The 72,089-nt window shown below is 36.8% G+C and overlaps 3 protein-coding genes across 5 annotated transcripts in view; 2 read left to right on the top strand and 1 right to left on the bottom strand.

The window, feature by feature from the left end:
* Window positions 1–30,501: 30,501 nt before the first annotated feature.
* Window positions 30,502–33,766, top strand: LOC308681396 (putative E3 ubiquitin-protein ligase TRIML1). Its single transcript, XM_081350243.1, has 6 exons — window positions 30,502–30,614; window positions 30,704–30,798; window positions 30,998–31,222; window positions 31,849–31,868; window positions 32,554–32,696; window positions 32,894–33,766. Exons 1-6 carry the CDS (start codon window positions 30,593–30,595, stop codon window positions 33,442–33,444), a joined length of 1,056 nt encoding a protein of 351 aa, XP_081206369.1. The 5' UTR covers window positions 30,502–30,592; the 3' UTR covers window positions 33,445–33,766.
* A 260-nt stretch (window positions 33,767–34,026) lies between these two features.
* Window positions 34,027–43,382, bottom strand: LOC308681936 (hyaluronan-binding protein 2). 3 transcript variants are annotated; one of them, XM_081351272.1, is made up of 14 exons: window positions 43,236–43,382; window positions 41,388–41,520; window positions 41,214–41,303; window positions 40,494–40,601; window positions 40,250–40,366; window positions 39,965–40,075; window positions 38,679–38,850; window positions 38,279–38,373; window positions 37,895–38,014; window positions 36,507–36,789; window positions 35,769–35,911; window positions 34,957–35,091; window positions 34,722–34,867; window positions 34,027–34,578 (listed from the first exon to the last, which is right to left on the bottom strand). In XM_081351272.1, exons 1-14 carry the CDS (start codon window positions 43,293–43,295, stop codon window positions 34,414–34,416), a joined length of 1,878 nt encoding a protein of 625 aa, XP_081207398.1. In that variant the 5' UTR covers window positions 43,296–43,382; the 3' UTR covers window positions 34,027–34,413. The 3 variants fall into 3 exon arrangements, with proteins under 3 accessions (XP_081207398.1, XP_081207399.1, XP_081207400.1); XM_081351273.1 differs by having other exon boundaries at window positions 41,214–41,273; window positions 43,236–43,330; XM_081351274.1 differs by lacking the exon at window positions 34,957–35,091 and having other exon boundaries at window positions 34,197–34,578.
* A 4,720-nt stretch (window positions 43,383–48,102) lies between these two features.
* Window positions 48,103–72,089, top strand: part of atrnl1a (attractin-like 1a) — a 250,528-nt gene continuing 226,541 nt past the window's right edge. Inside the window, exon 1 of the mRNA XM_081351271.1 lies at window positions 48,103–48,848. Within this exon, the coding sequence (XP_081207397.1) occupies window positions 48,505–48,848 (344 nt within the window). The 5' untranslated portion in view covers window positions 48,103–48,504. The remainder of the gene's footprint in view (window positions 48,849–72,089) is intronic.

Raw genomic sequence — 72,089 nt, 5'->3', positions numbered from 1 at the left:
AAATAGTAATAATTTTAAGTCATCTGGATCTGGCTTGGGGTGGCAGAATTCATTAGAGAAGATTAGCTGAGTGTGTACAAAGTAAATGAGATATCTAATACTAGCCAACACGGAGGTCCAGGGATTCCTCATTTAGCTCTGAATATGAGAAACCATGTTAAGAGGCGATTATGTATAGCTTGACTTCTGCACTGGCTATATGCCTGCTTTCCGTGCATTTGGCCCGATGGTGTGCTCTCGTATTTAATGACCCTTGACTTTTTAGCCTCCATGTGTATCCAGTGTACAAGCCATTGCTAATAACGTCCAACGGCGCAGCACGAGGGAGGAGGAAGAGAAGGGTGACACCCAGATGAGATTATTCACTGTTAGCCTGACAGGGCAGCCAGCTGAATTGTTTTTTGTGAGAGAAGGGAGGGAAGCTAATTATGAGTTTAAGAAGAAGGTTGAAGGAAAAAAAATAATAAGATTACAAAGAATAATTTGCAGATATAATTACACCAAAATTGGGTACACACAATCGTCAAATACATGTATTGCTTGACCTGGGTGAGCCAGTGAAATAAATCCTTCTTCTATAGCCTTTGTTAATTTGTTTTTATCATCTCCAAGTGGTGTTTGTGCAGGCAGTGCAATTTGCATGTGTAATTCCACTGTGCAAATTGACAACAAGTAGATAATTCTGGGAAATGGGCTGGTTGCAAGGCCCTAGCTATCTTCCTGTGCCGATTCATTTTGAGGAACTGCTGAGGCATGAAACTCATACATCAACTATTTCCTGACAATGCTCAGACTTATTGTCCCCTAAAATGTCATTACAGCCATTATTTATGGAGTTAATTCATTTATTAAACCATATTTACGCAGACAGAATGTCACATTGTGTCCATCGTCCAGAATGACTCCTTTAATGATGATTTGAACACATTTTCTCTTTTAAATTCTACCAAGAAAGCGAAAGAAAATTGGCTTTGTCTTTATTTCACGGCTTAAGTTATATTGTTAATATAAAAACACAAACCTTTACCTAACACAAGTGACCGTTTTCTAGCAGTCAGATGTCGTTCAAAAGAACGATTAGCTAAAGAATCGGACATAGCCTAAAACACCAGCTAAAAAATCAGCTCAGATCAATATTTCATGTTGCCTACATGTATTTATTTATTTGGCAAGTAGCCATGTAATAAGTGAGATTGTTACCATCCCAAAATATACCTATCTCCGACAAATGATTGTCGCATCAAATAAAGCAAATAAAATAGTGAGTAGTGAATAGTACAATAATATAATATAATATAATATAATATAATATAATATAATATAATATTTGCACACATATATAATATAAATATAAATGCACAGAGAACAGTCCACTGACAGGCTCACTGCATAACTAGGCTATAATATAAGTTCATACTTTATATTGTTTCTTATAAAGTCTCAGTTTTCATATATGAAATTTAGAGTATTTTGTTTAGAGTGTAGCTAACTAGGATTATCGATAGCGATTAATAGTCTGACTTTGGTTATAGCTGCCAACATAATGTTATAATGAACATGCAACTAGAAGCAACAGTTTAGACTTACATGTGAAAGGTAATTCCCCGAGAACAGGTTTGGATTTTAGAAGGTTTATAAAACCTCAAAATAGTCAGGGTCAGGGTATGGCGGCAAATCAGGGATATTTTCTTCAGTCCACTTATAAGTTACGGCAAATTGCCCGGGCAAATATGCCGTTGACGTACGATATGGCGACCAACGAGGCGTCTATGTATTTGATATATCTGTGGCCACAACGGTCCAATCATGATGAAATCAAGTCGTGTCCTAAATTTTCATGCGACATTAAATATTTCACTGCAACCGAAGATCGAATCGGATTAAGGCGGGCATACACTGTGCGATTTTCGTCCGATTTTGAGCCGAATTCTGACTCGTGCGACTCTTTTTTGGGTCGGGCCGATTTTCAGCTTTGTCGTGCGTCGTTTGTCTTGTTCGTGCAGTGTACAGGGGGAAACGAGAGGCGATTAACCTCTCCCGACCGGCAATCGGATGGTCGGATGAATTTCTGGCATGTTAGAAATTTTGGTCGCTCCTCGTGACTATGTCGCACAGTTGAAGCATAGCTACGAACCGATTGCCCTAAACTCAGTGTTTTTTCCCTCACTGCGCCTGCGCGAAAACAGTTTCATCTGCCGCAAAAAAAGGGAGATCTTTAAGTTCTGTAGTTCAAAGCTACAAATTACCGTTGCTTACCTCCAGTCCGTGTTGCAAAATAGATTAACCATTACCCACTTCTTCCAAGCCACCTGCGATGTAGCCTACACTTTGCCTCTTTTATTGTTAAAAAAAGTTTTTGAAATAAAGCTGTTTTTAATTTTCATTGATGAATTATTGCAGTGTTCGGACATATAGCCTATTACAGACTGTTAATAATTAATATTGTAGCCTATATAATTCTTTGTAATCGACCTAAATGTTTTAGACAATTTTTAATGAGAAGTAGCCTAAGCGTAATATTTTATAATCCTCACAGCGCGTTGGCGGTGATGCGCTATGAAATTGTTGCGTGGCAATTTAAATAGCCTATCACTTTAATAATAAAAGTAGCCTAGGCCTTCCCTAATAATAATAATAATACAATAATACTATAGCCTACTAATAATTTAATATATAAATTGGAAATGCTAAATCTTCTTGATATTGATAGCTGATGCTTGTTTTGACAATATCTCTGGATAGGCTACATCAGTGGTTCCCAACAGGGGGGTCGCGGCCCACAAGGGGGTCTCGGCGAGCTCTCTGGGGGGTCGCGTCATATTTTGAAAAGTTTTGAGTAATGAGCATTCAAGTCGTCCGTAACTTCTTCTATGTTAAAAATTTACAAAATGTATATAATGAGCGAGTTTATTATGAATCCATCTTCCAAACCGTGTTTTTGTCTTATTCTGAATCACTATGGTACACCTATAATAAGTGTTTATATTGGGACTATTTAACACTGGTTCGGATCGCCGCCGCTGAAGAGTAGTGGTACTTGACCTGCGTGACTCGTCATAGCCAAACACAGAGAAGTAATTCCGGCTCCAAAAGACGCATTATTCTGTTAACAAACGCATGTTTATTAACGATCGCTATAGCGCAAAAAAAAAAGGAATGCATGCTTTAAGGAGAACGATCATATTACATTAGCTAATTTGATCCATTCCCTGGCCTGGCTGACCAAAAATGGGATTTTAACCATGACAGCCTTAAAAAACAAATACAAATGGGCCAGACTGACCCTTGAGGATGATAAAGATGTCTTACCCTGTAAAGATCTCTTCACCATTGACCAAATTACTCACGACCAGCAGATCCTCACACTTATTGATAAAGCCTCACAAATAACATGCAAGTATTGGGGTCCCAGACAGCAGTAATTTTGTAATAGCCTATATAGGCTATTCAATCTTTTTTTTTTTTACCTACACACCAGTGTGAATACTGATTTTTTTTATTGCGATTCAAATAGGGCCAATTTATAGGCTACTCTTAGGCTTACGTTTTTAAATTACAAATGGTCCACTGATGTTTTTGTTATTGTATTTTCAATATTAGGCTATAGGCTATTATTTGTGCATAAACATATCTGGTTATAATAAACATAGCCTACCGTTTGCTTGAAAACAACATATTTTGTCATCCTTGCTGCTAGCCAACAAGAGCGATAATATCATTAAATGGTGGGGGTGGGGGTGGGGGGGGGGGGGGCCCTAAAATATTTTCTTGGGAAAAAGGGGGTCTCAGACAATAAAAGGTTGGGAACCACTGGGCTACATGATATCGTCTTTAGGCGCAACCCGACACGAGGATTTATCGCGCTGAATCGCGCATATTTCACACGTAGTGTGAGCAATCAAGTCGCAGCTCGACGTTCGGACCGTAGGCTACAGTGCAGTGAGCACATAAATCCTGAGCTTTGGCTTTACATCGCATGCGATCTACTCGTTCAGTGTGAGGTTCCTTGCTGAAATCGCACAGACATCGCACAGTGTATAGGCTACCCGCCTTTAGACAGAACACATTGCATAGCATAAGCCTATACGCAGGAACTCCACAAAGCCCCCGTACTACTCTCCATTGGAAATGAATGACATTGACCTCCGGTGTGTTGTTTGTCGGATAGTGGAAAGGCTCGGACCCGGTGCGAGGTATCAACTTGATGGGCTTTATTTTAGTCCACTAGTAGCCTACATACATAATTTGCAATAGAGCTGTATTCAGTTAAATACATAGGCTAAATAAAGATAGTCAGGTAAAATGATGCAAGTAGGGATTAGAGGAAATGAGATGGCAGATAAGTTAGCAAAGAGGGCATTATTTAAATAGAAATGCAAATGAATCCTAGCAAAGCAGAGGTTAAATGCATAATATGGGAGAAAAAAAATCAAAGGTGGCAAGAAAGGTGGGATAGAGTCGAGATGAGAAATGACAGTATCAAATTCAAAGAAATGTTAAAGGAGATAGGCTGGGAAGTGGGAAGAAATAGTGATGGTTAAAGTACCCGTGAACCCTAAGTTACAACTGACTTTACTTGAGTGTTGTGATTTTATTTCCAAGGGGAATGGATAGGCTGCATCCGAAATTGCATAATTAGTAATCGCAAGTAATTAGTTCACCACTGCTAAAAACTATGTTCAATGTAGTATGAATGTAATCCAGACAAACTTTATTCACCATGTTGTCATTATGAATTGATTATTTACCGACAATGACACAATTTAAAATGAGGATAAAGAACTATTTGAGTACTAAATGCACATGTACTGTTACTGAGTGCTGCTGGTGAATATGTTGAGATGATGTTAAACTGCCAAAATGTCTTTTTCTGTTAAATGTTTGTATGTATTTTTAAATGGAACTATTATTCTGCCGTCTTGGCCAGGACTCCCTTGAAAAAGAGATTCTGAATCTCAATGGGATTATTTCCTGGTAAAGTAAAGGTAAATAAATGTGACCTGCCAGCATCAGTCACTTCACTGCCATTCATAAATCCTCTCCTGTGGCCTCATGGGATAGTAAGTTTCCATCATATGCACACTTTAGAATCTCGCCAGAAGTAGTAGGTCATGGGGGTACTTTTTGCGTATCTTTTATGAGTAGCCTACTGTGAATTCAGACATACTTATTTTGTCACATACTGTTTTTAATCTACTATGAAGTAGGGAAGTATGCGAATTCGGATGCAAAACAGAGCTAGTTCTGACAAGACTAGACTTCGGGACGATGGAATCGGAAATGCTAACTCTGAGTTTTGGCCTATAAAATGATGTCATACCAAATACTTTCAAAGAAACAGCATTTAGGCTAAAAGTCTTTTTTAAGTAAACACCAAAATAGTATTTTCTTGTAAAATGTGCTTTAGTAATCTTTGTATTATTTATAACTTTGAAGAAATCCAATTTTAGAGTGGGATCTTTCACCGTCGTTCCCCAGCCCAAATCGTCCCCGTCAGAATGCAGAGTTGTAGATTACATTTTGCACTAATTATGACAGTGCTCATAATGTGTAACTGTACAGCGGGAGACATCTCCTGGTGCGTCATACATTTTAATGGTACATATTTGCACTGGATAAGTCCATCATGCCATTCTCATTTATTTTATTTTCTATTTTCACCTGTCACCTAAAACTACTTATTATGGCTGTAATAGTGAGCTGTATTTGAACCATTAAGCTGTAATGATTCGCTTGCGTGACATTTTAATTCAAATAAGGAGTTTGAAGAGGATGGCAATGTTACTGGGATTAGACTGTTAGAGCTAAAACAAACTAATTTGATTGGCAAGATAATTCTTACAGCCTCTACAGGAGGTTTAAGTAGATGTTTGGTTGGCAAAAGGGAAAAAAAATCTTTGTAAACATTATATTCCATTAATCCGCAGCCTACTTAGGTAGATGTACAGTGAAAACATAAAGGAGAAAAACCAGCAGTCAAACATGCTCCAAGATGGAACTGTACAGAGAATTGCATTTTATTTTATTGATATTTTGTAATTAGCTATAGTTTAATAGCAGTAGTCCTAAACATGATGAATAACGTTATGTAGAACTTCACTTCCTTGTGCAGAGGCAGGTTTATTACAGTAGCTGTCTCATTAGAGTTTCTTGAGTAAGAAGGTTCAAATCAAAGGAAACGTTGTGATTAATATTAATGTTTTGCTAACTCATGGAGTGTGCAAGCTTTGTCTACACTAAAGATAAAGAAACAACTGGAGTATTCATCAGAGAGTTGAAAAAACAATGCTTAAAATATTACTGAGATGGGGTGATAGACAAAGACTAGTAAGAAAGAGAGAGAGAGAGATAGGGGTAAATTTGAAACACTCCATTGAACAAGGTTTATGGGCTAAGCCAGATGAGATTCGTTAGTTCTCCAGTGTCAAATCCACACTGGACAAAGGCAATTTCTGAAAACTTTTTTTTTTAGCAAGGAAACATATTTAGATATTATATATTTTTATTTTATTTTATGTAAATCTTTGACACGTGCACACATTGTTTTCATCTCTAACTCTAGAGCTAAAACATGAGGGTGTCTATTAAAAAAAAGTACATTAGAGTGAAATCAATGCAGTACATACGAAGTCATGGTTTTTAGACTGGGTGAGTTTGCCGCCATTCATCTGTAATTAGTTTAAGCACAAAGTTGCACAACCAGACCATTCCCAGATAAAATCGTACATTTAAATTGAATAATTTATTCCCTTTTTTAGTCCAGGACTTTCAGCACATTTATCTGTTGTCTGTTTCTTTATTTTAATCACACTTCCTTGCCTTTTGGACAGCTTCACTGGCTTATAGATTAGTGTGAAATGTACCCCAGTTAGAATCTCTTACACGCTCCAATCAGATGAGCGCAGATTTAATCGGAGTGAATCGTCCATCCCACCCGTGAGGGGCTGCCCAGATGAAACACACCTCATATTCATAACTTCACTTACATGCCTGATTATGAAGCGGGAGATAGCAGGTAACTCTCATTCTCTGCCTTTTTTATACCAGCACAATTTTGCCTCCAAACTTGAATAGTTAATCGTAGCCCCTTTCTTCATCAGTGGAGAATCAAAATCTGAACAGAAGAGGATATATATCATTAAAGATGAAAAAGAATCCCAAATTGAATTGGCCTTCTGGACCAGATATATTGTGTCAAATTTCACTTTCAATGCCTTTTAAAGGATTTCTCCCCCCTTCTTTTCCTCTTTGCATTAATTTCCGGCTGCTCTAACTATCATTTTCTAAGAGAAAACGTTCACGTTCCACTGCTAATTTGTGTGCATGGCTCTGTAATCATGCCATTACTCTCTTTGACATAAAATAATGCCTTTGAATAATGGGAAATATTACCTGATGAATTAATTTAAGAGATAAGATCGAGGGTAAGAAGCTTAAATGCCATCTTAAATTATATGCAGACCTTGGAAAACTTTCAACGAGTCTCATTTGCATTAGCTTAGTGTTGAGTTCACATCATCTCTCACCATGAGAAGCCTGAACACACCTCTAAAATATGGGTGAAATAATAATAGCAATACACTGGAAATTATGCAATTAGGAAAGTATTTACCCTCTAAACAGTACCAATGTCTTCTTTTCCAGTATGATAACATCTACTTTTTGTAGATTGAAATGACCTGTCTCAGTTTATGAACATCTCTGTTCTAAAACCCAATCTCTACCCAATCTGCTATCTTCTACAGTTGACCAAATTCTAAGGCAAAATCACATGTATCCTTGACAGAGAAGGCAATCCCACAATGCACTGCAACAAACTCAGTGAAAAATTAGATCCAAGATGGCAGACGAGGCAGAAGAAATCTTGATTATAAAGTTCAATGTGATTCAAATACATATAGTGGCCAAAAGTGATGTCCAGACTAGAATTATTCTTATTAGTAGTTTTTTTTTGTTTTGCCAAATAAATATTCCTTCATGTTTAAAATATTTAACTAAAGATCAAATAATTTCCTCATATTTTGATGAATTGAACATAGGGTCATAAAAATTAAGTAAAAATATCCCGTACATCACTTTTGGCCATGTGTGTGTGTGTGTGTTAAAGAACCTGGGCTTAGATGATAGTGTGTTATGTTGATGCAATATGCAAATACAGTGCTCTAGTGATGCAGTTACAACACCTGAAATTCTGAAATGATTTGTTTTCTTGAATTGGTTTCACAGGACATAAATGTGTCATAATATTGCTTGTGAATTAGAAACTATAGCTCTTCATGTGCTAATGTGCATCTATCTGGAAAATTGCCCAACTAAAATGTTAAATTAATTAGGTATCAAAATCTGAAATCACTTACAGTGATTTTTAATTCCTATTACATGATCCATCCATTTCGCAATAAAATCCGTAATAACACAATTATTTCTTTTATTGCAGCAAAAGGGCATCATTTTGAGCTCTTAACTCAGGTGTAGAGAAAAAAGGACTCTTAAATTCTAGAAAATCTCATGCCTTAAAGATAGAGAGAGACAGACTGAGAGAAAGAGAGAGAGAGAGAAAAAGGAAAGGAAGGAAAGAGGGATGCCTTGCTCATTACACTGCTGTCATTTACTCTTCATCCTTCGTACTCTTTAGTGGCATTAAGACGGGATGTAAATTTGACAGTTAACGCTGTTAGAAAATGGCTAGTTCAAGAAGGGCAGGAATTAGAGATGGGCATTAGGCTCTGATAAGCTGCTTTCCTCCACTGCGGCAGCTGCTTAACATTCATGGGAAAGTCATCATCAAACAACGTTATCGCAGCTCTGTTGACGGCTGAGGAACATCATCACTATGATAATTTTTTTTATAGCTGTGAGCCAGAAAAGCCCCCTTTTATTTCAGCGGTGTGTTAATGAGATAGGGCCTTGTTGGTATGGGCAATGCAAACTTGCCACTCTCCACCGTTTGTTTGAGTCCCTCTGCCTCCAACGCTTCCCCTTTCCTCCCCCTCCTCTTGCTCTCTCTCGCTCTCGTTCTGCCCATCTCTCTCCCTTTTGCAGAATACAGGAGAGACTATTTTATAGTGTGTGTTCAATGAAAGGAGGACCTTTATGGCCATGTATACAATCACAGTTTGGTGCCTAATCAGTTATATCGGCTTTCTGACTGGCTTTCAATAGTACCAGAAACCTTATCTAATCAATATCCTTTCTTTTTGGGCTATATATGATGTGTGAATGCCAGTTATTTTGGTTAATCACACGAAATTATATATCACAATGCAATTGTCATATATTGCCCATTTTATTTAGTGTTATGTGCAATAATGTTGGATAATCCCATACTTGATCTGCATTATTGTGTATTTTGAATGAGTCATTGCGATACAGCATCTTGCAGATTGAAAATGTCCATTGTCTATCGTGAAATTATTCCAGAGTGGATAAAAGCTAGAAATACCAGCATAAAAATCAAACCATTCTTTTGTTTTAACATGCTTATGACAATCTTGAAGTCCAAATGGATTCTTGGTTTCTTAGATTCACACAGATCCTATAGTACTCTGCAGAGAGAGACATGCACACACCCAGCACAATGAGTCTCTGTCTGTGTTGGGGATACATGGGCTGCCTACTGCAGATACCAAAATCAGATTTAGGATTTATTACTCAGCTTTTGTTTGTTGAGTGGTTTGGGAGAGATTTAGGCACTCTTGATCTTCCAGAGATCTCTGTCAAGGGGGGACACAATGCATGTAGAATCTGAGCGGCTTTAATTAGTTTTTAAACTTTGAAAACTGCAGGGCTTTGTGCTTCTGACGGCAAACATTACTGATTCAGGAAGAGTTTCGTACTTCTTAAGTGGTCTTTAAGGGGAGCCATTCTCCCATTGTGTGGCTGCATTGTACACTGTAAAAAAGTTGCTGCCTTAAATTAAGTACAATCAACTTGGATGTTTAAGTCATTTAAGCTTAAATTACATTAAACTGACATAAAAAAATGAGTTGAATCTTGTATAACTTTTTGAAAATATTAACTTATTTTGATGAGTTAAAGCAATGTAAAAACATGTTAGAACTTATTGATTATTTAATTTTCTACCGTGTAGTTGCGACTTAGAAAACTCCACCAGCCTTTTATATTGATGTGAAGAACTTCTGACCAGCGACGTGATCTTAGCCTGTCTCGAGCAATCTGTTTGATATTATCGCCACGTGATCTTGTAGTGTGTGCAATGCAACGTCAAGGTGGAACTAATCCAGCTGATCACAGTGCACATGGTGTCAATGGAAAATCTTTGGAACATTTTTTTTTCCACTGTTGGTTGAGGCTACCTCTTGACCAAATGTTTTGTAGTTTATGTACCTCGTCAGCGTTGTGTTGTGTAGTACCATTTCAGACATTTCTCCTTTAAAGGTCCCGTATTATGCCCCTTTTCACAAGATGTAAAATAAGTCTCTGATGTCCCCAGAGTGTGTATGTGAAGTTTCAGCTCAAAATACCCAACAGATAATTTTTTACAGCATGTTTAAATTGTCATTTTTTTGGGGCTCAGAAAAACGCGCTGTTTTAGTGTGTGCCCTTTAAATGCAAATGAGCTGCTGCTGGACGACACAGGGGGGCGGAGCTTCATGAGCTCGCGCTCAGTCTCTCAGGACAATTTCATCTCACGGAATGATGATAATATCAGAAACTCTCAGTAACGGTGTTCAGTTCGAGTCGGACAATAATGCCTACAGAGTCAGAGTGCTGTATAGAGATGAAACAGGTATGGTTTAGTAGTTTAATTACGGTTATTATAACGTATTTGTCATCTGCTTGTATGTATCCATTATTTATTAATAGCCTACAAGTCTGCTGTCTGAATGATGATCAAACATATACTGATGAGTTTAATAAAGTTTATTGTACATCACACAAAAGATGAAGCGTCAGTTTTACTTCAGAAAATCACCATAAGAGCTGAGTAAACACAGTAAGTTATTAGAAGTGCGCAAGTAGGCTACATAAACGAATTTCGGTAGAGTTGAGGGAGCATTCCTGTGGGTGGAGGTTAGTCAAAAAACGGTTCTACTGACGTCATTAAAGAAGGAAGTAGAGGGATGTAGTCCAAACGGGCCGTTCGATGTAGTCAACTTATGTTAAATAAAATATCTTGCTTGGCATTGAACTTTGAGCTTTATAATTTTACAGATATTATTTATACTCTAACAACAACATTACACACTAACTAAAGTTTGAAACATGGGATCACGAAGAACGGGACCTTTAAAATGAAGCTAAGAACCCTATGGTTCTAAATTGAAACTCATTGAATCTTTCTTTCTAAGAGTGCAGAATACTGAATGAGTGCAACGTGTGTGCTTTTCCATGCTAAATGATTCATTTCTATGGGACTCAATAAGAATATCACAGGACCTGCAGGTTTATCAGAATGAGCTACAAAGACAATCTCACTAAGTGGTGCAGTGGTGTCTCACCAGTTATAGTGTAGGTGTTTTTTTATAAAGCAATCCCAGTAATTCCCTTACATTCCCTGTAAATTGTACCAGAACAATATCTTATAAATATATATAATCCAACACTGAGCTACTTTTGATCATTCAGATTCTATGACACCCTCTAATTCATCAAAGACTGATTCACTTGTGTATTTTAGGCATGAGATTGATAATTCAATGTCTTTGTTCTCACATGCATTGTTGTACTAGAGTTTGTTCTGGTTCTCAAATTTGGCTGGCATTCCAGGACTAAGAATTTTCACTGTTTGTATCACTTTGCTTGTCAGTGTTTGTGTGTTCCATTGCATAGTGATTGGGATTTTGCAGTGACTCTTTCTGCAGGTTACATAGGCAATACATAGTGACAAGCATCGTTAATGTCTGATGATTGCATTAGATTGCATGCACGTAAGCAACCGGCCTGTCCAAATACCCACACTTGCTGTCTTGGCCACTTGAGAGCATGCGCATGTGTCAGTGCGCAGGACTGTACCAGGTTTTAAAAACACCAAAGTGCACTAAACCCACAATATCTCGAATATCAAAATAAAGCTCATTTTTACAACGCTTTAAGTGTGTCCCCTCAGGGAAATCAAAAGTTCTACACACACTTGTGGTCTTCACACCCACTTGAACACTTTGGTCAAATGCAACGGAGATTCCGTACTCTTTCAGAAAATGCGTAATAGCACCCCCTACCGTATAACAGTGAAAACATGGAATGTTCAAAATTTCTGTCAATGGCAGGTAGCGCTGTGTCATAAATAATGGAAAATTCCTTCAGTGGCGGGGAAAGAGTTAAGTGGATTTGAAGTAAATTCCTATGTACACTACCAGTGGACTACACAAACATTTACATGCTCAGAATTAGGAACATATCTTTATTTTATATTAATCAATAGTATCAAACAAATCTGTTATATTGGATGCCAAAACATGCAAGTTTATAAGATTCTAAAATGTCATATATAGGAAAAACATGCTTAGACTTATGTCAATATAAGTCAAGTATACTTAAGTGTAATTTTAAGTATATTTCTGAGAAGTAGGGTTTTCACCTGTAGGGAAGTAAGCACATACGGACACAGCAACTGTCAATCATTGAATTATTCGCTCAGCCAATTTGTTCAAACCACTGATTCATTCAGAAAGGAAACACCATTACTGTGTTACTCAGTGACGCCCAACAGTTAATTCTACTGTTGGCAGAGCAAAACTGAAAACTAAATGGCAATATAAAACTTAAGTTACTTTATTAACTTCTTGTTTTTTTTAAACTGTTGGTCTCAATATCAGCATGGCTATGATTCAACTGTAGACATAGCAATGTAAACTAAATTTTCGTAACAACAACACTCTTGCTCATGTAATACTGCTTAATTGAAAACAGTATGCTAAGGGAGGGTCTTATTTGATATTGTGCCATACTACATTGCTTGTGATAATTTACCCACTGGAAATAAGTCTAATTAGCATGTGTACCATATATCCAGATTAAAGTAAATGCCATTGTGATTCTAAAACTCCAGAGATGCTGATTCACGATCGGCATGTAAACAGCTTCTCATTGTTCATTACTCGAATCCCAATACCCCATGAGTCCCACATTGCATAATGGTGAAGATCACATAGAACATATGCAAAGCATCATCAAGGCACAATGCTTTGACAGATGCGGAGGAAAGCAAAGCAAACAATTGTAACAGCAGTTTCTGGGTTTGATTTCTCTGGTGACTGAATAAATAAAAGCCTGCTTAGAGCTGTTGTTTGTTTTCCGTCACTCCACGCGAGCACCTTATTTTTCTCATGGCACCATTTTTCTCTTTCAGGATTTGTTCTTTTCTTCAATTACAGCCAAGAACCCGGACCGTTGAATGAGAGGCCTACAGCTCTTTGTATTGGTCTCTCAAGCTACTTAAGGGGTTTGAACATGAAACGCACACCGCTCAGCTTTATAAATGAATTGAACTTTATTCTTTGCAGTTCCAGAGTATATGAAAGCAACACCTGTAAGCCTGTAAGAAAACTGCAATAATGATTTTTTTTTTTTTTTTTTTTTTTACCAATTTAAGTATTATGGAAAGGAATGCTGGATATCTTTGTACAAAGGTGAATAAATAATGCCATAAAGCACTGGTTTTCAAATGGTTTTGCTTCAGGAACCAGATTTTATATTGGACATCAAGTGGTGATCCAACACAATTCCAAAATTATTTATCATACAAAATTGAACTTTATTAGCTTCATGCTCTTGGCAGCAAGTAATTCACAACTCAGATGACACACACTGGTTTCGGCACAAACTTTGCTATGAGTGAACCTGGATTTAATGGTTGTATTTTCTCTCACTTTGCATAGTTTTGTTTTTGAGTATAAGGACATGTCATGAAACTGTCGCAACCGGCTGTGGCTGTAGTAAGCGCACAATGGAAGAGTAGAAACAAAAACAGTCTTTATTATAATCCACACAGAAGATTCAGGAGAATTTCTGGAGGTAAACTAGAACTCAACCACATACAGCAAAGACAATAACGGACAAAGAACTAATGAAAAGGTTTAAATACATGGGGAGTAATTAGCGTGAATCAGGATAGGAGTGATTGAATTAGAGAATATGGAAACTAATTAGAAACTCAGGTAAAGGAGAACAGAGTGAAAACAAAACTACAAAGCAACGTGTCTAATTGGAATAGTTTCTTCTATAAAGTGACATGAATTTGGACCAAAACACTGGGCTAGATAGTTTCTGAACACATAACATCTTTGAAACATTTTTGCCTCCATTTTAAAAGTTAATAAGCCAATTTATTTCGCTATATTTCTCCCCGTGATCAGGACAGACCTCCAACCTTATGGATCACAACGCAGGGTTATTATAGTTTTGAATTTTAGTTTAGTTTTAATTTCTCTTTTCAATTTAGTTAAGTTTCTATAATCATATTTTGCAGGCCCGGCTGCAGGATGAAATGACTGAGGGGGCATGTGAAATTGTTAAGGGGGCTTAACTTTATACCATCAATGAACAATACACACTGATAACTTGCTTAGTAAAAAAGATAAGTCAGCGTCATTTATTATGAATATATTAACCCTTTCACTCTTAATTTTAATATTCTAACTGACTCCCATAGTGAGTTTTTTCAAGGCGACTTATTTTAGAACGTTCCCCCTTAGGCCGGTGACACACTGGATGCGTGGCGTGAGCGTGGCGTTTCTGTTGCGTGTCAGCTGCGTGGCGGCTGCATCGCGTTTTCCATGTCTTTGCACACCAGAAGCGTGTCTGACGCGGCGCTGCTGCTGCTAGGTGACATATTGGTGACATGGGGAGAGAGTTGTGGAAGGCCTATACTTCATGTTAAACATAAATATATAGCAGCTAAGACAACGTCGGCAGTGTTGACGGCAATATAGACTATAGATTATTTCGTTCTGTATTGACAGGTGCAGTATTTGAAAATCGATAATATTTTTTTAAATTGCATTTATATTTGCATTTATGTCAAACCCTAGACACTTTCAAACATCAAAATGACATTTATTAATATGTATTCGTGTCAAAATGTCATATAAACATCTTTTCCTATTCAATTTTGCCTGGAAACGCTTCCAAGACGCTTGCGTGTCGCGTGAAAAATAGGCGTCGGTTCTATTAGGCACGCGTTTTCCGCGCGGCTCGAGCCGCGCCTGAGACGCGCGTGTCACGCACGCAGTGTGCAAGCTCTAACCTGTTAACATGGGAGCCGAAATAAAAACGGACACGCCACGCAGCTGAGACGCTCACGCCACGCATCCAGTGTGTCACCGGCCTTAATGTTTCCATGGCGACGCGTCATATTTGTCACGTGACACACTGCAGCCACAATAACACTGACAGATGTATCGCTTTTATTTCCTTTTCCCTTTTTTATTCAAAATATTCACAAACTTGCTTAGCATGCCATCAACTATCTGATATTCCGATTCTCAAAAATGTGTATGTGAGTGTGTTTGGTCATTTAAAAACCTTTATCTTGATCTTGATCTGCTATAACGTGAGATCTTTGCGCCGCAGTTCAGAGAATCCTGTGGCTGAGAGCCACCAGTTTCTCCCGAAAAATAAATGCCGGTGAATTGTGAGAAGAGTAAACTTTATAGTTACTTCCACTGTGTTTGTCTGATATGAATAGCACACGTCGGCAAATTATATTTGAATAGATTATTATTGCTGCTTTCACATACATCAGTGTGTATTTTACAAACTCCAAATGTATTGTTTTACTAGTGCTTATGTGTATTTAAATGTCTGAAACCTAAAATAAACATTGTGAGGTTGAAAACACTGCATTGTGATATATGACAGCGCTGCGCGCGTCCGTCTCTGGCTCAGCGCCAGCCAACGCGCGAAAGCACAGTTTGAATCTGGCAGTTATGTCGTCACTGAACATTCTAAATCCCATATGTGGGACCGTACTTTCAGCACTGAAATAAAAATCCCATATACCGCTCAAAAGGTTAAACATTTCATTTGTAACCATGAATACAAAAATGAAACTGAGGGGGCACAAATCAGATCTGAGGGGGCAATGCCCCCTTTTGCCCCCTCGTGGCGCCGGGCCTGATATTTTGATTTAGTCGAGTGTTTTTAGTTTGTTTTAGTTTGCATTTTAGTTGTAGTTTTTGTAAGGCTATAATATCATTTATTTTTGCTAACAGTTTTAACACTCAAAACCAACCAGTTGAGAACAACTTAAAGGTGGTATCAGTGATTTCAGGCCCAAAAATATTTTTATCACATTCATCTAATCTTTCCTAATGATCCGCTAGCTGCCCGCCCCATAAGCATGCCGTCAAAAAAACGCGTCTCTGTAGGCAGCCTAGGCTCTGAGATCTGCACACAAAAACAAATAGTTTAGCCAAACACTCAAAACCAAAACAAATAGTGTTCCAACCAATCAGGGTTTTGTGCTCGTGTACGGCTGCACGCGAAGTCAGAGCTGAAGAAAAAGCTGTCTCAAAACCTCACAACACCCTCCCCCTGTCGGTGATTGGTTGGAACACTATTTGTTTTGGTTTTGAGTGTTTGGCTAAACCATTTGTTTTTGTGTGCAGATCTCAGAGCCTAGGCTGCCTACAGAGACGCGTTTTTTTTGACGGCATGCTTATGGGGCGGGCAGCTAGCGGATCGTTAGGAAAGATTAGATGAATGTGATAAAAATATTTTTGGGCCTGAAATCACTGATACCACCTTTAAAAGAAGAAACCAAGTATAAATTATGTTGTGTGCTCTGAAATGATGACATTGACTTGCAACCTAGATTTTGTAGACACTTATAATAACTCTTTATTAATAACTCTTATTATCATAAAGGTTTTCAGTGTAGCTTTATTCCAGGCATCCCCCTTTCAGCAGTAGAGCTGATTCACAAATCAACATCAACTTTGTCCTTCTCTGGACAGAAGAGGGCTGTATTAGCACATGAGGCTTGATTTGTCTCAGTGTGCCCTTGTTAAGTTTCTTTAATAACCTTGTGTAAACCTAAACCCTCTGTACTCAGTGCTCATTAAGGCAAGCTGGGAGTAATGCCCTACTGATTGCTCTCCCTGCATCAGCGGCAAGGCGAGCAGGCTTTAACATATACGCGTGTCTCTCACATGGAAGGGAAACCAATAGGGGTCACTACTCCGCATTCCACAGAGCCATTACGGGGTGAAGCGGTTCCACCTGGGCCTTTGGAGAACTCCTGGAGTCAGTGTGTGTGCATGCGTAGTAAGTTATCGCAGACGAGGACAGAGGACTCATTGTTGACGGAGGTGGTGGGCACCAAATCAGGGCTTCATCCATTTCAGAGGTAGGCAAGCGCGCCCCATTCCGTAATGATTTCGATATCGGGAAAACGAAGTCGAGCCATTGACCTTCAATAAGGGAAAAGACTCAGCCTTAATGGAAATTCCCCATTTTTCTGCACTGTTCCCATAAGCTGTGGGAGCATTATTTCAAGCCCATTACTTCCTAATCACATTGTAAAAATCCTTGTGCCTTTCATCTATCCCACCCCCTCCTTTATTTGCGATCCCTTCTTTTTTTTTTCTTCCCTCTCTCTTTTGCACTCGCTCGCTCTGCTCTGCGTTGGTGTTCAGATTCTCAAGTATGAATGGATTACTCCGAAAAAGCTGTTACTCAAATTTGAGGTCAATTCCAAATCCAGTAGAGGAAGCGAGAGGAAAGAGAGAGAGAGAAAACAAATAATGTTGCATTATTCCTCTACCCATAGTGACCTGCTTTTCAACAGTTCCTCATCTCCCTGTTCTGAGCTGAGGCTTAGTTCCCATTGATAGAAGGTAATCTGCAGCACAATTTCTCCTCTAATATATTTACATTATTGTGTGGGCCCTAAAAAAGTCTTTCATGGCTCAGCGAGGCTTGGGTCGTCTGGAGAATTTGCCTACAGGATTGAATCCTAAACAGATGTCAAACAGAAGAGGGTTATAATGATACAAACAACAATGGCGCACACTTTGTCTAATTACGACTTTTAATCAGACTGTTTTTCGAACATACGTGCGGTGAGTGAAATCGACGTCTTGCGTAACTCGTTTCTCAAAACTGCTTATTTAAACATGCAGGATTCAACCCAAACTCTGTGTACGCTCATTGTTCAGGAATGACAGTTAGCGCTCACCAATTCGGTCAGAGGCGGTGATAAAGCCAGGCTCAGTTTGCTCGCAGTCATGGAAACTAGTTATAATCTAGAGAGGGAGGCAAATAGAGAGGCAAGCTGACCTCCTCGGTATCAGCAGGTTATCCTGCCCCGCAAATATTAAAGTAAGTATGTCTGCTCTGCCAAGAGGCCTGCACAATAGGCACATTTGTACAGGGAAACTGGATCTGGTGGACGGGAAACCATAAACTGACTTGGCAGACTTGCACAACAACTGGATGTCATTGAGTCGGAGAGACCTCTGCCCGTTCTGGGGGGAACCGAGGGAATGCGTGAATGCTATCTTGGCTCGAAGCTGTTTTGTTTTCTATACGGCGAGGCTAATATTAAGGATTCCGAAGCTAATGATAAGTTAATGGGCATAATTAGGAAGCCATACCAATAACACTGCTAAACGTGTGTATGAATGTAACCGTGTGTCGGAATGTATAATAAACAACGTCGGAAGGCGGCGAGTCATTTTCTGTAATATAGGCTATGTAATAAATATGACTCAGATTGTTTATCCAGCCTTCAGCACGTGTGAAATTAGCACTCAAGGACGAACGAGGGATTCGTGAAATTTATTATATCTGTAAAACAATCCCTTTTTTTTCCGGAAAATTACGCACCTGCTCGCTCACTGTTTAATTTCTTAAATCCCAATTAGTAAATGTTTTAGTTCAATTAACAGATTGTGTTTTATTTGTTATACAAATTTGACAGAAACAAATCCTCTTATTGAACTACATATGAAATGTTTGTAATAAGAAAAGAGCCACCTCGGAGAGAGGCAAAGTGCATTAAATAACGAAGTGCATTACACACATATTAAAGTAATTTTCTCTCCGCCTAACAGAATCGGCCCAAAAAAGAGTGAAAAAAATCACTTTTAACTTGTCATTGTACTTCAAGGTATATAGGTTTTTCACTCCTTAACTTTGAAGTAGGCTGCAAAATGTGCAGGTAGAGGGAGGATGACATCTAATCATCAGCAACTTCAAAAAGCATGCTGCCACTTAGCACTCCAAAAGCTAATGTCCCCGAGACATTCAGAATGTAAATTATTCAAACTCATTTAGCGTCGGCAAATTGGTCTAAGTTCAATCAGAAAACAGACTGACACTGAACAAGAGGAGCAGCCTAATTGTACTTGTTTGTCAAATGAAAATTTCATTTGGGTGGAAATGGAGGCTCCCAGCAAATTCTTTTAAGGTGAGCTCCTGGTTGTATTATCAGCTAAACACAGTAAAATCCATAATCATATTGCGATAATGAAAATGGTGCCAGTGTTAACATTCAGGCTTTCTTTGCCCTGGGCGAGTGGTGATAAAAATTAAGTACCATAGTCCTCTGGCAGGCACATTGACACCCAGGCTGGTCTTTAGCCTCTGCCATGCATTTTTGCATTTTAAAAACTTTATCAAAGCGCTGTTGCAATGTGGAAAATGTCAACGCGAAATGCTCTGAAGGCAAATTGGAATTTCATTAATTGTAAAATTATTGCTTTTGACTGATGTATTACTATGCTTGTTGAGAGCTGGGAGTGGAACAGACCTGTCCCTGTCTCTGCCGCGCACTCCCGTCCCTCTCAGACACGCTCGGAGACCAAACTTTTCAGATCTGCTTTCGCTCGGGATGACCAGTTTGGGAATGGTGTCAAGTATAGAAGTGAATCATTTGCCTGTCAGCACTTGAATGAAGTGTCTTTTTAACCCTCGTCTGCCTTTTGAGATTAATCGAAGACGGTGTTCACAAACTCTAAAGGGAAGAAAAACATACATATGTTGTGACATATTTTCCTTGTTGTTGCAGTTGATTAGTGACATTGTGAGATTCTGTTTTCCTTCAGTCAATATGAAATTAGATTAAAAAGAAGGGAGCAAAATGCAACTCTGCCTAGAAAAATGTTAAACCTCAACATTAGTCTCTGTTATGCAAATTATGGCAAAAGAGTTTTTCATTTCTTGTTCAGGCATTATTATTATTACTATTTTAGAGAAACATGGTCAACTGTAATATTATAATTATTACACAGTAAAAAAAAGTTGCTGCCTTAAATTTTTAAGTACAATCAACTTGGATGTTCAAGTCATTTCAACTTAAATCACATTAAATTGACTTAAAAAAAAATTTGAATCTTTTATAACATAAAAAATTTGTTTAAAAATGGGTTAAAGCAATGTAAAAACATGTCATGACTTATTGATCATATAATATTTTACAGTGTACTTTACATTGCTACATTTTGAAATTATTTCATTTTTAAGAATTCTTAGAATCTATATTGTGAAATCCATATTGCGTTAATCCATATTGTGAAACCTGCCTCAATTACAATTTTCTGAACCTCTACTGGAAAAAATATTGATATTTGAATTGTGAAATTCCATAGAGTTTGTGATATCTTTGTTATATGAACCACAGGAACGTACTCACTGGCAAATATAAAATACTATTCGCTTGGTCACAATCAATCATCGCAAGTAGAAAATAACACAGAGAGTTACAATTGTTTTGTCAATGGAATTATTAATTAAATGTGATTGTTTTGGCAGAACATATCACAGAGCAAGCTGATATAATTCAGCAACCTGGATAATTTGTGTGATTTATTTAAAAAATAATTTGGACAATTTGTCTACATTATAATTGTGAAATTATTTCAATTACGATTTGAAATAGCATTTAAAACTAATTCATTTTACTGTAAATGTAGTCATGTCCTTTGACTTGGTAATGAGCAGACTATTCAAGGATTATTCTCCTGTATAGAACATATTTGGAATTTTGTAGTCAACTTCTGTCCTCTAGTGGCTGTGTGACAAAAGCACAAATTGTCAATGTCACTGATTTCAAAAGTAACAATCTGCACATTAGCATGAACACATGTTCTAATTAGCACACAATTTACAAAATAATATAGAGAATACTAATTCTCTAGATATTAAGTCAATTATAAATGCAGTCAATAGGCTACTCCTGATATGCTTACTTCCTCAACTGTCCAAAATACTGATGAAAAATATAACACTAAAAGTAATTGAGCATTTAAAGGTGCTAAATACCATGACAAGTTGTTAAACAGGCCTAACTCTACAGAGCCTTGACTTTTTGTAATTTCCTTAATCTATCCACTCATCTAACGCTGTTTACAACATTCGAGCAGCATATCTCTCTATGTGTTCTGCTCTCACTGTTCACTTTCTGTAAGAATAACCTGCGATAGGGTTAGACGGAGATCTGCAGCCATTCCCGCGGTTGCATTCTATCAGTACTCTCTTTGTGCCGTGGACAAGTTTTAAGCAGCGATCAGCCAGGCACGCGACCCCAGCCCTTGACCCGCTCTAATTAAATACTGGATTAAGCTGGAGGAAGAGGCCCGCATATATTTCAGGTTAATGTCTGTCTGTTCAAAGCCTTTTAAAATGAGCTAAGTGATGCGTTTAACTTTAGGAAGCTTACCTCCTCCACATTGGGTGTCATGTTAGTCTCCATACAAAGACTGTGTTTGTTAGGGATGTTGAGCAGTTGTACTGCACACAGTACTTCAAGTGAGGCCCGAGAACATGGAGAGAGATCTAGAACCACACATGAGTCTATTATTTTCAACAAATCTGCTCTATCATTGCCACATTTAATCTATGTATAAATTGCATAACTGCAAGGTGCACCTTATTGTAAGTGATGGAATGCCAATATGTAACAGAACTGAATTTGATAGATGTCAAAAACTCTTATTTTAATTAAAATAGATATTCTTTGGTCTAAATTTAGCATTTATAAGATGTGTAAAAAAAAAAAAAAAAAAAAAAATTGTAATTGATCTGTTTGTTTATCCATTCAAGATGTAACCAGGCCTGAAATATTGGTCTGTTTTAATGGTGGTTAGTCAGTAACACTTTACAATAAGGTTCATTAGTTAACATGAACTAAGAATGAACAATACTTCTACAGTATGTAATCATCTTAGTTAATATTAAGTTCAACATTTACTAATACATTATTAAAATCAAAGGTTGTATTTGTTAACATTAGTTAATGCACTGTGAACTAACATGAACAAACAATGGTCAGCTGTATTTTTATTAACTAACATTAACAAAGATGAATAAATACTGTAATCATTGTATTTCTCATTGTTAGTTCATGTTAGTTAATACATTTACTAATGTTAACTAATGAAGCTTATTGTAAAGTGTTACCGGTTAGTCTTATGAAGCTTCAGTATGTGCAGTTGAAATTCTGGACAAGAAAACACTTTATTATATTTTAAAAAGCTGTAACATTTAGTAAATGCGCTGGTATACTTACATAAAACATGCAAATGTCCTCAGGAAATGTTTGATTTCTTTTGTAAAGCTCTTGTTCCAATATGAAGCCAACATAATGCAATGATATGCAAATAAATACATGCAAATTTTGAAATAATAAAAATGCTTCTGGACATTTGCAATGTTTTTGTCAACAGTGTATACAATGCAACCATGGAATTGCTTCTGAAAAGCCTTTTTAATAAAAAGCAATCATTATTACTGTACATCACTAATGAAATGGATGCTTTGACACATTTGACCTATATTAGCTGAAATTGTGAGCGTATTTATTTTGATGAGCGTAACATGAAGGAATTTTTGGTTCTAGTTGATATTTAGACAAAGAGACCTACAGTAAACTTAAAAACATGCTTATTTGCTCAAGGCACTGTGATAGAAATGATAGCGGTAACTGTCTATTTCATGAATGCAACTTTCTTGGGTTTGACCCTGTGACCTTTGGATTATTAGAGCAGATCTTTAACCGCTGAGCTGCCACCACCCTATAATCTCGCTGTTAGTTTAGCATTTTAAACAAGATTTTAAAAGTTTGCAATCTCGGCTTTCACAGCTAATATTCTTTCTCCACACATACCATCACGGACACAAATTACTGCTGCATATTTCTGCCGAGCAAGATTGGCAGTGCTAACAGCGTTCATTTCTGGGATTCAGTCTGGCCTGAAAGAAGCATTTAGTTATGAAAATGAGACCGCCATACCAACTTTCTATTCAGGATGAAACAATTACCTTGAGCCAGACCCACACACACTTTTCTATAGATAAATAGGACTGATTAATATCCACTTTGCGATTACTGTAGAGCCAAAGCTGCTATTCCAAATTGAATGCTTATCATGTTTGAGCTTTTTCAGCAGAACACAGACAGTAGATGAAAGCAAAATGATCTTTAAATAGTGGTTTAAGATTGTGCCACTGATAAGTTGTTTCACAACAGTTTTGGTCAATGAAGCGTGTATTCAATATATTGCCTATTTAGATCCTGGTGATTTAGTTTAACTGGACTTTTAATGCTTTATAAATTATGTGCACTGCAGTAATCTTTTTACGACTTTAGTGTATTATTAAAATTTCTAGAAGAGTATACCTCGTAATACACGTTTGTGGTGAGACACAGAGGGATAAATGAATAGACCTACTTTATTTAATTTTATTATATATATATATATATATATATATATATATATATATATATATATATATATATAGGCTTATTTGATACAGTGGAATAGTGTGAGAATCTCGCCATTCCTCTATCATGTGCTTACATTTACCAAGCACTTGACTGTGCTTGTAAAGCCAAAGACAGAGTGTCACTCACACCTCTTGGTATTCCTGTCGACAAAGATTCTTATCAACAGAAGACAGTCTCAATGCTAATTTTCCTTTCACCAGTCTAACGCCTGTCCAAATAACGATTGAAATCTTTCAACACTGTTTGCACACCATTTCATATGAGCGTTTTTTCCGGGCCTAAACTCCATTTAAGTTTTTTAATAATACATTAAAACGGTCCCCGTTCAGGTAAACACAATCTGATTACGGTGAATGATTGAAAATGTGCTTAGACAGTGTTTGGTTTTTGATTTATTCTTTTCCTTCTTTCTTTCTGTTTTTTAGGTTGAGTGAGTAAAAAATCTGTCAAAAGAAATCTGTAGATATAAAACAGCATTTTGTAATAGTAATATGAGCATATGTGGATGGATGAATGGATGGATGGATGGATGGATGGATGGATGGATACAGTAGACAGACATAGAGAGATAGAGAGAGAGATAGATAGATAGATAGATAGATAGACAGACAGACAGACAGACAGACAGACAGATAGACAGATAGACAGATAGATAGATAGATAGATAGATAGATAGATAGATAGATAGATAGATAGATAGATAGATAGATAGATAGATAGATAGATAGATAGATAGATAGATAGATAGATAGATAGATAGATAGATAGATAGATAGATAGATACAGCACACAGCATAAACAAAGTGTCACACAAAACACCAAATTCCCTGTCAGCGCTCAGGAAGTAAGGCTGCCTGAATAATTCCAACGTCCCGAACAGGTCTGTAGAGTTCAGGGCCCAAAACTATTCTTTGATCGTTTTAGATTTCCCTCCATAAGCAGTCCTTTGTGTCTAGTGTGCTACTTTGGACAAGTGCTGGCCCACGGCTGCCTAAATGAGGTTATTCTGTTTCTCCCACTCACTGTAAATTTCAATAATTTGTTTGAGAGGCCTCTCTCTCTGTCACTTTTTATCATATTATCAATGACCACTCAATTTTCCCCCGGCTGCTCATATAGCGTGGCTCACCCCGGCCCTATTACTGTTCTGTAATGAAGTGCAATGGAGTAGTAATTGGTTCACATTATACCAGATCAGGTAACATTAGCCTTATTTCCTTATCGCAGTGAGCCCTGCTGCTGCCTCTCAATGAGAAACTCAACACAGCTTCCCCTTGCTTTAATGCACGGGTATCATCCAAATAACATTTCAGCCCATCCAGCAACCCCCTAGTCCTGCTCCAGTTTTCTGTTTCAAGATTGCTCTCTGCATTTAACTAAGCGATTGCTGCTTGTCTGCCGGTTCCTTCTGCTTGAAAACTCCCCAAAAGGCAGCAGCCATTAGAGATGCAGATACACGGATAGCTTTTCCCGGCTCTGGGGAAGTACAGTAAGTGAGAAGGTAATATAAGCGAGAGGCTGTAAGATGAGTGGGGCTGTACAGTGCCCGGCTGGCCCTGTTTTCATTCAGGCCTGTATGTGCATCCTTTGTTCTGTTATTTATGTTGCTACCTAAACTAAACAGGAAGGGCTGCTGGATAATAAAACGTTAATCATTTAACATGGAAAGAGTTTCCTATCCGCGATAAGTTCAGTGTTTCTCATATGTTGCCAGGGTGCGCTCTCTTGCTCAAAAACAACGTTGATCACAATAAAGATGGGGTTTCATGTCTAAAAATACTAATAAATGAATACACTTCAGAATTATTCAGTGATTTTTATTATTCATGTCTACTTTTTCTCTCATTTGAGGTTTGTCTGGCCAAATTGATCTCAGAAGAAAACGTAACTATTGCTGTTTTCACGCCATGTCTAATTGCCGTGAAAAAAGCTCTGTATGCTTTCGAATCGCTCTCGCGGTACTCTGATGTCATACACCGATAGGTCTGCACAGCATCGCTTCAAGTCGAACACACCTTAAAGGTGCAGTATGTAATATTGACAGCAAGTGGTTGAAATGGGTACTGCAGTCCAAATTCAAAATATTGCAGAGAGTCGTTTCCCCTCCTCCTCTTCAGACTCGACACTCACGCGGGCACCAGATTGAGGACACATAACATGAACGAGCGCAGTTGACAATGTTTATCAGCTAATGTACACGCAATATTTCATTGCCGATGCTTTTTAGGTCAGGTAGAATCTGCAGACCCAGTTCGTTTGCTGGCTTCCATGGCTAAAATATACTGTTTTCTGCAAACTGGGGTGTCTAAATATTTCTGGGTAAACTGGCAGTGGACAGGATCAAACGGACCAAAACAAAAGCGCACACGGAATGCACATTTCAAAGTAGAATAACTAGTTGTCTCATTGTTTTTTGGAATTTTATGAGTTTTTGTTTTACAAAAATTACGAGTTTACAAGTTCTTCAAGCACATGAAGGTTATTTACAGTTCAGAATTGTTACGGTAATTACTACGGTTACCGTACATTACAAGGTGGCAATTTCGTATTCATTTATGCAATGTGAATCGTACAAAAACCATTATTAGATTAAGCATTATTAAGCATTAAGGTCCACCCCAACCTTACCCCTAAACATACGTCACTGGGGTGTAAGCAGATCGTACGAAAAATGTATGAATGAGACTGTACGAATTCATACAAATTAGTCACCAATTTGCCAAAATGTAAATAGGTACGAATTGCCATGAAAATCTCGAGACGCCACCAGCACAGCTAACAAGTAACTATCTTAAAAATATTTTCCCGCCATTGACAGAATTTTCCCGGCTTTCCATGTTTTTACTGTTATGCGGTGGGGGGCGCTATGACACATCTTCTGAAAGAGTACAGAATATCCTGATCAAAGTAGATGCATAGGCTTATGTAAAATAACGCAATCATCAACATTACACTGTATAAATCAAAACTTCCTAAATGGATGAGGTATAGGACTGTGGGGTGCTCTGGGGTGTTGATGGACTCGAGCTACTCCATTTATGTTTTGATCATCGTTCTGAATCCAATCTGGATGTAGTCTTTGACAAAAACGCTATTATTTTCTTAACTTTGAGTAATGTTCTGGCAAGGTTCTCTCAACGTTATGAACAGACATTCTTCCAGTAATGTTAATAAAAATGTTCAATCAAAGTCATCTGTTCTCAGTGCTCTCAAAAAATTAGATTTTCATGGAGACATTCATCTAACATTTTTTTAAATGTTACTGCTTGTTTCAGAATGTTCAAAGAACATTCAAACATCCCCCTTAATGTTTACAAAAAATATTAAATTAAATGTTTCCTTAAAGGAGAACTCCGGTCAATTTTAACATTGAGCTCATTTTTTTGTACATTTGGAGTGCTGTCAATACAGAGAACAACGACAAAAAATCGGTGTTGCCTACACCGTGTTATCCTCTTTTTAAAATTTGCACCCTGTTGACTTATGGGGCAAGTTTTAAATCAGCTTTTAGCCTCTTAACATCCTTGATGTGTCATCACAAGTGCCCAGCCATGTGAGTGATTCCTTCGGAGTGATCACGGGTGAATCTGACTGCAGTAGATGTGAAAGATATGAATAAAAATGATGTTTATTCAGCCAGCGCACATACCTATTTACATCCTGTTTTAGGTCGAAGTCCACAGTAGTCGATTGTCGAGTTCACGCGCATAGGTTTAGTACCTATGATCACGCGCGTGAACTCGACAATCGACTACTGTGGACTTCGACCGAAAACAGGATGTAAATACAGGCAAAGAGTATAGAAGCCCTCTTCTATACTCTTTGATACATTTTCTGTGCACTTGTAATGACACATCAAGGATGTTAAGAGGCTAAAAGCTGGTTTAAAACTTGCCCCATTGAAGTCAACAGGGTGCAAATTTTAAAAATAGAATAACTCGGTGTAGGCAACACAACGATTTTTGTCGTTGTTCTCTGTACTGACAGCACTCCAAATGTTCAAAAAAATGAGCTCAATGTTAAAATTGACCGGAGTTCTCCTTTAACGTTTGCATAAACAAGAAAAAAAACTGACGTTAAAAATTATACGGTCTGAACGATCAGAGAGCGCACTTTAACTTGGCATATGTTGTTTGAAAATGCTGTTAAAAGGTACTTTTATTAATCACAAAAAAAGAGTCTACATTAATTTGAAACCTGTTTTGACTTTACAGCCTAATCCTAAACTTGAAAGCACTGTTGTTTTAGCAGTTGTCGACACATTTCAGCCAGGCTTCAAATGTGGATGTGACATTAATAAGAATAGGTGTCAAAAAACAGTATGTGATTACACACGTTAAGGACCTTTTCTTTATTGATACAATCCTGAGAGGTTTACAAAGCACTTAACCTCACCCAGTACAACTACACACCTACATATTTAATGAACTGTCCTCTGCCAAACATAAACAGGTGTCAAGTGCAACACACTCACTTGTGTTGATGTTCACAGCTACAGTTTACAGATAAAGGGACTCATATAACATTTCATGTCCTTGATCACCAAGACTGACTTTTTAAATGCTCAAATTGTTCAAAATTTAGATAGTACATTATTTGAGTCGTAATTACTACATCACAACGATCTTACATAAATAGCTTTTACTACTCAAGGAGCTGATAAAATCAGCTGATGATCATAGTTCATTATTTATTTATACAGATTTGTTTTTATTAACCTATTTATATGCTTTAAATATAAAACATGAAAAGTTTAGCCTCTTTCTCCATGTGGGCCTCAAGTCAAGCACCCTTTCTGTATTAAAGCAGCCCATAGCATACACTCAGAGGAAAATGGAACAGGATATTGGATAACAAGGTTAAAATACAGGAGCAAATATTCTCTTATTAAAGTCCAACAGCAGGGATTTGATCTGAGCTGCCTAATAGGCAGTGGTTTAAAGAGGGACCAGAGGGGAGGTAACAGAGGGGTCAGGGTTTTGCTGTCTAAGGGTGGAGATTGGAGAAATTAAGGGACTTTATTTCCACAGGAAATTCTGATGAAAGGTGGATTATGGATCACAGTGGTCTTCCCAATCCACCTCTGAGTCCAGTAATGTGCTTGGGCCTGCATTTATTAGAGCATACGTAAAGCTGACTGTGCTTTATTGTTACACAGGGAGCAAGGCAAGGACAAAGCAAGATCACAGAAGATAAGTCAGAACATGCTTTATTTGTGCTCGTGTTTCCATGCAATATTTTACGTATGTGTTGTTGTTTTTTTTGTTGTTTTTTGGCTGCCAGTCTACAATACTGTTTTTAGAATTACATACTACAATGCTGTTCTTAAATGTGCCTGTCTGCACACTTTTAGACAGATACAAATCTGAGCGCTTGATGAAATCTAGAGCACTAATATCAAGTGAGATATACCTGGACCCAATTTTCCAAAATGATGAGGATATGAAGCAATACAAAAAGTCGATCCTATTCGAAATGAGGAAAATAAATGTAGGCCTATGTGATTTATTTTAATTAATGTACTAAAATGTACTATCTATCTATCTATCTATCTATCTATCTATCTATCTATCTATCTATCTATCTATCTATCTATCTATCTATCTATCTATCTATCTATCTATCTATCTATCTATCTATCTATCTATCTATCTGTCTATCTGTCTATCTGTCTGTCTGTCTGTCTGTCTGTCTGTCTATCTATCTATCTATCTATCTATCTATCTATCTCTCTCTCTATCTCTCTATGTCTGTCTACTGTATCCATCCATCCATCCATCCATCCATCCATCCATTCATCCATCCACATATGCTCATATTACTATTACAAAATGCTGTTTTATATCTACAGATTTCTTTTGAAATCTATCTATCTATCTATCTATCTATCTATCTATCTATCTATCTAATCTATCTATCTATCTTATTTCTAAATATATTTGTATAATAAATAAATGTACAAACTAAAAATACGATCTAAAAAGGAATGCAAATATTGTATAAACTGCTTGTTTGCATGTTTATTTATACATGCTAATAAACTAATGATACTACTGAGAAAGGAATGCAAACTATTGTACAAACTGTTTATTTTTACAATAATGGTATGTTGAGAATAGAATACAAACCCTCTATACTGTATACACTGTTACTTGTAGTTAGAATGGCATTATGCATCATGATGTCACCACTGTCATCAACCACAACCTTATAGCATTTTAATCATCAGAACCATTTTCTGTCATAAATCTTGTAAACCAGTAGCAGTTTATCTGATTCTCCCAAAATGTCCAGCCATGTGTATGCTCTGCTGCCATCTGGTGGATTCATCTGTGAGCTGGAGCTGAAAGTTAAAGATTTTCGTGAATTGTGTTCAGTGTTCCACTCATTCTGTTCACCTCGTCACTATTCTGAATCGTAGGCCCTCCTGCGTGCTACTGCATGAAGGCTCTAACTGACCTTCTCATTCCTGCATTTCCCAGAATTCACTTGTACTTAGTTTCACATTAAGAGACACATTGTAGAACGCAAACACAGACTTTATTACAAAGTCTGATTGTAATGAACCCACATGGGACAATGTCTCACTATCCACTTCTTTAAATACCACCTCTAAAAATGGCCTGGAGAGGAAGTGGTATGTGAGTGTCCTGTCACAGGTGGCAAGCAGCACTATAGTGACAGATGCGTCACAGCAACAAGTCAAGGTGAATGCCATTTATCTCTGGCAGGATCGTGCCTCTGTGACCCACCCATGTGATCTGCTTTCACTAGCAGTGAAGCATGAGCTCCTTAAAATCTCTCCTGCTGGAACATCTACATAGTTGCAAATTACCCTCTAAGGATTTGTGAAAGCAACATAAGGGCCGTCACTCAGTCTGACAACTGCAACACGGTGACATGAAAGCTCATGCAGTGTCAGGTAAGGTTTGTTCTCTTTTACCTTTTTTATCCTAAAATGTCACCGTTTGCATGAATTCCCATGTATTTTGTTTTCCTTTTCTCAACAAGACATGCAAAAAAATACCCAGGATCTTCTTATTAGGCAAAGGGAAGTGATCGGATGTAGACTGAAGAAACTGAATGGCAGGCAAAATGAAATCAAAGTGAGTCAAAACTGTGAAATAAAGAGACTCTCATAAGAGACTCTCAAAAACAATTCAGCAAATATGTTTGAAGAGTCGTGTTAATTGCAAAGGAAAATTTGCAATATTTGAATTCAGGAAAATTATACACAAATGAACATGTTGTAGTTTTTATGGATTACTCAATTGATAGTCTAAAACATTTGCTCATCTTTCTCAGTCCAAGTCCTCTGCAGTGAGAGAGAGTATAGTGCAGAAGTATGAAGAGATGCGAAGAGTTCTGGAAGAGGACTGTAGGATCACTCTGTCCCTGCTGGAGATGGAGGAGATGGCTGCGGTTCAAGCACTAGACAACCTCATTGAGACTAACTATGTCCTCCTCAAAGACATTGAGGTCCAGCTCAATGAAGGGATGGCGGATAGTGACATACAGCCTGGTGACAGGGTGAGCCTTTTTATAAGCAATTGGTTGGACAGATCCATTGTTGTGGACTCTTAACCTGCCATGGATAGTAGGCTCTGTCATCATACCCAGCTAAAAGGCTCTCAGAACTTTGGCTAATGTTCTGGTTATGAAAGTAACTAACTTTATAAGTTATGAACAAACAGTCTTCCAGTAATGTTAATAAAATGTCTAATAATGTTCTCAAAATGTTGGGACAAAACAAGTATTTATACTTAGTAATTTCTCTGAAACCTTTTAGTTGGACGTATGTGTAATTTTTTTTTAAATGTATCTACTTGTTGTAGAACGTTCATAGAAATGTTTTCATAGAAAACTAATGTTCCCGAAATGTTTTCAAAATTATAAAATTAAATGTTCCCTGAAAGTTCATATAACCAAGAAAATAGTTTTTAAAACACTTAAGGGAATATTTCAGGTAACATTTAGAGATTACTTGGCGAATGTTATGGGAATGTTAGCAAGAAAATATATTTTGTTAGCTGGGTATGACAATATCATACTAAACAGCAAAATAATTCAAATGACCAACAACACATGGCGAAACGTACCATCCCTGCAACATAATACATTCTCACTGTAATTCTGCCTCTCTCTCTCTCTCATAGGTCATAATGTATGAGGACAGGTATGTATATTTAGAACCACACTTAAGAGAGATTGTCACTATGTCAGGCATGCTAGATGACTCATCTGCAAAGGCTTTATTGTTGTAGAGATCATGTTTGACACCATCCATTTCAAGCAAAGGTTTATTCAATGTGCTTCTAAACACTGCTTAGTGTAACGGAGGTCAACTAGTAGTTGCTGTGTGAGTAAACCTCACTCCTCTGATCTCAATAGGCGCTCTAGCGACAGATGCTAGAGCGCCTGACTCTCATGCCGGAGACCTGGGTTCGAGACCCGCACAGAGCGGGGTGTGAAGGACCTGGTGAGAGAGGTTACATTAGCATCCTGAAAAAAAAAAAACTTATTCTCTTGAATTAAAGTTATCATTCTATAGCTGGATGGGCTCATTGAATGAGTTTACATATGCACAAGAATATTCTGTGTAACATGGCAAGAACAAACACGTCTAGTATTTCTAGAAGATAATAGAATTCTGTCTAACCAGAATCTGAAACTTAACCTGAAAATGATACTGACGTAAACATGGTCATTATCTCAGACTTATTCTGGATAATATGTTATTTGGGACAATCCATAGGTCATATAAAGGACTTAACCTTAATCTAAATAACTCTCAACCTTTTATATAAAAGGCAAGTGTTATCTATGGTGCTGATATAATGTGAATACACTTTTGTTGGCAGGGTGCTGGAATTGCTAAAAGAAACAAACCCTGGTCTCATAAAACTTGACGAGGCAAAATCAGATCAGCTACTGGGCCTCACCAACAATTTACTACTGTTTATTCGCTCCCAGGTCCCCATTGCCAAGAGGCTGCTGAAGAGCTGTGAGTTATTGTGCAATAACCCATAAAATTGTTGATCTTTTGCAGGAATGTCTTGCACCAAATTAATGTTGCTTTTTTTTAGCTCACTGACAAACAAATTACTGTAGGCCTACAATAGTTCAATAAGTTATTTTAAACCTTTAAACCTTAACTCATATATTTCTGAGTCTAGTTTTAAACCATTCTTCATTTCGCAGATTCCTCAGGAGTGGTCCTGGACCCTTCCACTGCCCATCCCAAGCTGATTATTTCATCTGAAGGGGATTGTGCCACTTTCACAGATGAATGGCAGGATGTCCCTGAGCATGAGGGCCGCTTTGACACCACCCTTAACGTCTTGAGCGTCCAGTGTTGGGACTCTGGCCGCCATTACTGGGAGATAGATGTGAGTGGAAAGATCTACTGGGAACTTGGTCTTACCTACCAATCCATCCCAAGAAAAGGCCAAAAGGAGGACTGCTGGTTGGGCCGGCATGCTGAATCTTGGTGCCTGGAGTACTTTGATGGAGACTACACTGCCTGGCATGGAGGTATTGCTCATCCTTTGCCCATTTCCTCATGCTTTCATCGGATAGGGATCTTCTGCAGCTTTCCTGGAGGTCTGGTGACATTTTTAGGGGTGGATAGCATGACACCGCTGTACTCATTCTGTGCTGGGACTTTCACAGACTCTCTACACCTTGCTGTTTGTCCAGGACATGATCTTCATGGGACAAACTCAAAACCTATGAAGATCTGTCAATCCTAAACTGAGCACTAGCATTTAGAAGACCCAGTAGGCCTCCCTTGCACACGTTTGTTTGATTTCACACCCACTTTGTGTAGATTTCTTAGTTTGTCTCGCCAGGAACGGAAAATAACCACTACTACAAGTTATGAACCATATTCACCTGAATTGGTTTGCATTTTGTGACTTTCCGTCAAGTAAAAGATTATTTTTCCAGTCATATATTATCATTTAAGATTTCTTAAATACTGTTTCTTTAAAATATTGTCCCGTCTCAAACCAAATATCATGTATCGTCTCGTTTTGTGAGCTAAGTGTATTGTCACACCCCTAATATACAGTATACTCGATGCACTTTGGGCCTTGTAATCCATAAAGTGTGTGTACGCTATGATGTGTAAATTATGTAAATATTGCTTACTTCTCTCTTTTTGAATGTATATTATTATGCACAGGCCGAAGATGCAGTGCAATTTCATTGCATACTTGATGTGCAATGACAATAAAGATTCTTATCTTATTTAGTTGACAAAAACATTAACTATTATAGGAAATATTACAACAGTTTAAAATAACTATGTTAATATATTTTATATTTTATTTCTGTGATGGTAAAGCTGAAATTTCAGCATCATTACTCCAGTCTCCAGTGTCACATGATCCTTCAGAAATTATTCTAATAAGCTGATTTGGTGCTCAAGAAACATTTCTTATTAATACTTCTTGTTGGTGCTAGCAAGCTATACGGACTCTAGAAATGAATATCAGCAAGGACACATTAAATTGGTCAAAAGCTGGAAGATTTGTCAATAGTAGCTGTCTGATATCGTGTATTTTAAGTACGTATCCCCATGAAGAGACAAGGTTTTATTAATTCATCAAAAGAATCATCTAAAACTCTACAATAAAAATGTGTACAAAGCACTACTGGTAGATCAGAGTACATGACAAAAAACCCATTGTGGTTGTGGTTAATCTTTAATGGACATGCTACTGGCTCCCAGCAGTTTTTTCATTGATCCAGTCCAAGTATTTAATGATTCTGGTATAGACACCAGGCTTGTTCTTCTCTCCACAGCTGTCTCCCCAGCTCACTATACCATAGACATAGTGTATTTGATCCTTCTGACAGGTGAGAGGCCCACCAGAGTCACCCTGTCAGAAAGAGATAAAGCATTGACATCTGACAACAAAATTTTACTTTTCTTTCCATGTTTCAAAATGTTATTCTGGTTACAGCAGCACCAGCTCCTTTCAATATTTGTAAACCACATTATACAATTCAAATGATGACCCACCTGACAGGAGTCCACTCCTCCCTTGAGATAGCCTGCACAAAACATGCCGTCATCCAGCAAAGCCGAATATACTTTATTGCTTGAACAAGCCTCCTGAGAAATCAGCAAAACCTGTGCATCAAGCAAATGCATGGAGCCATACTCTGCTACAGACAGGAAGGGACAGAGAACAGATTTAGTATTTTCATAGATTAACCTTCAACACAAACTCAAAAATAGACATATGGAGATGTACACGTCTCGGTGGCTCCCCATCCTGAAATGCTGCATTCTACTCCATCTGCAAAAGGTTCTCTGGGCAAGCAGGCAGCTTTCACAAACTGAGTTTCCTTAGCACATTCTCCATTAGTAGCTTTCAGTTTTAACAGAGCTGCATCACAGGAAAGAATGGAAATTAGAAAAACAAGAAAATAAAAACACTATAGACCTTCAAAATAACTTGTGGAGCTTTTCCTGAATTTTTTTATCACCAAATAGCCAGATTAATTGCTTAGAATTGCAACAATATTAATAACACAAGTGAACAATATCAATATTAACTTTTTGAGGTCTTGTTTTGAAGTTCTTATTATTGTCAGGCTTTTATTTTGAAGATCTTGTGTATTTATTGCTTATCTTTATTAGTTTTCGTGTCTTGATGTGTTTTTCTTGAATTTTTGCCTAAATAAAGACTCATACAATAAAGGGGTGTTGAATCTGATCCAGGAGTAGTCTTTGACAAAAAAACGAGTTTCTCAGCTTTTTTGTTCAAAATGTTGCTTTTTAAAATAAATAAATAAATGAAACTTAACCTACATTCAAATGATGATAAAAAAATAAAGAATGCATTAAGCTAGAATAATTTTTTTTATTATTATTATTTTTTAAAGGGGCTCGTCATGTCATGTTCAGATATTCATGCAACAAAATATTCTGGGAGCCATGAAAGTTTTGTGAAAAAAAAAATGCAAGCTGGCAACTTAAAAAAACAAAAAACAAAAAAAAACACTGACGGGCAAAGAGTTAAGACCCTGTTTATTTGTGCATATAAATGTCTACAATACACACCAATATCATTGTAGACGACATCAGGAGTTTCCCTGTACTTCTCATGGATGATAGCGTCCTCCACCAGCACGGTCTGGTCTGTTGGCTCCTTTTGTACTTGATTTAATCCTCCCAATACAACACTGTAATCATGCTTTTTATCACTGCATACACAACAAAAGGAAATAAAACTAAGCCATGGTTCAGAATAACAACAAAAAAAGAAGCATGAAATAATGCAGAAAAATTACATTTCAGATTTCTTGTATTGCAAGTGTAAAGATTTCTCCACATTAGAAGTAAAATGTATTGATTCAATGATTTAGGATGACAGTAAGACAATAATTCATAATGATAACTGATAATTAAATGCAGTGAAATATGAACTAAAGCAGTTAACAGTTATCATGGATTGAAAAAGCAAGGATGGGGCAAAAATAACATGTTGTTACGTTTACACAATGCTGTCCAACTAACACTCACCCAATATGTGATTTGGAGAAAAGCACACATACCACCAAAAAAGCAAACCAGACAGCAGACAAATTACCTTGTTTAAAGTTTGTATTACCTTGTCATTTTGCACACATTCAAAGCAACTTTGTCAGGTGCGCAAAGGTGATTGCTTGGCAGTTTCAAAACCGTTCAGATCTAACCATTAGGCTAGTCTGTTTGATACCTTAATTTGTCTTGTCACCATTTTTCTGTGGTCGTTGGGTGAATTATGTACTTTAATATTATACTAGAGACCATACTTACACACAGTGGGCTGCAGTCAGCACCCAACAAGGCTTGATAAGGGTGCCTCCACAGATGTGTCTGTAGCCTTGGACGGATCCTTTAGGTTTGATCTGCACTGATACTTGCCATGGATGGGCTCCAGGAATAGCTTTAAGACCCCCATAAATCCGGTTTAGTTGTTTTTTCGGCTCCGGTTTACCACAGGTAAGAAAACTCATTGGTAAAGTAGCATTCTTAGTTGGTGTGACTGGTGGGGCAGCAATGGTAATTATTTGGGCTGAACTGGTGCTCTCTGGGGCATCTGGTAGGTGACATTTTTGGAAAGGATTTGTATCAATTCAGAGTGTGATATTGCTACTATAAAACAGTAAAATTCCAAACAAATCCACAGCAGAATCAACATCCGCGAGTCTCTGGGCAACACACAGCATTGGTGTTTTGTTTCCAAATGAAGGTGCGTTCACGGAAATTTTGTGGCCAATATTTAAATAGGAATCTGCGTGATTGGGAGTTTTGAGTGTAAGGGCGAAGAGGTTCCCCATATAGAGTTCTCTCATGTTCAAATTGGTCACATGAATTCGCCACATTGACAGCAAAATGCTTGGTTTGAAATTGAAAGTCACTTTTGAGCTGTGCTCAATCCATCACTACAATTGACCGTTGTTAAAGGGATAGTTCACCCAAAAATGAAAATTCTGTCATCATTTACAAATTTGTTCCAAACCTGTATGAATTTCTTTCTTCTGCTGAACACAAAAGAATATATTTTGAAGAATATGGGTAACCAAACAGGCCCAGGGCACCAGTAGTATGGAAGTCAATGGGGCCCATCAACTGTTTGGTGACCGACATTCTTCAAAATATCTTCTTTTGTGTTCAGCAGAAGAAGGAAATTCATACAGGTTTGAAACAACTGGAGGGTGAGTAAATGCTCATTTTTTCATTTTTGGGTGAACAATCCCTTTAAGGCATTGCTATGTGGTTCCTAGGATGTTGCAAATAATATTATTATTATTATTAATAATAAGCTTAAATAGCTAGTAGATCAGTATTTTATTTTTAATGCACAACTCTCATTAAATAATCACAGGGATATTGCTAATGTGACAGTGTTATGATCAAATCGTTTAATGAATAATGTTTTTTTTTTTTTTTATGAATAAATAAATCTGAAAAATCCCTTCCACGAATACAGGGGAAACTGAAAAGACACAATGCTGTTTGACTGTATCAGTACTCTTGGAACGTCACTCAGCCAATCAAAAAACATACAAAAACAAACGTATTTTATACTTTATTATATTCTTGATTCAAAGCCTCAATGGAACACAACTAATCACTATGATACTGCTTTGTCATCAGTCTTGCTTAGACATGGCGCGTGGCTAACAATGAGGAAGTCTTACCTGTCTTAGCTGGTATGGTTGGTGGGAGAGTAGTTACTGGTTTAATACCCTCTATGAATGCAGCTGTGGTGGGTTGAGCTTTAGCGGTGGCGGTGGTCACCATTTTGTTGGTAGTTGTTGCTATGGAAAAAAATACAACATACAATAGCTGAATTAGTGGCAAAACTAAAGTGGAAAAATTTTGATGCAGATTTAGAGATATTAAGTCATGTAACTTAATCCATCTGCTGGGTCCGATAGGGTTCAAAGATAAGACTATCGATTTATTAATTCAAGTGACTCTGAAGGCCATAGAGCTGCTGTATGTAAGTGTTATTGAGTTGGAGCGCTTTATGGAAAAACATCATATTATAAACCACACTGTGACTTTATTATCAGTCTTACCAGGCGTGGGACATTTTCTGACAGAACAATGATCCCATCGAAGTTTCTTGTCCTTCTTTATAAAGCACCATGGTTTCTTATCTCCATCAGGGTTTCTATGATACAGAGGGATGTAGGATTTGCATCTGAGAGTACTATGATTACAAGCCCGCTGCTGATCTAGCCCAGATGTGTAGAGTAGGTGTGTTTTTGACATGTGTGGACATGAAATGAAATCAAAAAGTCTAAGACCACACTGAAAATAAAAAGTTGTCAAATAATTTAAACCTGTGAATAGACAAAGTTGTATGATTTTGAAAAATGTACACATAAAAAGGTTTTCGCATAAAATGAATGCACTATTTATAGGTCACTAGTAAAATATGTAAATCTCTGGCTTCTGGTCCCCATGTGTTTTAACCTGCAGAAGTTATGTTGTCCCAGGCCTTCACTAGATGCAAATAAAGTTGAAGGAAACAATCCTTTATCCAGAATGAACTCAGAGTTCCAGTCGAGACATTCGTCCCCCTCTTCAGTCTCTGACACCTTTCCTCTGTATGACTGTCCATCCCCCTCATAGCAGTCATTCGGGTCTGAGGATAGTCACAGCACACTATAGTTGTGTGTTCATGTTGTTGTCATGTTGTAATAAACCATAACACAGGAAATGATATCACAGAAAAAACCCTTCTAGATCAATGTGCCAAATATAACAATGTGCCAAAGTAAAGGCCCGTTCACACCAAGCACGATAACTATAAAGATAACGATAAAGATAACTATATATGTGTCCACACCAGCGACCGATAACGGTCTTTTTATTCTAAGCACGCGCGCGCCCGGATGATCCAGATCCATTTTAAATGCGCGAGACCTTTAAATTAGAATGGATTCTGATTGGCTGTCAGTGTTTTATCGTTCGACAGCTGGAAAAAAATCGTTCTGAAATTGATATCGTTCCTCATATCTTTATCTTTAGAGTTGTGGTGTGAACTCTGTTATTCTTTAATATGGAGAACGATTTTTAGAATTATATCTTTATCGTTATCTTTATAGTTATCGTCCTTGGTGTGAACGGGCCTTAAGTCTTGGTTCAGATTCATGTGTCACATGGTATAAACTCAAGAAAACTGCCATTCATAATTTAAAAGATAATAATACGTTTTTTACCTTGAAAAATAAGTTTGAGAACTTACGTTTTACAATAATAATTGTGCAAACTCATATTTATTCAAGGTGGCAAATAATGTTTTTTTTTAACTAGACACCTTTTGACACATTTGAAGTCAGTAAATACTTTTTTGTCAGAGTATGTTTAAACTAAATCATGAAACTAACATGTTTACAAAAATGTTTTTTTTCTAAGAAATTGGCACATTTTTAAATGTGCAATTTGTGTCTTAAAGATCTTTTTTTGTCATTGACCTATATAAGAAAGATTTATAAGACTAAGAGTGCAAAATGACATATATATATATATATATATTATATATATATATATATAAAATAAAAAACTCATCAAATACCTTTTTCCAACATTTAATATTTCCTATAGTTATTTATATTTGAAACACCAAAATAGTTGTGTTTTTAATTACATTGCATTACATTTCTAAAACATGTCATATGTCATTAATTCAGAATATTTTAGACTCAGAAACTATTCTAAAGAGAGAAATGCAACGTTATGACAGAATATATACTCACCGACTTGACAGTAATGTCCACTGAATCCATCTGGGCAGACGCATTCAAAATCACCCTCTTCAGGAACACATTTGCCCTTATTCTGACATGGGTTTGGTGTACATGGAATGGCTAGACGAAAATAAATAAATCATAAATCGACAAGTATACATCCAAATTTTTAAGAAATATGATTTAGTTGTACTTTTTTGTCTGAGCATTCTAAAACCAAATCTGAAATGCTAAAGTCTGTTTGTTGAGTAACTTTGGCTTAGTGCAGCATGAGTTCAGTGCCCTAAGTCTTACGTGTTCGGCAGTTTGGAGGTGCAAATGGTGGAAAACACTTGCACTTATAGTAGGGAGGAGATGAGGTGAGAAGACACAGTCCTGTTCCACATGTTCCTCTTTTACAAACCCTTGCCCCTAAAACAAACAGCAAAAGCTTCTCATAATGACTTACAAAAAGGTATTTGTATTGGTTATTTTATATATGTACATATATATTGCAGCATATGTTATATATTGCAGATGGTGTGAAGTGAGCTCTTACCTCTTTGGCACTTTCTACCTACAAACTGCTTGGGGCATTTACATTTGAATTTATCTTTTTTTTCCTCACACACCCCGCCATTCAGGCATGGATTTGGACTGCATTTTCCTGAATTACCCAAGGGGGAAACATTTATTTGATCACAGTTTAGGTGATTTCAGCTTGTTATAACATTTCTTACATTATATTTTGGTTTGTATGTGATCTGACCGTATTTGTTCATAATGTCCACCGTTCAAAAGTTTTTTGAAAGAAGTCTCTTCTGCTCACCAAGGCAGCATTTATTTGATCAAAAATACGGTAAAAACAGTAGTATTGTGATTTTTTTTTAAATTACTTTTCTATTTTAATATTTTTTAAATTTATTCCTGTGATGACAAAGCTGAATTTTCATCATCATTACTCTTCAGTGTCACATGATCTTTCAGAAATCATTCTAATTTGCTGATTTGGTGCTTCAAGAAACATTTCTTATTATTATCAATGTTGAAAACAACTGTGCTCTTAATAATTTTTATAATATCTCTTATTTTCAGGACTGTCTGACATATAGAAAGTTCTAAATTACAGCATTTATTCGAAATAGAAATCTTTTGTGACATTATAAATGTCTCTACTGTCAATTTTGATCAATTGAATGCGTCCTTGCTTATTAAAAGTACTAACTTTAGAACGGCAGTATAAACAATACGAGGAAGAAATTTGTTTAATGAATCATACCTGTGAGGCTCTGAAGCTCAAACAGCCAATCATTGGCATCGTCATCATCATCAGAGTCGTCTGATGAGGTGTCAAACTCAGTCTTCAGGGCTGATATCATAAGTTGCATATAGAACATTTGCAAAGATTTATGTGCATATGCATTACATTTCAACCCAAAAGCTGACTACTTACCCTTCAATCTTCCTTGGCCTCTCATTCCAGGATGTTTACCATGTCCATGTCCAGGTCCAGGCCTCCCTTGTTTTTCATGGTGCCCATGTCTACCTTCAGCATGCTTATGTTCTTCGTGTTTCTTATTCTTCAACTAATGAGAGGTGAGAACCTTGCTCAGAAAATGCATTATTTTATCAAGATCAGCTAAATGTGATTCATATTTGGTATTCAAATATTAGAGAATATAAATAAAAACATGGTTACTGTTTAGGCAAAGGTTTGATTTTGACCATCATTTGACCAAGCATGTACAAAACCAAACATAATATAGCATCACTTAATTTTCATTCAGATAAAAAAGCTGTCATATAGACCTTATGCGCCAGAGAAACAAGTGCGCAGCCATATTTCGAATTTTGTATGTTGAAGAGTAATTAGCTGGTGAAGGGGATTTACTTGTTGTAGAGTTAACGAAAGTTGTCATGAGCATTGCAATGTTTGAAGCGGATGTCATAACAAATGTCAGTAGATGATGATAGGGATGATTTTAAAATGAGCGGTTCATTAATTAATCCTTACGAACTTACTTTCATGTTGTGGAAATACAAACCGGAGGACAGAACGCAACGATTGTAGCGCTGAAAACGGCCGGGACTACATTTCAGCCTGTTAAAGGAGAACTCCGGTCAATTTTAACATTAAGCTATTTTTTTTTGTACATTTGGAGTGCTGTCAATACGGAGAACAACGACAAAAATCGGTGTTGCCTACACCGAGTTATTCTATTTTTAAAATTTGCACCCTGTTGACTTCAATGGGGCAAGTTTTAAACCAGCTTTTAGCCTCTTAACATCCTTGATGTGTCAGTACAAGTGCACAGAAAATGTGAGTAATTCCTGTGTTTACATCCTGTTTTCGGTTAAAGTCCAAAGTAGTCGATTGCCGAGTTCACGCGTGTGATCATAGGTAACTAAACCTATGCGCGTGAACTCGGCAATCGACTACTTTGGGCTTCAACCGAAAACAGGATGTAAACACAGATATTTGCGCTTGCTTAAATAACATCATTTTTATACATTTCACATCTACTGCAGTCAGATTCACTCGTGTTCACTCTGAAGGAATCACTCACATTTTCTGTGCACTTGTAATGACACATCAAGGATGTTAAGAGGCTAAAAGCTGGTTTAAAACTTGCCCCATTGAAGTCAACAGGGTGCAAATTTTAAAAATAGAATTTACTCGGTGTAGGCAACACCGATTTTTGTCGTTGCTCTCTGTATTGACAGCACTCCAAATGTACAAAAAAATGAGCTCAATGTTAAAATTGACCGGAGTTCTCCTTTAACTGTCAGTGTTCCGGTAGCATTATACTTTATTAATCATCATAAATTAGGCATCATTCGAGTGATTTTTGAGTGATATCACCTTCAAATTTGAAACAAAACTTTGGAAAAACTTTGAAAATTTGGATTTTCCAGTAATGTAGAGTCTAAATTATTTTGTAAAATAGCCAGTATATTTTGTATATATAATTAATAACATTATTATTAATATAATATAATAATATAAGTAATATTATTATATAAAAGATTAGTTCAGTACATTTGCTTTAAAGTAAACTTAAACTTCTTTATTTTTTTAAGCTGCTTTCACTTCTGCAATAAAAAGTGTCTTCTTTAAAGAGAGAACAAACATAGTTCTGTATTCCAAAGCATTCATGAATTACAGTCATTTAAGTTTAGATCTATGCTCAAAAAGGAGGTGACTGTTTACAGGTTAAGATTAACACAAGTCTGGTGTTGAGTTATCGTATTGTAAGGTAATGAATCTATGATATATCATTATATAATTGTTCATACACACCTGTGCAGGGATAATGACAGCACATAAAAACAGGAGAAGCAGCCACAGCTTGAGATTCATGCTGGCCGTTGGTCTCTGGGGGAGTGACACACTGCATACCTACTCCGAGTCTCACAGTGTTTAAGGTCAGTGTCCTGTGAGTGTGTGGGTGTGCGTCTGTCTGTGTTCATGTACAAGTATGTGTGAGGGGTTGAACAGGTGTATGTATGTGAGGATCTGAGGTTCTGTGCAACAGACAAAAGTCAAACCACTTATTTATGTATTTCAAAAGTTGTATCTTCAGTTTACCTATACTTGAGTGCAGCAAGTACAATCTGCTACAATTCTGTGGTCATTAAATGACTCACACTATTATCTAAACTTCTTTAATATTTAAAAATATGTGAAAATAAAGTGATTCTGAATAATTCAATAAGCAGTGAATGTATCGACAAAATGTCCTGGAGAGAATGTTTCTGGATTAATCGATAGTCTGGCAGTTCACAGATCATATTGACAAAGCAGAATGTTTGTTTCATTGCAGACTTTGTCCGAAGTGTGGATTGTGATAGGTCATGCATGCAGAAGAGGAAAGATATCAGGATAAATACAAAGGTAAAAGGAAAAAAGTATACTATAAAAATATAATAGGCCCCACAAGCAATAAAAATTATTTTTTTAATGGCTTTTAGTGTTTTCTGTTTGAACTTTGAGGCCATTTGTATTTTAGTGTACTCGGAAAAAGGAGAAAAAAATATATAGGCAGCCAATACTTATGCCATATAAGGAAACATTAGTTCCATATCTGGAAAGAGGGATGTTGTAGCTGGGAATGATGTCTCACTTGAGTTGACTGCGTTCCAGTAAACAAGTCAGAAAACTAAGATGGACTTGTCCAGGCAAAACGTTGTTGTGCTTACTCTTTTGAAATACAAACACATAAAAAGCGGTAGGCTATTTTGCAAAGATAATGCAGAAGAATCATGTTCACAAATATGTTGGATAGTATACTGTGTGGACCACTGAGTTTATTGAGAAAAAAACAAACAGAAATGCTAATAAACACACATTACTGTGAGGCTGAAAATATTGGATTCTGAAGTCAAGTTTCCCATTAGCAAATGTATACTTTTAGGTGGCGTTCCAGTTAAAAGTCCCTGTGGGGCCTAGGAATTTCCCACGTCTTGTATTAGGCTACTATATTACTCTGGTTTGCTTCTGACTAGCAAAAGCAAGTAAAAAAAATCTTCTGTTTTACTTAAAACAGACGCATTCAATATGCATGAAACTCAAAATGCCTCATTCTACTTCTACTATTACAGTTTTTCTCAGTCGCTTTGGTGCATTTCTCACATCACTATTTACATTTGCACAACAGTTAGTTCAACCTCCACAACATTTAGTCATTTGTGCACATCATAGTAGCAGTTTCTCATTCCTTCCAACAAATTGCAAATGCTTTTAGACATGCATCAATTGCTTTCATACAACTCTCTGCTGTTTTATAACATTATCATTTGCTTATGTCATGTCAGTCAAAATTAACTATACTTGTAAATGATGAATAGTCATTCCATATAAAACTAATAGTCCTCATTTCATTGCTTGAGTCATTACATACAAAAATGTTGAACTAGTTGTCAAAATCTGTAATTTAAAAAATAAAACAACAACAAAAAATGCTGAAAAAGTCTCCTAAATTGAACAATTTGCAATTGAGCAAGAGATGATATTCGCTGGGATGTAGATTAAATTATGTGACCAGACAGAGAGGAACGTCTGGATGTGTATGAATGATTACAGTCCTATGTATGTTGTATGTTCAGTTCCAATACAGTATATAGGCCTACTGCAATATTGTTTACAGTTGTGCACAGCTCTACCCAAAGGGAGTTTATGTTTGTTGGAAATAATGGTGTATTTTTTCTTTTGCACAATGCTGTGAACAAATTAGAATTGCAAAGAGCATATGCAGTAAAAATGTGAAACATACACATTCAGTGTCTTGTACTCAGTTACCTCATACATACAGTAATGTGTAACTTTACTGTATTTTTCAAATGGCTGTGCAAATAGTATTTAGTGCTGTATTTAGCATTTTCAGGTAGTCACTGTGTCACCAAGATCTGACTTTTATCATTGGAAAACATTTACAGAGTAAACTGTCGTAATGAAAACATGACTAAGCCATTTGACTATCTTGTTCATAAACGATGGTGTCAGGACTTTTTATTTTGATGACACTGACACATTCATTGACATAAATACTTGCTTTTGAGGAATGGGCTTTCCATTTTGAGCAAGTGACACGCTTTTGCAGGTTATCAACTAGGTTTTGCAGTTTGTACTAATTGTTTTGAGAACTGCATTAACTGTTGTGCAAATGTAAATAGTGTTATGAGAAATGCACCAAAGCGACTGAGAAAAACTGTAAGAGTAACTCACAAAAAAAGTCTAATTTCTTTCTTTTACATGTAGACAACATTCTTATGTTACTAAACGTAACAAATCCTCAAAGTACCAAATGTCAAAATATTCTTTGTAACCTGTCTCTATTTTAATTCTAGTCCCATGTGTGTTAAAAGTAGTTTAGTGCCTCTACAGCGCCTTCTGTATCTGACCACAAGAGGCCACTAGAAGATCTCTTTTTCCCGTTACCGTACGTCACCACTCAACTACAGCTTTTTACAATATAATTTCCATAACAACAAACTAAGAGGATGATTCTGCGAATGTAACATTTTACAGCTAGAATTTGAGATTTTTGTAATGGTAGCCAAAGTAGAATATAAATAAACGATAGCCTACTGCATATCTTTGTAATCTCCTGCTATTTGTAATGTATTGCAACACTAGACACATAAACAAACACTCTGCCTTTTCCTCTGTGTTGTTTTCAGAGCAATCTCCAGCTGCCTCTAATTTGTGCATCAGTCACATTATAAAGGCCATGATGAAATAGTGTATTTCTGTTATTGGCCAATGGATGATTGTGTAGGTCTGGTGATGTGATGTATGTTGGTTTAATCTGGGTGTAATCTGGGATCCATTTTCCGAATGTAGGTTTAGTTATAATAAAAAATAAATAAACAAATTATAATAATAGTAAATAATAATAATAATTGTTATTTAATAAGTACATTGCCCTCACAGTGTTACAGTGTTCTATTCTGTAGCTGTACTGGAGTCAGGACAGATGGTCGGCTCTATTGCGTAATCTGTTTCTGCTATAAATCGTTTGCAGAATGTGATATTGCATGTTTATCCTCCTCGTCAGTGTTTCACAATCACTTTCATTGCAGGTGCTTAGGCTGATGTATTCACTATGACCTACTTCAAGTAATCCTCGAGGGATCTAAAACAGCTAAATAAACCAAAACGGTCTCATGGGCCTTGTACTTTAAAATTAGACACATTTAATAATCCTTAAGATTGGCAAGCCATTTCAGTTGATTTTTTATTAACATCTGTATTGTATGAGAATATGTACTTACTGATGCCTGGTTTGCTGTCATTTATCAATGTGTTTTTACACATGCTCATTCTTCAACATCTAAATCAACGAATGAAAATTTGCTGAATGTCATAAAATCTGGCAAATATTTAAATGGCAATTCTTATTATAGCAACCCATAAAATCTAGTTTTGCTTCCCATTCCCCAATCAACCTTGATTATGTCCCTTTCCAGTGGGGCAGCCAGGTTACATAAAGTGGTACAAATTTGGCTTATATTAAAGTCCTCCATGACTTTCTGTTTTCCTTGGTTTCTATCAACAGAGCCAATCTAATTTTCCTGAGAGAGAAAGAGCAGTTCTCCTGAGTGAGATAATTTTATTTCTCTCCCGCTGTGAGTGTGTGCAGTGTATGGCCCTCTGAGAATGTTGTTGACACCTTACCCCGATGATACATCTTTATTTGTCTATGGCATACAGTCATTTTCTTTTGTCCTATGAAATTATCACAAATGATTCCCAGCACAGTGCATTTGGATACATTTCAGTTTCACCAGAGTAAAGGAATGGTGGGGAAATGTTGATCAATGAAATGTTAAACAATCCATAGCTTAATGCTTTATTGACAATAGTAGTGGCATAAGTTGCAGTAGTCATTTATTGTGACGTATATCCAAGTAAAGCTGCTTCTCGAACAAGAAAAAATGTAGGGCGGGTCTTGATTTTGTCCATCCAACCTGGAATTTATTGGATGGTTGTGGTTTGCTATTGCTGTGATTTCATGTGAGTGACAGGTCGTCCCGCCCCTGTGCCAGTAAACAGGTCATAAGAGAAGTTATGCTGCATTCACAGCATTTCATAATTACCGTAAATAAAGCTCTGTATAACAAAGCTAAATATATATATTTCAAGAAACAAAAACTATAAAAATAATAAAAGTATAACAAAATGACAAAAATGTTTAATTTAAATTTAAATAAAAAATAAAATAAAATCTAATATAAAATATAAATAAGCAATGTAATAGCAAGAGAACAAGAGAAAACTACTTTTGTTATGTTGAGAGAATATGTTCGGAATCACATGGGGGTCTAAATTATGACAGAATTGTAATTTTTGGGTGGAGTATTCCTTTCTTTTATGACCTTGACAAAAAAAAGTCTCTTAGAACTTCGATACCTTGCCTCAATATACCTAGAATGCACAGACCACAACTTTTATGACCCGCACGAGCACGACGCGCGCAAGTTCTCTAGACAAATTAATAGAGCGCTGTCACTTTAAATGTTAGGACGACTAGGAGTTTCCCATCCTACTATGAGAAAGGACTGGCTCTTGAATATTAATTGAATCACGTGACCGATTGGGCGCGCCAGGAAGGTTACCAATCAACGCTAGCGTAATCTACTTAATATTCATAATCCAAACCTTTTCCGTAGTAAGATTCGTCATTTCGCTCTGAGCTCAGCTGGAGCACCAGGGAAGGGAACTGCACATTGTTTTGGATAGGAGTTGAGCTGTCATTCCCCTCCGAGTGCATCTCTGAGAGAAACAAAGGCGAAACGGCAACAACAGCACGACTTATTGCCCGGAAACGCATGCTCAAATCATGCAGTTATTTTTGCGACTATGTTGGCACAGTTTACGAACATAACTGCACATCTGTATCTCATATGTCGCTATTTTTGGAACGATATAAATGATATGGTTTTGGCATTTTTTGGAATAACGCGCTGCGTACAACCTCGAGAACAGACTGGAAAAAGTTCCTTTACATATTTGGTTTCCAAATTCCTGCATGGTGGCAATGACAACAAACTACACATTGTAGCAAACCATGAGGAGTGTTTCGCTGCTCTGTAAAGAATTCAGATTTAAAAACCTGAAGTCTAATGAAGACTGTAACCTTATCTCTATGCTTAGATCAGAGGAGAACGGGAGGATGGATTTTGGCAGAAGAACGTCTCCAGCCTTCTCCACGAGGTGTTTCCTATTTAGGACCGAGGAGCTCAGGACGTACCTTTTCACGTTTGTGATGTTTTACCTGTTAATATGCACTGAGGGATCATATTCCAAAACCTGTGATAAAAACTGCATCTTTGGAAGATGTATCAATGGAACTTGCGTCTGTGACCAGGGATGGGCTGGAGATCAATGTCAACATTGCCAAGGGAAATTCAAGTGAGTAACGCTTTTCCCTCCGGGTAACAGGTTCATTGTTTGCAAACACCGTTTACATGGGTCGTTAGCAGTACATTAAGGCGGATAACAAGAGTGTGGAACTGGAAAAGCTTTTCCCTTCTTGGTTAAGTGTTTGCCTTACTGTTATTAAGAGCGCAAAGGCCAGAAATAAGCGTTTTCGTTTTTTTAGCCACTTTCCTCTTGTTGTTGCATACAGGCTACAGCATATATTCAGAATGGAATTATATATATATATATATATATATATATATATATATATATATATATATATATATATAAAATCCAATATAAAATATGGATTTTTTTTTATTAATCCAAGATAAAATGGATATATATCCATATAAAAAAGAGCTTTTAACGTTTATAGAACCTTTGCATTGCTCAAAAGATTCTTTATAGTGGAACAAAGGTTCTTTATGTTATTAAAATGTTCTTTACACTATGAAAAATAAAATGGTTCTTTTAGGAACTGTTCACTGAAAGGTTCTTTGGGGAACCAAAACGGTTCTAGCATTGCTGAAAAAAAAAAAAAACCTTTTGGAACCTTTATTTTTAAGAGTGTATCTTAATAGTCAGATACTGAGTCTAGGATTCATGAAAGGGACAACAAGCGTGACGTGTTGTCAAGTCAGAAGACATTGTAGAGAACTCTTCATCATGTCATATAACTCATAAGAAATGACACATTTTTATCAATAAAATTATCAAGCATAACAAATGGTATAGGTAATGCGATTGTGGATTCCAATCAGGTCTAAGTTGAAGTTTTCTTCTGCTGAAATGTATGTGGGAGAACTCTTTTGACTGAACCATAGTATAAAGAAATCTCCAATGGGATATAGGCTATGGAGAGCAAATTGAGACCTTGGTTTTGTGTAAGTCTTCTGCCTCTCAGATATTTCTCCTAAGAAACCAACCAGAGTAATCTCATATCTCATAATAATTGCAAAAGAGGTCTTAATATCAGAAACTGCTCAGATTTGCTCAGAAAACCTGCAGTAAATAACATTTCTTATCACATTTAGCCAAAACCAGATTGTCTGGCAAATTCACATTACTTTTATAGCGCTAAACTCTTACCTTATGTCCACAGTTGTTTCAATTGTGTTTATTTTATTTCTCCCAAGGAATTTAATTATCAAATATAACTGAGAACTCAATAAAATATCCTGCTCTATGAATGAGCATCTCTGAGAATTGTATTCTCAGTGTTTTAAACTTAATGCACATTAAGTAGTTGAATTTAGAGGTATACTTACATTGGTGCTTGAAAATGGTTTCCTCAAGTTCAAATACATTGTGCTCAAGTAAGGGATAATGATGTGGTGTGTTTGAGCTGGCCCTGTGATTCTGCTCTCTTTGAAGAATCGGCCATGCTGATTATGTACAATCATGTGTAAGTGACATGTTATCTTTTGCAAACGGAAAGTGGTACTTTTGGCTGTAGAGGAAGTGTGAAAATAGGTAGACTCCTATGCCTTGTTTTCAGCAGCACTTTCATCCAAATTTGGGCAGTCTAATGCTGTACTTTATATCTCAAAATAGTTGCTAGAACATTATGGGCATGCAGTGTCACTCATCAGAGTGCATTCTGGGGAGGTGAGCAGCTTATAAAGAGGATCTGACCTTGTATTTCCCTTATCTTTGAAAATCTCCACAATGTCTATTTCATTTCAAAATGCCTTGTAATCTGCCAGAGAAGTGCTTGTCAGTCAGAGATTTAAGGGAAAGTTCACCAAAAATGTACGCACTCTCATATTAATCCAAACCCATATGAATTTCTGGTTACACTTTATTTTAAGGTGTCATTGTTACAGTGTAATTATATATTTAAGTACTGAGTAAGCAATTACATGTACTTACTATAGGGTTAGGGTAGGATTAGGATTTGGTTTAGGGTTAGTTGCATGTAATTATGCATAATATATTATTATTACTATGGTAAGTACATGTAACATATGTAACAAGGACACTGTAAAATAAAGTCTTACCGAATTTCTTTTTACTGTGGAACACAAAAGGAGAAATTCTAAAGCTTTTTACTGAAGAAGAATTGCATAATTTTTGTTATGCAGATACTATGGGGATGCTTTCAAGCTGACTTTTTATTTTTTAAGTTCCACAATAACTTTCAGTGCAGAAAGAGACCAAAATTTTACTTCAAGTCTTTTAATGAAAGCCTTGCCAATGCATGTCATTGTGCATGATTATTACGGACGGACAGACATACAGATAGAAAAATAGTTCTGGAGTAGTTAAATAGTAGATAGATAGAAAAGGAAAGGATGTGTTAATCTGAAACCATTGTGAGATAGTTTGCAATACCTAACTCTACCTAATTGTGACAGATAGATAGATAGACAGACAGACAGACAGACAGACAGACAGACAGACAGACAGACAAAGAAATGATGCGTTACTGAAACCAGTGTATTTTTAGGAATGTGATACCTAACTCTACTTAATTGTGAATTACTGACTGACAGACAGACAGACAGACAGACAGACAGACAGATAGATAAATAGACAGATGGATAGCTAGATAGACAGACAGACAGACAGACAGACTGTGATGAGACCTTGAAGTTGTCTTGCATCATTGTTTTTACTGTTCTTATACTGTTCTTTATGCATTTTATAATATTTACATGGGTTTTTTATATTTCCTGTTTTAGCAGAGCAGGCATGGCCTGAAAGAGAGCACAGACTGTATGGGAGCACTGATTTGCTGAGCACTGAGCGCACTGCAACTCTGGCCTCCATAGTTGAAGAGTTGGTAGTGTGTTAGTACCTAACAGTTCTAGTTTTTAGACAGTTTTTATTAATAACCTGCTTTATTTCTGATCTTAACCAAATTTATTTGCACATTCATGTGATTCGTCATTTCGGTGATGTTAGTGTTTAAAAAGTATATTATTAAGTTGCCTTCCTTATTGTAGTTTATGAAAAGGGCTATAAAAATAAAAATGAAGTGACTTGGGAAAATTTACTTAAAATATACTTAAACTTTACTTTCTGGAAACATTGCAGATTGTGGTTCCTGCATGGAGTTTACATGGCTTCATGCTTGACATTAATTATTTAGAAATGTGTTATGCATGTCTCGCTGTAGTGGCTTGCTTTTGGAGTAAAAATGAACTAGCTGTTCTCCAGTTATAATTTATTTACTTCATCCTGGAACATATTTAGTTGTCCTGAGGGAGTCAAAAATAGCTTCATAAAGATATTTCAGAGATATTCTCCTGCTGATGGACTTTTCTGTGGGCACTCTGCCAGTGGGAAATCATGTAATGCCTTACTTAACGCCCCATCTTAAAAGAATAGAACAGGAAGAAGATGTGAAATGTGAATCTTAGACCTTCAGGGGTCACAGTGGATGGCAGAATTTTCTCATTAAATTGCATTTCCTCTCATTTAGACCACTAATATTGTTATGATTGAAAATTTGTGTCAGTACTATTGAAAGTGGAGCTGAATGCACAATGATAATCATGCTTCATATTTTCTTTGCTTGTTAAAAGCATATTGTTGCAGTTATCATCAGAGTTCTGGTCAATAAGAAAGGATAGTTACTTTTATTAAACATAATGAAAATGCAGAATAAATGCAATACAATGCAAAATGCACATCTAGCAATACATTTGTTGTTGGATCAGATAGCCTACTAAATTAACTAAATAAAGCAAATAGATGTACAATATGAAAGTCAGTTTCAAACCCTGGCCAATAGGGTAATTTTGATTACTATAATAAATATATAAGCATCTGTATATTTTTGCCCCGTTTCACAGACAAGGCTTAAGCCTAGTCCCAGACTAAAATGCATGTTGGAGCTGTCTTAACTGAGACATCTTAAAATATGCCATTGTTTTGTCTCAAGATGCACACAGTAATGTTTTGTTTTCTAAGGCATGTTTAAAAAGCTAATTAAATTAATTAATTTATTAAATAATGTCCATATGTCCAGAAATGACCAGTTCTAAAATAATACACATCATGCAGATAGCCTACATCATGTATTTATTTAGGTAGAAACAATGATATAATTTAAGAAGTTTTGTGATCATAAAGATAACAATATATAGAAAATGTGGCAGTTGTGTATGATGGTATCTTGAGGTAAAGTTGTGGATGCTGTACACTGGTGGTGGGTGAGGAGAAGACCCCCTGATATGATTGTAAATTGCTTTGGGTGTAGTAGTACATAGTAAATCGCTATATAAATTCATTTCATTTCATTTCATTTCATTTCAAGCTAATGGAAAATAATTAGCCTATAGTTGCTGTTCATAACATTTCAAGCAACAGATAATCATGTGTGTTTCATCTGATATATCTGGAGTACAAGATTGTGAGATGTATTTGTGGATGATTGGCTAAAGAGATGTGTCTTTAATCTAGATTTCAATGGGGAGTGTGTATGAGTCCTGAACTCAATAGGTAACCAGAGATGATAAAATTAGTGTTATATGATCATATTTTCTTGACCTGGTAAGAACTCTTGCAGCTGCATTTTGGACTAACTGTAGCTTGTTTATTGAGGATGCAGGACAACCACCTAATGCATTATAGTAATCCAGAGGTGTGAATGCATGAATTAGCTTTACTGCATCAGAAGCAGAAAACATGTTCTATAGCTTAGCAATGTTTCTGAGATGGAAGAAGGCTGTTTTTGTAACATGAAATATGATTTTCAAAAGCCGCTGTCTAATATAACACCCAGGTCTTTAACTTTATCTTCTAAGAGATTCTCAGGTTTTTGGTTCAATAAGTAATACCTCAGTCTTATCCAAATTTAATAGAAGAAAATGACTGGTCATCCAATATTTTATATTTTTAACACTGTCAACTTGGATAATTTAGAGATTTCATCTAGTCGTAATGAAATATAATATCATCATATAGTATAAAAAAACTAATTCCATGTTTTCTAATAATGTTACCAAGGGTCAGCAAGTATATTCAAAATCAGAGGGCCTAAAACAGACCCTTGCGGCACTCCATAATTTATTGACGTTAACTTGGATAATTCACTTTTTAAATAAACAAAATGGTAATAGTCTGATAGTTACAATCTAAACCACCTTAAATCCTGTCCCTGTATATCAGCGTTATTTTGTAGTCGATCTGTAAGTATGTCATGATCTATATATTGTTGAAACGCAGCACTAAGATTAAGTAAAACTAATGTTGAGATGCAGCCTTGGTCAGAAGCTAGAGGTAAGTCATTTGTAATTTTAATAAGTAAAGTGCAATTTCTGTAGCCTGGCAAGCCAGACCTACATCAAGATGTTAGGTCTGGAAACTCACCATAGATGCGGTTTAATCCGAGGGGCGGGATAAACGGCTGTCTTTCAAAGTCCCTCTGCACGCAATAGGACAGCGCTTCAACCAACCAGAGCGTTTTCCCAACAGCCGAGCTAGTTGATAGATTCAACTTTTGCCATATCTGGCCGGCAAAACGACGAACACATCTTCCTTTTTTTAAGAATGACTTAAGTGCCGTTCTTTGCTCTTTTCTCAAAGAAAAACTTAACTCCAGAGTCCTCCAGAGTCGCGGCCAAAGCCGATTCGAAAGACTGTTCTCCAGCAGCAGCCGTCATTCTTTGTTTTCAAGTAGCAGCAGGTAACTGTCGCAACTCTGTCGTCATATGTTAAGCCCGCCCCGCCTACTCTATACGCGACGTGATTGGCCTGACCCCATTTAGGTTTTTGCAGCTCGAAAGTCTATAGAGAGTTGCTAGACTGCCCTGGCTGCAAAATACATTTTGCTGCCACTAGGGTGCGTCTAGATTTCTAGGCTACAATTTCTGTGCTATGATGAGGCCTGAATCCTGACTGAATTTTTTTTTCATAGATATAATTTTTTTTGCAGCACAACTAAGCAGACACAACTTTTAGTATTTTAAACATAAATGGAAGATTTGAAATGGGTCTGTCATTTGCCAATTCATTTGGATCTAGTTGTGGTTTCTTAATGAGAGGCTTATTAACTTACAGTTTGAATGGTCTTGGGATATGACTAGGGATGTCAATTTTCACAAATTCCTATGATCGATCGTCATTTAAATTAACGATCAATTAATCGATTAATCGTTAGCCGTAATACTGCGATATGCGTCTACTGCAGTGGCTATGGCCAACAGCATGACAGGGTGTGCAAATGCTGCTCAGAACGCTATAATCCTCACCAAATCAATGAGAATGGTTTTAAATATAAATAAAGGGCTAATAGGATTGTAAAATGTTTCGATGTGATTGATAATTAAATTAATTATTTAATAATCAAATATAACTACTAATACAACGTGTCACCAACGCCGCCTCATATTCGCTTAGAATGTGTGACGCGCTCTTCCTGGAACAACTGCACGCGCTGAATGAATCTGCTACCGTTTCAACTGGAGCACTTTGCTAGCACGTTATTTATCTAAAAGAAACGCATCCTATATGAGATTAATCAGATATATTAAAAATAAACATAATATTACAAATTATATCTGCACAAAATGACGCAAATTCATGCACAAGTGAACTTGAACTTAGTTAACGTTACGTGCTATTCATTCAGAACTACTCATGTTGTGGACGCGCGCTTCCTGGAGCAACGCGACACGGCAACTAAACCCAAATAATTCACAATGTTTTATTACAATATTGTTCTCTTTATAATGTTATGTAATATTACAGTCCCAATAGTCATTATTAGTCGTGCACTGCCGTTTGAGCTGCGCGCGCTGAAGCTGACGCTTTACTACAGAGTTAATTCTTAACCAAATGCATCCAATATGAGATAAATCAGATATAGATAGGCCTACACAAAATAAAAAGTATAACAACTTACATTTGCACAAAACAAAAGGCTGCGAATGCACACGCAAGCTTATAGTCATGATGAAGGTGTAAAATGGTCCCAAACATAACTCCGGCGCGCTCGCTTTACATGTTTCGCGGTTGAGCAGCGCACACGCGCATGAAGACCTGCTTAATCGATGATCGATAAGTTTTATCGATTAAATGTATTATCGACAATTAATCGATCGTCGATTAATCGTTGACATCCCTAGATATGACCCAGAGATATAGACTCTTCTGCTACAGGTAACAACTCTTTCAGTAATTTAGTGGGTATTGGACCTAGTAAACATGTTGTTTGTTTAGATGTAATGATAAGTTTATTTAGCACTTCCTGTCCTATTGCTGTAAAGCACTGCAGTTAAAACGCCAACAAAGGTTGTACATTTACAATTGTTTTGTCTGATGCTTTTAATTTTCTCAGTGAAGAAATTCATAGTCTCTACTACTACTACTCCTAAACTGTGATGGAATATTCAGTTCAGGTGACGTCTGTTTATTTGTTAATAATCTAGCCACTGTACTAAATAAAAACCTTGGATTGGTTTGGTTATTTTCTACGAGTTTGTGAAGATGCTCGTCCCTGGCTGCTTTTAGAGCCTTTCCATGCAATTCTTTTTTTTTTTTTTTTTAACAGCTTTTCCTTTTTAGTACACATCAATAAGCATACATAAATGAGTTGGTAAAAAAAAAAAAAAAAAACACCACTAACAACATTTGTCCTTCTGTAACCAGAGGGGGAGATTCATTTTTTCCGTAGAACATATTTGACTTACAATGGATGAAAAAAGATCCACATCAGGATGGTTTCTTTTGAGCCAACATTTAGTGACAGCTTTTTTGTAGGCGACCAGACAGATCTTCAAGAGGTATCACTTTTACTCAAACCCTCCGGAGTAACCCAGATGAACATATTGGGAAATGACAGCCTTATATCCTGCACATTAATTGTCCCACCCTTACCCAAAAAGGCTGAATATGCGTACGTAACCAGAAAATGTGGGCTGAGTCAGCTTTTAATGAACCACACTCCCTCCAGCAAGGGTGTTGTAATCCCAGAAGGCAGAGATTTTTGCTTTGGTGTTATAAAAAATCTAATCAGACTCTTTCATCCAAAATTGCTCCAAAACAATGAGTTTCCCAAGCATGTAACCATACTTCCTCAGGTATATCCTCCCATCGTTTTTTAACATAGTCAACTGAATTTTTATTCATTAAGAAGATAGTGTTTATGTGGCAGGCAGGACAAGGCCGAGGGTCGTTAGAGAACGGCACGAGGCCTCATATCTCACAGAGGAGCTACGGAAGCATTAAAGGAGGAGCGGCGATAGTTAAGGACGAGAGAGGACCAGGCCTAATTTAACTAAGGCCTAATCATGGCTTAATCTAAGGCACGTCTGTGAAACCAGGCCATATAGTATAATATTTCAATAATGTAGGCTATTAAACAATACATAACAAACATGTTTGTTTTTGTTGTGCTTGATGTTTGTCAAGTAATTTAGTCATATTATACACAATTATGTCGTCTCTTTCTGCAAATCTTCATTGTAATTCATAACCCTGTTGATGACCTCAGATGTATTTTTAGAGGGTTTTGCGTGAATGTGTGTATGGATATGCAGTGTTATGAGAGGATGTTAGTCGGAGCACTGCAAAGTCACTCCCAGTTCTTTCATGTGAAACTGTCCTTTAGTGACAGTGTCCTTCTGCTGATCTCTCGGAGTGCGTGTTGTTTATATGACCATCTGTCCATTACAGGATAAACTAATCCATCTGAAATGGAAAAAAGCCCGAAATGGACATTCTCCAGCTGCCCCACCTTAAACTTTATCCCATACACACTTTACAGTTTTTGGCAGTGTGTGTGGTGTTTGACTGGGCTACTTTTTGTATGCTAATGTGTGGTCAGCTTTATTTTTACTTACATTTATGTATTTGTTTAATGAAATAATATAAAATCTAGTGATACTAGACTAATTGGATGATATTTGTGATTTTTGGAGATAAAAATATTGGCAATGTCTCCACTTGGCCGATTAACGTTACACAATCCTGACTGCCCCTATTTATTAACAATTCTTATTTTCTGTTTTCTAATAAAACATTTCTAATAAAATTGTATGTGATACAAGTTCTGTTTTCAAATATATTTTTGAGTAAATTGAGTAAATATAATGTTAATTTGTGCATTTAATTGCAATTAATCTGTGTGTGTGTGTATATACTGTATATATGTGTGTATATATATATATATATATATATATATATATATATATATAAATTAATATGTTATGTATAAATATATAATCACTATTTATATAATCAATATAAATAGGCCATACTGTATATTTATATCTCACTGTTTATGTTCATCCCTAATCCGCTGTCATGTTTCACATAAAACTGTACAGCAGATGCTAATAGCTTGTATGGCAGCGCCTCTTAATACGGTTGCGTTCATGCAGTGTTTTGTTTTTAACGAGCATGACAGCCACATTCTTTAACCGAACAGACACCTGTACATTTTCAGGACTCAAAACTGCATTCCCGACAAACCCGCGCTGAATAAACGTAACCGCACTGGACAACTAGTTGTCTGGCTGGCACGTCATATAATGTGAGAGCCACAGTGAACTGTATAATCATGATGGGTTTAGTTTACTCATGGAGATGGAGAAATGATTTGCATTCATCCAAACGCTGTCAATCCCAAACAGTGACTGAATGCAGCCATCATGGACATTTGTATTACTGATAAATGGTTTTTCATTCTTGGCACTTCATTTTTTCATGTTGGCTTGTTTTTGTTTTTGTTTTTATGATGAAATGTTTGAATAAAACATTGAAAGATTAATGGCAGATGTTACGGTTATTATTTATTAGTAGGTTAATAACTAAAGGATTTATCGGCTGATTAGAAAATAATTAGATTAATCTTAAAACTAATCAATTGATTAATTGACTAATTTTAAAAATAATCGATAGATTAATCGACCGTCAAAATAATTGTTAGTTACAACCCTACTATTTACTATATATAATATTAAATTATTTATTAAGATTTATTAATTTTATTTTTTTAATATATATATTGCTGTTATTTTAATTTTATTTTTTAGTTAAAAATTTTAGTAGATTTAAAGAATTTTTTTTTATTTAAATTGTATAAATGGTAAGATTAAAACCACTTTCTTTTAATTTTAGTAAGTTTGCACCCTGCTTTCTTGTCAACAGCCTTTGAAAAACCTTTATAGATTAACAATCGCTAAAATCTGAGTAGATGCTTGACCTCGACCACTCATATCCTAGAGTAGTATGCCACACACTGTTCTGCGTTTTGACTTCAGACTGGTTAAAGACGGTTCCTGCGTCTGTTCTGCTGTCTGTCTTTGTATCTCCTTATGCCATTCACTGTTGATTCTTTGATATTTCTCAGTCTTTCAGTCTGTCTCACTATGTCAAATGTTTCTGTTTCTATTTTGTATCAGCTGTCTTAGGTCTCTGACTGTAACCTCTGCTCTGTCTTTCTTTAGTCTGGTACGCTTGTACCTTTGTGCATTTGAATGTGTATAGAGTCAGGATTGTGCAGTTATATTTCTGTGTGCAACCACATTTTATAAGACATGCAATTTGAAAGACATGCTTGTGCACCATTCAGAATTTGATTGAGAATTATAGTTCAGTTAATTCACTAAATTTATCTTAGTTATTTTTAGAGATCAACATATATTTATTTTTTTTTATTTTTTTTTATAACCGATACTGATACCGATTATTTGTAAGCTCATCAATGTCTTGTAACCAACAAGCAGGACCGATATTTAATGTTTTACTTATGCTTTGGTTAAATTTCAGTTTAATAATATCACAATAATAAAAACATAACATGTTTGTTTTTATTTTATAACTGCAGCAGCAACAATAATATTAACAATAGGCAAGATAATTGACAAAGTGTAATCGGTATATTTACAATAAGGTTCACTAGTTAACATTAGTAAATGTATTAACTAACACAAACTAACAATGAGCAATACATGTGTTACAGTGTCTATTAATCTTTGTTAATGTTAGTTAAAGCTGATGCAGTCCGTAGCTTTTTTGGGTTAAAAATTATCCAAAATACTTTTTTGAACAAGTACATAACCAGCCAGTGTTCAAAACTATCTGCTTGCCGTATCTCGATTCAAAATGATAAGCCTGTAATAATGTTTTTAATTCCAGTGGTACTGGTGGATTTCCGCGGGAAATTCGAGTGTTACGTTCCACGCGTGTTTTGTTTTCAGTGATCTGTGCACGTTAGTGTACTTCACACGTGTTGGCTGTTGTGCTCATTATCTCTTCTCTGTCTCTAGCCCACTCTCTCTGCTCGCAGGTTGCTGTGATTGGCCGAGTCGGACGTCAGTCATCATTAAGGCGGCGCTTGGGAGCCAATCGGAGGCCGTCCAGCTGGTTTAAAAGGATGGCTTGTTCATTCATGCTTTCTCTCTCGATCGCGAACTGAACTCTTTGTAGTGGACTGAGCTCTTGGTAGTGGAATGAGTTTTCTGTCGCGAACTGAGCTCTTTGTAGCGCAATGAGTTTTCTGTAGTGAATCGAGTTCTTGTCTCTGCCCGCGAACTGAGTTGTGTGCCATGTGCTTTGTTCTTTGTTCTTTGTCTCATGTCTTTGCGTCTTTACGTCACATCTGTACACATAAAGAAGGTGTCTCAGCTAGTAGGCTATATTGCGTGTGAGGATGTTGGAGGTGGAGATTTATAGCCTTTTCTCACAGCACTTGATATAAATTTAACTTATCAATTTGATGGCGGATCCAGAAAGGTTCAAACGACAATCACCAGTGACAACTGGAGATTCACCCGTAGTAAAACGCGAAAGACTTCGGAGAAAAAATGAGACTGCAACCGGGCCATGCGGATAAATATCGGAAGGGCATTAAATGTAGTCACGCAATGCTGATGTTGTTAACATTAACAATTTGAGAACAAAGTATAATTTGCATGGTTTGACATGATATGATAAGCGATCGTTAGATTTAATCGGCACGATTTACTGGAATGCTTTTTCCCCTTAGTTGGTCAGAGCAAAAGTGGATGTTACTTACTTGTTCAGACGTCATTTTCCGGTGATAATTCTTATGTTGGTCATACAGTACTTCCAAAAAGTAGAATCTGTGATTGCGAATGACAGTATCCACACCGGCGTGGTGATTGACAGCCGCTCATTCTCCTCAAAACATGGGATTCATCCGCGCTGTGCCATGCCGAGGCACAACGCACGTAAAAATGATAATTCCGCGAATAACTGCAATTGCAGATTTCGAACAGAGATGGCGACAAAGAGGAAAAACTGCGGACTGCAGCTTTAATAAAAATAAAGCTGTTTGTTCATGTTAGTTCAGTGCATTAACTAATGTTAACAAATACAACTTTTGATTTTAATAATGTATTAGTAAATGTTGAAATTAATATTAACTAAGATTTATAAATGCTGTAGAAGTATTGTTCATTCTACATATTGTTCACTCAACTAATGAACCTTATTGTAAAGTGTCACCGTGTAATCTATTCAAATGGAGAGCTTAAATAAATAACAAGGGAGTCTAAGTTTGCATTCATGTAATATTTCATTTTAAACTACAGTTTGCTAGGAATGTTTAGGTGTTGTTTATAGACTATATTCAATTCTCATGTTTAAATAATAGCTCTTAATCCTCCATCCCATTCCGGTGAAATATTAAGTGCAGTGCTGCATTCAGGGTGAGGTCACTTCTGAAGGCTTCTGACCTGTACTGTGTTTGCTTTACTGAGTCTCTGGTGTGTTTTCCAGTGCTCCTGCTGGGCTTGTTTTGATCGTCTATGCTAGAATACATCCTCTGCTCCATTCCTCCCATCCTCCCTAGTCCTCTTTCTGTCGCTCTCATCTTCTCTCCTCAGGCTCTCTTTTTCACATTCACTACAGGGGTGACATTTCAAGAGAGTAGAGAAGGATGGTTCATGTTAAGTTCAACACAAAACCTGCATGTGAACTCTGCATTTAATTATCCCTCCTTATCCAGTTGTTTTTTTCACTTGCTGTCTTTTGATTTTTTTTTTCTGTAGATCTTGCACTTTTCCTCAGCTTTAACCTTCATATTTTAATTAATGCATACCATATGGCTAAGGAACATATGGAATACTACTGATATATTCACAATGATTTTGCTGGCATTATAGGATTAAGTAGAGTATTGCAATGATAACTTCAGTCTTTCTGTATGTCTCCTATCTGTCTATCTGTCTATAGATATAGACAGATATTAATATATATATATATATATATATATATATATATATATATATATATATATATATATATATATATATATATATATATATATATATATATATATATATATATTATACACCATGTTCACCTATTATCTTTTCTTTTTGCCTCGACCTTTTGGCTGTTTTTAACTAATAATTTTCAGCCCTGTATAATCTTTTTGTCTTGGCCCTTTGACCTTGTGTTTTGTCTTTTTTCGCCTTCTCACTGTTTTTCTCTTCCTACTCTAACAACTGCATCTGTGTGCAGCCAGTATCTGTTTGTCTCTTTCCCTTTTCCTCTCATGGTGAAATGACCGCAGTCTGACACAGAGAGCATGTCCGTCAGTCAGTCAGGATCCCCGTGGGATTGTCCTCGACTCTATGATATCACCTCGCAGGCATGATTCTGAAAGCTCTGTTCAGGGTGTGGTGCTCTGGACGCCACAGCGCGCTTTGATTATTTGAGTTGAACTCTGGGTCTGCTCTTGGCTGACTGCAGAGCGGCATCAGTATACATGAGCTCTAGTTTACACAAACTGTGTCCGATTCCTCACAGCAGGGCCAGATGAGCAAGGCTAAGAGGCCAGGCCTGATGTCTTTAGGGACGTAATCCCTCATCCTCAATGGCAGTCTTACAGTTTGGGAGGCGTTCAGCATTTAGTGGCTCCCCGTAACTTCATATAAACGTGTTTGAGTTAACACTGATCCCCTGGAATATGCATTTGTTGGGATGATTTTGTGTGTTCAAGTGGAGAAAAATAAGTAACAGTAAGTTTAGGGGATGTTTGCTCTGTCATTTATTTATTTATTTATTGCTGAACACGTCAGACATGCACGTCATGCTGCCTGGGGTTGAGTTATGGAATGATTTTCCGGACATTTTTCAAAAGGAATTGCAAATTGTATTTGCAATTGCGTTTTCCAATTGTGGACGCATAAAATGTGACATAATCCAAACGCAAATGCAAATCGCGCATTACCGTTTGCATTTTCGTTTAAGCGAACGCACAGTGACTGCCAAATTTAAAATGGAAATGCAAAGTCCGTTTGCAACTGTGTTTCCCATATCTTATGAGTCTTGACCCTGTCATATTTAAATAGCAATTTCAATTACCACGTCTGCTTTTTCACTTTCTCAGCGTCGCGTATGTAGCCAGCCAAAACTCAAATGAAATCGCAATTCCCTTAGTATTTCCATTTCCGATGCCTTACACGGAAACCTGTCAATCAGCGTCAAGGGTGGGATTATGCTATGGGGCGTGTTTGTGTTGGGACGACGTCACCCACAGTCGACGGTTAAGAGGTGATGCCCTGAACAGATAGATGCCGATTTATTTTAAACAATGGAGGTAGTTGGTGAAATTGTGGAGGACCTTATGATGCTCGCGCAGCAAGTTGATGACAGTACATCCTCTACAGATGTCCTCTTACTCAGAAGCCATTTCATTTTGGATAAGTTAAATGTTTTCGTGGCCTTGACCAACAGCAACATCAGTAATGTTGTCTTCGCCAACCTCAGTGAAGTAGCTAATAGGCTTTTTGTGAAGGACAGGACAACTAAAGAACCTGGACGTCCTTTACTGGACATACCACAAGAGATGAGTGTCGGTGCTAGGTCTCACCCCTTCAAATAAGTGTTCTCAATTTGCGAAATTCAATAAAAAATGCTGTCTGTTGCAGTTAAACCTGTGTGTGTGTGTGTGTGTCACAAGCGGATTTTGATTGTAGGTGGGCCTCCAGAAAACTGGATGGACCAGTTAAAATAAGCCAAAAAAAAAAAAAAAACGGGCTCCCCTTCATCTACGTTTCAGTGCTTTTCTGCGGCACTGAGGACAGCGACTAACTAGCCTACCTGAATTTAATGCGTAGTTAGCATAGGTTTAAAAAACAAACCGGATTTTTTTGCTGCTTTTTTAATACAATTACAATTTAATTTAATTTATTGTTTAATAAAATTATAGGCTTATTATTTTTTTAGTTTATTAACAGCAACAACAGCTGTAAAGATGAAGTTGACGATCGTCATCTCCGTATAGTGAACGCGCCTATAGAGAGAAATGCACATCATGGATTACATAATCAGAGAGTAGCCTTTTTCTTTTCGTTTTAAATTGTTAAAAAGACATTTTGGGCTTTCTTAAGATATATTTCATGTCTGTGAGGCATACTTGAGTTTCGTTAAGTTAGGATGAGATGCGCTCCTGTTCACGAGCAATGCAATGACCGCGCGCGCGCCTCCATGATTTTATTGTCTGCTATATTTCCTTTTTAATTTATTAAATCCAGGCAATAAAAAAATTATTGGTTGATAAAAAAATTATTAAAATTAAGATACAATTTATACAAAACGAAATTCACTTAAAAAGGCTTTCTACAAAACAAAAAGTGGTCAAAATCATGTCTGACCCACATCTCTCGATATATTGCGCATCCTATCTTACTCGTGCGGTTCACTTTTCATAATCAACATAGATGAAAAAATAACATTATAATATTTTAACAAATATGAAACTAAATGAGCTTATTTAATGGCTACAACACGTATAGAATACAGACTCTCTATTTGTACAAATTGCTGCACATTCATTTTATTCTGAATTTTGCACGCTTAAGTTGAAAGGCATTTTGCATGCATAGTAAAACATATCTGCAGCATTTATCAAGTTCACTGTTAATTATCTGTTATTAATTATTATCTTAATGAATAATGTAACAAGGACGAAGCATGTAAACTGCGTTGTTTAGAATGGAATGGATCGCAAATAGATCCGAATGAAGAAACGTACAAAACCATAGTAGAAATGGATGGACCCGGGCCTAAAATGTAGCGCCGCGGCTGGTGTGTGTGTGTGTGTGTGTGTGTGTGTGAGAGAGAGAGAATGTTTGTTCCATTTTACATTTATGGTGTAGTCAATTTGTTTAGATTTATGTGGGATTTAATCATTTTAAATTAATCTCAACTGTGAAATGGACAAAAACAAAATTATACATAGGCTACTTTCAGACCAATTAAATCAAACCCAGGTTTTTTTGTGTGTTTAGACAAATAATGTAACAAAAGTCACAAAATTCCATGACACTGAGATAAGGGAGATATGTTTTTTTTGAATGGGGGGGGGGGGGGGATATCAAATGAGATCCAGAACCCAAAGACAACATGAGGGTTTAAGAAATATTCATTTTAAACTAAACCAAAACCAAATCTTTATCTCAGTGTCATGGAATTTTGTGACTTTTGTTACATTACCTACATCTGTAGAGGATGTACTGTCATCAACTTGCTGCGCGAGCATCATAAGGTCCTCCACAATTTCACCAACTACCTCCATTGTTTAAAATAAATCGGCGTCTATCTGTTCAGGGCATCACCTCTTAACCGTCGACTGTGAGTGACGTCACGTCCCAACACAAACACGCCCCATAGCATAATCCCACCCTTGACGCTGATTGACAGGTTTCGTGTAAGGCATCGGAAATGGAAACACTAAGGGAATTGCGATTTCATTTGAGTTTTGGCTGGCTACATACGCGACGCTGAGAAAGTGAAAAAGCAGACGTGGTAATTGAAATTGCTATTTAAATATGACAGGGTCAAGACTCGTAAGATATGGGAAACACAGTTGCAAACGGACTTTGCATTTCCATTTTAAATTTGGCAGTCACTGTGCGTTCGCTTAAACGAAAATGCAAACGGTAATGCGCGATTTGCATTTGCGTTTGGATTATGTCACATTTTATGCGTCCACAATTTGAAAACGCAATTGCAAATACAATTTGCAATTCCTTTTGAAAAATGTCCGGAATATCATTCCATATTGAGTAATGTGACATTTGTGGTTTAAAGTGCAGTCGACTCACGCTTCTCTAGAACCATGGTTGCTGTTGTAATAACTGCCAAAACTGTCTGTTGGATTTTGTGGCATTACAGAGTCATATCCAATGACGAAGTAAAAAGTTATTATGTATGTGTCACTACTAGATAGTACACAATTAAGTATTAGTTTTCAACAAGTTTGGATACATTAACAGAAGATAACATGAACTAACAATAAACAATACTCTTATAGCCTTTTTAATATCTTTGTTACTTAATTTCTACACATCCATTTTTAAAATGAAAATGCAGGAACTACACAAAAATTGATGTAGTATTTAATTTGAAGCAATTTTTCCACAAACAATTACAAAAAAACAGCAAGTAAGTAGAAAGACTGAAATGGTATTTATTTTCTTGTATAATGTACTCCAGTATTTTTTGTTTTATTTACAACTTAAAAAAACAGTATGTTTAAAGTACATGTCAAAAGTTTGGAAACATTAAAATTTTTTAAAGTCCCCTTGAACCAGAAGATGCGACCAGCATTACTTCAGTGTTGTGACGTATCATAGCAGACTGATGGATGGAGGGGAGTTGTTAAGGATATTCAACCCAAGCCATCAAACTGACGTCATCAGAGAAGGAATGCCATTCTAGAGCAAATTTTCAGATTTTGATTAAAGATTGCCACAACAAACTATTTTTTATGTGTATTAACTTGCACGGATTAATTGTTCACCACAAGACTAGTTATGTGTGCTAACAAAGTAAATAAGGTCAATTTTGATTTCATAATGACCCTTAAAGCTACAATATGTATTTTTTTCGCCAATAGGGGTCGCTAACCTCTTATAATAATAAAGGCGTAGGTTGATGACGCAGTGATAAGCAGAATGATGGGACTTGCTGTCATGCTGATGGATCTAATAATGTTTATGGATGAGTGAAAACATTCATGTTTTTTAACATGACTGTGGTATGAAGCAGGTCGCGATTGCTAATAAGAGACAGATATCAGCGCCACACGCAAGTCCCGCGGATATAAAGGATTAAGGACATTTAATTCTACCGAACTACCCGCAAATGCTGAATTACTACTCACACAGGTCAGATTAACTTGTGAGGTAACGCGCATGTTTTATGTACATTTGCTCACCTGTCTAATATAGTACATGCAAGTCGTGACTTGTGAAGCTCTGTCAAGTCCAAGTTAGTCGCGGACGTGGAGCTCTCGGCACCTCGAAAACGCCATGCTGATATTGATCCTCGTTTTAGTTCTCCTTTTGTCCCACAGTCTGCTTGCCATGGTCCATAATGTTTGAACGAAACAACAACAGCGTGCCGCTAGACGTTAAGCACTACGCAGTTGTCCACGTCTGTCGCCATGGTTACTATGGCAGTAAGCGGAAACCAGGGATAACGCGTATATTACATCATTGACTGGCGACAAGTGAACAGGGAGGGGCAATTTTTTAAATTGTGAATTTCTCTGAATTTACAAATTCTTGGAAACATTTAGGATAATAGAAGTACACAATTGAAAGAAATATATAACACCGTGCAAGTGGTATTTGGATATTTTGATACAAAATTCTTACATTATTGTACCTTTAATATTTTTGAAATAATCTTTAATTTTTTCTTATCACAAATACAGTAAAACAGTAATATTGTGAAATATTATTACAAATTAAAAGAACTGTTTTCTATTTGAATATATTTTAAAATGTAATTTATTCCTGTGATGACAAATCTGAATTTTCAGCATCATTACTCCAGTCTTCAGTGTCACATGATCCTTCAGAAATCATTCTGCTGATTTGATGCTCAGGAAACATTTCTCATTATAATTATTATCAATGCTGAAAACAGTTGTGCTGCTTAACATTTTTGTGGAAATGGTGATAGCTTTTTTCAGGATTCTTTTATGAATAGAAAGTTCAATTAACAGCTTTTATTTGCATTTATTAAATGTATTTATTAAATGTATTAAACCATTTATTAAATAGAAATCTTTTGTAACATTATAAATGTTCACTGTCACTTTTGCTCAATTTAATGCATCCTTGATGAATAAAAGTATTAATTTCTGTCTTTTTTGTAATCATACCACAAATGTCTGAATGGTATTTTTGTTTCCACAAAAAAGTTAAGTAGCAAAAACTGTTTTCAACATTGATAATAATAATCCATTCAGAACTTCAAAACATTTTTTCTGCATTAGATAAGGCAATGGTTATTTATTATTTTAATTATAATAAAGTATGCTTGTTTTTTTGTTTTGTTTAAATTGTGAACATAGCTGCTTTAATAACAAATAATTTATTAGGGATGTGTAAGTTGTTGCTAGGCAAAACGTAACTTGAAGTTATTTCATGACATTCTATTTAAATGTGTTTTTAAAGAAACATACATCTCCTTAGCCTTACCTTGGAGTTTGTTCACCCTACTCCACCTATGAGTAACATTGACCCTAACATCTGCTATTGTATTCATTTTGGGTTTGAAACAAAATGAGGGTGAGTAAATGATGACAGAATTTAAATTTTGTGTGAACGATCCCTTTAACTAACACTTGACTAGTTATCTTTTATCGTTTATATTAGCGATGTCCTGGCCACATTGATCACACAGTAAATCTCAAATGCTGCCAACACAATCCTCATGAAGCAGTTTTTTAATCCTGAGCTGTAATCCAGCACAGTACAATCACAGTGGCAGCTCCTCTCATTAGGGAGATGGAACAGCAGACTTCAGCACTAATCGCTGTGATCTGTGTTTGTGATCCAATACCCAACCATGCTCTGTTTTGAAATGCCACAGTGTCTGTCCTGTGTGATCCTGGTGGGTTGAGTTACTCATGACTGTTGTTGTCTGAAGATGACATCAGTGGCAGAGAAAAGTGCATAAATAACCATTGCTGTGCAAACATTTCAACATCACTCTTGGGCTTGGTGATGTTCTCCACACTTGGAGCATCAAGCTCTGTTTTAGCTCTTACTATATACTTGTGGTCTGTTCACCACTAAGGGCTTTACAGGAAAACAGTAAATGTTCATTTTACACTTAGACATAGTCTCACTCTAAACCGCTTTCAAAGACCTCACCCACTAATTACCACTTTTACAGTCTCTCTGTGTCTGCATCAGAACACTTCTACTCCAGTCTGGTTTTTATTTATAAGATGGGTAATTTTGGATGACAGCCTGTTTATCTCTGTCTGTTGGTTTGGTTTGGACTAAATGTGCTTAGACCTAACTATAAAGTCTATACTTGATAAATATTGTTTTAAAAACAGCGTGTTGTGCTGAACTATGTTGGATGTGTAAGGGTACGTTTACACAACAACGATGTGTTAAAAAACGGAAAAAAAAACAATCCTTTTTTTGTTTTTCACGTAGAGACGACAGCGTTGTCAAAATGATCCCCGTTCACCCGGATCTGCAAAAATGACAAAAAATGCTGTATTATGCATGCCAGGCCAGTAGTTGGCAATGTCACTTTGTAAAGAAACACTATGCTCCTATAGAGTAATACGCACGTTTTCACAAATTCACCTTTTTGTGGTTTACACGGATACGATAACGCTATCGGTGTACGCTGAAACCGGTGTTCAAAATTTTGCATATTCAGGCCCCCAAAACACCAATGCCATGTAAATGAACCGCCACAACTTTTTTTAGGTTAACCCATTTTTAGTTGAAGTCCGTGTCGTGTAAATGGCCCCTTAAATTTCTCCTCTTTTGGAACCAAATAAAAGACACATTTTTCTCTGAGGATTAAGGTGTAAACTACCTCCTGTTTTTGTATAACTTTGGATAACCTCTGAGAAATCTCATCCTACCAACTCAGCAAAAAAAGAAATGGCCCATTTTCAAATATTTTAAATATAATGTTGTAAAATCCAAATAAGCTTTACAGATCATTATTGGAAAGGGTTTAAAGGGATAGTTCACTTTGAAATTAAATTTTGGTATGTTTTAGCTTACCTCAAGGGCATCCAAGATGTAGGGGTCTTTGTTTCCGCAGTAGGTTCAATTTTGATATTTTTAGGTCAAACCGTTCTAAACGTCGGTTTAAACATCCCGGATAAGCGCAAATTAGTACCATTTCTATTAGCCATCTTACCTATAATCTCTGTTCTGTGTAAACAATGAGTGACGTTACACGCGCAAGAGATCATTTCCGGCGCTTTCCGGCACTTGCGCAGACCGAAGCGCCCGCGCCCTCAGATCACTTGGACGTGGCTGTGTACAAGAGGTAAAAACGATATAAATACTGTTCCTTTTCTCACACAAACCGCTCGTTTCGTGTCTTAGGCCATCAATGTGTACTTACATTTACGAGTCATTAAATCATGTTTAATTTGGACTTCTCTGTGCATGCTCTTTGAGGTGGTGACCATAGACCTGCATTATATGACTGACAGACAAGAAAGGTTTGACCTAAAAATATCAAAATTGAACCTACTGCGGAAACAAAGACAGACACCTACATCTTGGATGCCCTTGAGGTAAGTTAAAACATACCAAAATTTAATTTCAAAGTGAACTATCCCTTTAAACAATGTTTTTAATGCTTGTTTAGTAAAGCATAAACAATTATTGCACATGCACCTGTGGAACAGTTCTTAATACACTAACAGTTTACAGGCAGTAGACTATAAAGGTCACAGTTGCAATAGCTTAGGGCATTAAAAAGAGCTGTCTATTGACTCTGAAAATCACCAGAAGAAAGATGCCCAGGGTCCCGGATCACTGATCACATCTATTTCTGGGATGAAACTCTAAATGGCGCAGGCTGATAGGTACTATCAGCTCATTTACTCATTTACTAACTCATCATTATCTACTATAGCACAGCTGATTGGTTGCTGTTGCATTAGCGGCCAACGAGCTGCAGCTCAACACTGAAACAAATACCGGTGTGTTGCTGTTAGCTGTATGCAGCGCGCTTTCAGAAACCCTCCACCTTCCCCAGCTCCATCTGTATAGATCTGCTAAGGGGCTTAAATCATGTATGTTACATGTACAGCAGCAGCAGCATGTCTTGCATGCTCACAGCAATGTCTGTGAACGTATTGGCAGTAGCAAGTCTTGGTACTTGCTCTGCAGCAGCAGCAGTGTAGCAGATCTATTCCGTCAATACCATATCCATTACCATGCCAATCTCCCGAGAGTTGTCATGACAGAACTGCATGAACATGCCACAGACCTGCTTAAGGGGGGCATGAGGACATCAGATGTGGCCAGAGCAATACACTGCTATGTCCATAATGTAAGACGCCCAAGACAGTGCTACAGGGAGACAGGAAGGACAGCTGATCGTCCTTGCACTGCCAAACCATGTGTAACCATATGTCCCTCCAGACATGTTAGAGAACTTGCAAATGCCTCTCACAGCAAGAACTGGCAAATCTGATGCAGTCCATGAGGATCAGATGCACGGGAGTACTCTGGTGGACACACTAGATACTGACTTCTACTTTTGATATCAACCCTGCCCCCCTTTGTTCATGGACTCATCATTATTCCATTTCTGTTCATCAAATGTCTGTGAAATTTGATGAACAAATCTCATACAAATATTTACACGTGTTAAGAAATATGCTGGAAAAAGAAAACAGTTGAGTGTGAGAGGACATTTCTTTCTTTGCTGAGTTTATATACATACATACTATACATGTACATTCATATCTGTTTATCTGTATGCACAGCAATTATCATATATACTTTATTTTTACGTGGAGTGGACAACAGTAACTAAAGTTTCTCATTAAGAAATATTTCTTCATTATTCAGCTAGCATGCAATAAATAAAAATGACAGTAAATCTCAAAAGTGACAGTAAAGACATTAATATTGTTACAAAATATTTCTATTTCAAATACATTTCTAATAAGAATCCTGGAAAATTGTAAGTTTAAATCTAATCCCATCTACACAGTAGAAAGTGTCATGTGAGGGTGTAACCTGTGGGAAAGTTTCAGTTTTATCCTGCCCTGTTGAAAGGAAATCCATTCTGTCTCTGAAGTGGTTTGACGGGATAAATTTGGATTAGCCTTGTGCTGAGGAGGCAATGATTTTCAGTCGTTGATTCGGGCTGAGACTCTACTCTGCTGTCAGCATGACTTCATATTGATATCAACTGAACAGGCTATGCTGGTTCAAAGCATCATGTAACAGGTGCTCTGTTCGGAGTAATCTGTGTTTGTGAGTGCTGGCACGTCCACTGAGA

Source organism: Scardinius erythrophthalmus (genome assembly GCF_964197995.2).
Source record: "Scardinius erythrophthalmus genome assembly, chromosome: 21".
Taxonomy (NCBI): Eukaryota; Metazoa; Chordata; class Actinopteri; order Cypriniformes; family Leuciscidae; genus Scardinius; species Scardinius erythrophthalmus.
Note: the sequence above shows the minus strand (reverse complement) of the source record. Positions and strands in the feature narration are given on the sequence as shown.

What these genes read in the sequence shown, in the direction of transcription:
- LOC308681936 (XM_081351272.1), bottom strand. Translation starts at nt 43,295, where the DNA reads ATGAATCTCAAGCTGTGGCTGCTTCTCCTGTTTTTATGTGCTGTCATT. An exon ending in TGTCGTCTACAATGATATTG is followed by an intron (nt 35,092 to 35,768) that starts GTGTGTATTGTA and finishes CCTGTGATGCAG; the next exon opens with CTCTGTTAAAACTGAAAGCT. An exon ending in GAGGAGTGGACTCCTGTCAG is followed by an intron (nt 34,579 to 34,721) that starts GTGGGTCATCAT and finishes TCTTTCTGACAG; the next exon opens with GGTGACTCTGGTGGGCCTCT.
- LOC308681396 (XM_081350243.1), top strand. Translation starts at nt 30,593, where the DNA reads ATGAAAGCTCATGCAGTGTCAG. An exon ending in ACATACAGCCTGGTGACAGG is followed by an intron (nt 31,223 to 31,848) that starts GTGAGCCTTTTT and finishes TCTCTCTCATAG; the next exon opens with GTCATAATGTATGAGGACAG. An exon ending in CAAGAGGCTGCTGAAGAGCT is followed by an intron (nt 32,697 to 32,893) that starts GTGAGTTATTGT and finishes TTCATTTCGCAG; the next exon opens with ATTCCTCAGGAGTGGTCCTG.